Source organism: Enhydra lutris, unplaced genomic scaffold, assembly GCF_002288905.1.
Source record: "Enhydra lutris kenyoni isolate GAN:26980312 unplaced genomic scaffold, ASM228890v2 scaffoldscaffold7, whole genome shotgun sequence".
Taxonomy (NCBI): domain Eukaryota; kingdom Metazoa; phylum Chordata; class Mammalia; order Carnivora; family Mustelidae; genus Enhydra; species Enhydra lutris.
This window is the reverse complement of record NW_019154091.1, coordinates 36,228,259-36,300,347: the sequence shown is the minus strand read 5'-3', so window position 1 is coordinate 36,300,347 and position 72,089 is coordinate 36,228,259. Positions and strand designations below refer to the sequence as shown.

Genomic DNA, 72,089 nt, shown 5'->3' with positions numbered 1-72,089 from the left:
GTAGGGGTGGACTCGGCGGTGGGTTAGGACAAAGGGGGTGTTCAGAAGGGCTATCAGTGTAAAGAAGACTGTCAGGATATTGAAGGCCTGGTTACTATCAAGCCAAGGCCGTTTTTCATCAGCATGAAGACAATTGGGAGTTTCCTGGTGGAATGTCACATTCTTGCTATCAAGCGTCCTTGTATTTTGGGCTCTGTTATTAGGAACTGGCTGACCTGGCCTTGTATTCTGGGCTCTGTTATTAGGAACTAGCTGACCACATTTCACTGGTTTCCCCGACTTGCTTCTAATTAAGTTTCTCGGGCGGTGGGGGGGGGGGCGCAGTGTCAGTTTAAGTTTTACTGCACAAACAACAAAATGGCTTTTAACCAAGATGGAGTTGCTCTGGCTAAATAGGTCCTTACATTAAGGATGTTACCAATAGTCCTTGCTCAAACCAAAACAGCACAAGAATCTCAAGGCCACAAGGAGCTTTCCCGTCAGTTCTCAATAAAAGACTGCAGTGACAGCTCACAGTGGCAGCCCACTTGGGACCCCTCTCCCTCTAGAGAGCTTTTTTCTTTCCTTCCTGCTCTCACCTTCACTTATTAAACTTTCACTTCACTTCACCCTTTTGTGTCTGCTAGATTCATTCTTTCACTCGAGAGAAGAACCCTGCAACAGCACCTGAGAAGAGGGCTGGTCCCTTATGCCTGGGATGAGCACTGGAAGAGATTATGTGATTAACAGCACAAAAACGGAAAATATCGGTGTCTGATGGCCGCCCTGAGCGGAGGTGGTCTGAGCCAATCCCTCCTCATCTGTCATGACTTTATGACCACTGGGGTCCCTAATACTATGTGATTTTAGGGATTTCAGAATGTCATTCTGGGAGACCTCCATACACCGTGGTTTTCCCTGCCCTGTATATACTCTTTAAGTTTTAAGTTATTTATTTATTTTAGAGAGAGGAAGAGAGTGCTTGGGAGCAGGGGCAGAGGGAGAGGGAGAGGGAGAGAATCTCAAAATTCCTCACTGAGCACGGAGCCCAACACAGGGTTCCGGCTCACAAGCCTGAGTTCATGACCTGAGCCAAAACCAAGAGTCAGACACTTGGACTGAACCCCTCAAGCGCCTCTGTCCTGCCTACTTTCATAAAGAAAGTAAATTGGGCAGGACAAAGCCTGTTGTGTCTCTTGGATTTCATTGCGAATGTGAACCTAAGACCACAGCTGCTGGTCAAGCCAATAAACGTGGCAAAGAAGTGGATAAAGGTATTGGGAAGAGAGAGTGTTCTGTGAGTAGGGGCAGATTGAGAAAGAATACTTACACAGCTCTTCACTTCTTCCATTGTTTCATACAACATTTTGAGAAATGTTCTCTTCTTTTTATGGGGCAGATATGCCTTCATTAAAATAGAAATGAATTGTGTTCATTATTCAATCTTATTTAGTTTAAAAATTTTAAAAATGTATTTATCTCATTGTTTTTTAATCATGGTGAAGTTTTCATGTTCGTGTACTCTCGTGAATGGAATTTTGGGAAACTTCAAGTATTTGAAACCACCATCCTTTACTTTCGAATGTGGCCAAGTTAAAGGCAATTCTCCTTTCAAGGAGGCCTCTGACACAAAGATAAATGTCCATTTTGAGAGATGAATTTTACACACAAATTGCCATAGGCTGTACCTCTTTCCTGGTGTGGTGGTGAGTTTTCCTTAGTATCTTCTCTGTTCTTGACTCACACATTCGACCCTGGTCCCTCTCAGAAACCAGGGATGTCTTTTCTCCCAGCTTCAAATTTGACCCTTCAAAGAAAACTAGCCCTGAGGGGAAATGACAAATGTCAGTTTCTCCTAACTCAGGGATATTTGAGATTAAGATCCGTGCATGTAGAAATATATACATGAAAGAGGGGCTGTATGTATGAGCAATTCAACTGAGAGAGTCTAAAAGCCTGAAGTAGGTCCTAAGCAAATACAAGAAACCAATAATAAAATCTTGGCTCTTACATCTCATCTCTACATGTGCCCCACCCAACTGTCCTCAAAACCTCTCATAGAGACAGACAAACCTGGTGAAGTAGCTTGAGACACATCATTCCTTCCTGCTAGTTCTTTTTCTCCAGTTACCGGCATCTCCAATAGCATTCGAACATCTTCTTCCATTTCATAGTTTTGTAAAAACTTCACTAGAAATTCATCACTGACGACGGGTTTATCTGACAATATAGGAGAAAAAAAAAAAACCTGCTGAAAACTGGAGTCTTCTGAGGAAATTATATTTCACAAAAAATATTCTTCTTGTTCAACATGAAGTAACACCCCCACTTCATGAATTAGAGTTATGGCACTAGCGGGCACAATGGATAACAGAAGAAGAAAAGCAAACAAACTAACAGATAACAAAGAGAGAGAGAGAAAGACAGGCACAGCCTGAGAGAGATGAGAAGTGGGCCTACTTCATTCATTCAGGTTTAGAGTGAAACAGGAGGGAAGATTTCAATTCATACAAGACTAAAAGCTCTGACAATTTAAAGATGTAGTCTTCTCTTCGGCCTTGACTTTTTCCTTTCCTTAACCAGGACAGAAAAGTATTGAAAAGTAACAGATCCTAAATGCAATAGGATTAAGGATCCAAAAGGCAACAGTTAAAGGAATAACACACACAAATTCAATGGGTCAATGTTGTGAAAAGGATACCTGTACGGGAGATATCCGCTTTTTGGAATATGTTCCAAGGAATTTCCAATGAATGATTCTGGAAAATAAAATTTAGATGATTTTCATTTTGGTGAGATGTCTGAGCACACTGGAGCAATTAGATTTATTGGACAGAGTGGATAACTAAATTTGACATTGGTGGGTGTCTTTTTGCTGAATATTGTCACCCAGAAGATAAAGTGAAACTAAAGCTGTAGTTATCTCACAAACTTAAATTTTATCTGATAGCTTTATTCAGAACATTCATAGGCAATTAGGTCACTGAAGTCAACTTGGAGAGAGTTCCATTGTCTATGGCTTTGCCCCAATGCCACTGTGATTCTGTGCCCAACACTGGGCTCAAGAAAAATCCAATACAGTTGCAGTGAATTCATGCTCCACTTTTATACTACCATAGTCCTCACAAGAACATTCATAATTATGTATAATTTTTTAGCGCTCACAATCATTGAATGGTGAAGTAGTTCGATACTAATATTTTTTTATGCAACATTCCCTTCATGCCCTGGACATGGAGTCACTAGTATTTAAATTCACATGTCCAATGTCAATATCCCCTTAGCATCCCCAGGATGCTTGGTTGCCCTAAAAGAATTATACAACTTTGATAATAGTTTTCTATTATTCCAATTTTTCTCTAACTCCTGGGGATAAGTGATAACTCACCCTGGATGGCAAGCACTCCATTTCTGAAATCGCTGAAGACAGATTTCCACTGGGAGAGTTGGATTTTTAAAGGAAAGTAAATTTAATCAGTGAAAATCCAGCCAAGCAATTCAAGTGATTAGATCAAGTTAGGCTCTCACATACCCTGATAATCTGATTAAGCTTCAGACTCTTTCACCATGAAGATTATGCTCTCCATTTCTTTTAAGTGCCTAAATCTTCTAGGGGTATATTTAATCCTTGAAGTGCATTTATGAAAGTCATGTTTAAATCCCTGGACAGGCAAATTTTCCTGGAAGAGTCTAGTGTCTAAGCACAGTCCTATTTATCCTGCATCTTAAACATTAGGAAGATTAGTAGTAGTGCCAAGGAAGAGTGAGTACAACTGTATTGAGAGGCTAACCAAAAAAGAACTCTTCTGTTCGAGCTATTTGTTTTTCGCTTCTAGAATTTCAGTTTCAGAAAGAAAATACAAATTTGCCATTGTAGTGATGGCCTTAAAATATTTGATAAATTTCCAAAAAATTTATTTACACTCATCAAGGGACAGGTGACAATGTTTTTTTCTCAGCTCAATAGAAGTTTTTGTTTGTTTATCTTAACATCTGCCACAACGGTCCTACAATTAAAGCAACTAAAGATGGTGTCTCCCTCCCATGTTGCTCCTAAAAATGCTGACATGAGAGACAGAAATTCTACTTTGTGAATATGAAAATGAAATTTTCCATCTTTAGGCTGAGTTGAAAAACATTCCAATTTCAGTAATACTAAAAATTATTTTGGTGTTGTGTTTAGAAAGCAAATTAATGATCTGTGAATTTCTCTGATTTTTGTCTTTTATGGCCCTTAAATACTTGCCTTATTAGAATGAAAAAAAAAAAAAGACAGAAAGAAAGAAAGAAAGAAAGAAAGAAAGAAAGAAAGAAAGAAACTAACTTCAATTTTTCCCTGAGAAGGAAGTCACTCCTAATTAGGAAAAAATACATCCTGAATCTATCCTTAATTCTTTATAAATCTGATCTTTCAGAAGCTTATGAAGTTCATTAACTTTTTCCTAAAGAATTTACATGCGGGAAGAAAACTGTAATGTGAACAAATTTCATTTCAAAAAGCCACTGAAGACACCAGTCATGTATTAATATAATTTCATTTACCTGAGAAATAAATAGTTCAATTCTTTGTTATCAAAAATAGGTTTCCTTTTAGAATATTGTTTATAAAACCAAACCTGGGAGACTTTGATTTTCTTTCCCAATTAATGTGTTCTCAGTGACTAAAGAAGCTACTTTTTTAAGAAAATCGTATCTCCACTGCTGCAGCATTAGTGAGAGGTAAAATCAGTTTTTGTCAGGGGTTTTCCCCATGGTACTCAGTCATCTTAGAATAGAGGACTATAATAGAGGAAATATAAAATCTTCCTTATTTTACTTTTAGCTTCCAAACCAAGTGGCAAGGAATAAAAGTTCACAAAACATTTAATCAATCTCTTTTCTCTATCAAGATTTTTTTTCTAACATGCATATCCTGGATGTCTCCCCGCTTACGCTGTTTTTTGTTTTTGTTTTTGTTTTTGTTTTTAACTGGGATTGGCCCCGGGGGCGGGCATCGCTGGCAGGAGAAAGGGATCCAGCCCAGGCACCAGGAGCGAATCCGCAACACTGATAACAGTTAACCTCCTCAAGCCCCTCTCACCTGTTGATGGTTAGGGCAGGCGGCAGCCTAAAGGATAGGGTTAAACCAATTAGTACAGTTTTTAATGGATCTATAATTTTGAGAAAGCGCTAACATTTCCTTTTAAATAATTCATGTCTTTCTCCTTGCATCAAATCAAAATATATGTTGATAAGTTAAAAATCATTGGTAAAGACTCTAGAAAGAGCCAGTAACCATAGGCCGTAATACAATTTTCTTTAGGGAAGTCTTACTTAAATTGCATATCTTAAGTTGTACCCTATGATGACTTTCAGTGCTCAAACAGTTGCAATTTGAAATGTATATCTCCTTATTTTGGGACCTTCATCTTTATATTCATTCTATTTCATTTTCGTCTGAGACAAATCCCTCCCCCCGTTCGGGGACCTGAACACATCCCTTCTCCCTACTTTGTTCCTCTAAGTCTCTCGTGTTTTACATCCAAAAAGATGCCCTTTAGGTTTGAAAGCAAAGTGTGACATCTTTATTCCTATAATACCTTTTCCATTTATTAGGATGCTTTGAGAAGTACAGGTTTTGTTTATTTTGGATTATCTTTCCCTGAACATCAAAATAAATTTCTTTTCAAATTCCTTCATCTTAGTTGTTCTCAGTTCATTCTTATTATGTATGTCAGTAATTCTCTTTTGAATTAATGTTTGAGTATTTTAATAATGTTTTATGAGGATATATTTTAGTTCAATATATTTCAATATATTTATTCTGTCATGTTACTTTCTATCGTATTAAAAAAAATGTACTTGAGTAATATTGTACCTAATTTCTCTCCTTATCAAATGTTATGCACTAACTAAATTTTGTGGTTTTTTTATTCTAAGTTTTCTTTTATCTCTTTCATACTATGACCCTTTTCTTCTATATAATACTAACTTAAAACCATAAAACAAAGCTATGGACAAACCATATTGATTAACATAGATTTGTTAGTATTTTTTTTTTAATTTTATTTATTTATTTGAGAGAGAGAGAGATCACAAGTAGGCAGAGAGGCAGGCAGAGAGAGGGGGAAGCAGGCTCCCTGCCAAGCAGAGAGTCCGATGCAGGACTGTATCCCAGGACCCTGAGATCATGACCTGAGCCGAAGGCAGAGGCTTAACCCACTGAGCCACCCAGGCACCCGATTTGTTAGTATTTTAAAGGCTTCTTACAAAAGTAATATATTAGGAAAAAGTATGATTTATTGCAGGTATTAAAGAATAAACATCCATTTATGTTGTAAATTAACAAAGTAAACTGAGAAGAAAAATATCAGGTGATAATCTTGATAGGTATCAAAATAAAGAATGTGATGCTCTACAATATGTGTCTGATTTTTTTAAATTTTTATTAAATTAGACCCAGTGAAGTATTTTTTACAAAATAAATCAACTTATATAGTACAGATATGTTAATGCCAATTTTTTTTCTTCTCTAATATTTTTAAATGTTGCTTCTATCTCATTTGTTATAATTTTTTATAAACATACACTTCATGATTCCTTTTTATTTTGCTTTCTAAATTTTCTTTCCCAACATTTTACTCCCTACATCTCTGTCTTCATCATCTCAGAAACTACTCAAACTTTAGCCTAAAACAATCATTCATTCTCAAATATCAGTTCATTTTTTACTAACTTTAGTGCACTTTTTAATTGTGTTATTATAATTTGTACTTATATCTTTTCATATCTTTACTTCCTTTTTATCTAGTTTTCCTAGAACCTTAATCTGTTCTTTCCTAAACTTTCTGTCCCTGTTCCATAGAGGTCATACCTTTCAACAGTTGATGACCAGTTTTAACTTTAAATTTCTGTCTAATTTAATTAGTAGACCATTTAAAAAACTGAGCTCTTCCTCTGAGTCTTAAAGTTTATGATCATTTTTCTTAATATTTAAGATTTTCTTCTTTTTTTATACTATTTTTTAAAAATATTTTTATGTATCCTCAAATGAGTAGGAATCTTGCCAGACTCCCATGATAAGAGGCATGTAAATTTTCCTTGGTTCCATTCACCTGATATACACATACATGGCTTAAATGCCCTTCTAAAACCTATACTTATAGGTCAATATGTTGTCATTAGCACTTTTCTGAATTCCCAGTACTCTACCCAAACTCTTTTCTCTAAGGCAGTGTTTTTCAAACTGAAGATTACCATGTATTAACAGATCCTGAAATCATTTTAGAAAATCACAACTAGCAATGTCACTGTGCATTGCACATAACTGTTGAAGTATTACTTGGTGATGGCTTTTTTTCAGTTGTGTGTGCATATACATACATATGTATGTAAAATGCATTTCTTACTGCTGTCGTCGTCAGAACTGTTTGAAGAGCACTGCTCCTGGCTTGATCTGCTGTGCTCAAATTGGTTTAAATCCTAGCCCCACAGCCTGTATCTCTAATCCTTTGAAATAGAGAAACATAACAAAATTCAAATCCACCTTCAGATGTTCGTATTTGTTACACATCAGGATACAATAAAACTTCCTTTGATACTTTGACACATTCCGCCTTACCACTCTCCCCAACGCTTTCTGGCCCTGGTTTTTTATGCTCTTAAATGCAATGATAAAGCAGAAGATAGTTGGAAGAGTTGCTTTCTTTCTCCAGTGGACAGCATACACAGTTCAAGGATAACTGTTCGATTTTCTGGTTTAACACCACCCAACGTTTCTAAACAAAGGAGGCAAGAATGAAGTGTCTTTGAGCCTTCTTTCATGTAGATGGAGCTGCTGTCTCTATTTGGAACCTATCACTACCAGCTATGTATTCAGTAGAGGGAAATACTGAGTTGCTATTAGTCTTGTACTTAACTGTTTTACTTTTCAAACTTGTCTGTTTCATTCTAGATATTTTATGGAGAAACCGCAGTAACATTTCTAGTCTGATGACATTTGAAAGAACTTATTTTATTTAAAATTATCATTTGTCTGCTTTTCTGTATCATCCTTTTCCCTTTTGGTTTATTTTACTTTGTGAAGAAATTTCAATCTAAAATAGAACTGGAAGATATAAAATGAAAAATCTCATGAATATGCACTCTTCACTTAGGAAAACAAAATGTAAGAAAATGATTTTCCATAAATGCCTGATTTACAGAAAACCGATAAGGTTGAAATTTTCTTAAATGATAGGGAACTGGTCAGGGGTTACTTTATATGGACTTTGGGATATTTTTATTTATAGTTTCTATAGACATAAACAAGAAATGCCCTAGATCAGGTTGATCTCACAAAAGAAGTATAAGTGAACTTTATTTGTATGATTGGACTGGTTTTGTCTGCTCAGGGAATTTTCAGTGCTGGTCTCTGCTTTTGATTTTAACAGTCTTTAAAGTGTACTCTCCCCTCGTCACATTCCCTGCTCATAAATACAGCCTACCCCAAATCCTCATCACACTCCTCTTGCTACAGTTTGTCCATCCCAAATTGCAATTCCTCTGCTATTCCCAAATAAACTCATCCTCTTTTTTTTTTTTTTTTCCAATTTTGAGCTTCTTCAGTTTATTCTCTTTTAGGTCAAATTTCCTTGGTATCAGAAGTAGGATCCAGGGACGCCTGGGTGGCTCAGTTGGTTATGCATCCACTCTTAATTTTGGCTCAGGTCATGATCTCAGGATTGTGAGATGGAGCCCTGCCAGGGGCTCTGCCCTGGGAGTGGAGCCTGCTTAGGGATTATCTCCCCCAGGGCACCAGGGTGGCTCAGTGGGTTAAGCCTTTGCCTTCAGCTCAGGTCATTATCTCAGAGTCCTGGGATTGAGCCTCGAATTGGGCTTTCTGTGGGGACCCTGCTTTCCCCTTTCTCTCTGCCTGCCTCTCTGCCTACTTGAGATCCCTCTCTCTCTGTCAAATAAATAAATAAAATCTTAAAAAAAAAAAAAAAGATTATCTCCCCCACACTCTGCCACTCCCCGCTCCCCACTCCATCACTCTCACTCAGAAGAAGAAGAAAAAGAAGGGGAGGATCCAAAGGAGATGACCATGAAGGATGCTCCAAATGGAGCAAGGTGCCCTCTCTTCTCCAAGCCCCTTGAGCTCCTTGCTTCCAGAAATTGCTGCTTATGATTGGTTCATGTGTCTCCCACATTCTGAGCTCTTTCCTTTTAGTTGAGTTTTCCAATTTCATGTGAGATCTGTTTAAGAGCTTTGTCCTTTTTGGCGAATACTCATTTGTTTTCTTGATTTCCAGAAGCATGCTAGAATTTTGGTATAATTCTTTGGAATTCTTAAGAGAAAAAAAAAAAAAAAGTGTTTTGCACAGGGGAAAAAAAAAAAAAAAAAAAAATGCTACTAGAGGGCCCACCTTTTCCAAATAGAAGATTCTGATGTCTGAAGTAAAAGAATCTTGTAAGAGGGTAAGTTGATCGCACACAGGCCAGATTGGCATTTAGTCACCCGCCAACTACAAGACAACTTCTGTGCAGTAAGAGACATCTGGTCACTGTCAGACAACTAGGGCAATGCCCATCGGCCAGGAAAAAAAGAAGTATCCCGTGAAAGGAACACTGTAAAACAAAACACAGCTCCCAACCATAAAACCACACCTATCAAGCTATTCAGGAATTGCTTTTCTCTTTGCTTTCAAGAAACCCTCTGAGGGGATACTTGGGTGGCTCAGACCTCAGCCTTCGGCTCAGGTCATGATCGCAGGATCCTGGGATCAAACCCGGCGTTGGGCTCCCCGCTCAGCAGAGAACCTGCTTCTCAATCTCCCTCTGCCTGCCGCTCTGCCTACTTGTGTCCTTTCTGTGTCAAATAAATTAAAATCTTAAAAAAAAAAAAAAAAAAACCTCTGAGATGAGGAATCCCAACCACCTAAATGCTCTAACAGTGGTGCATTTAGGGGCTCCAAGTGTCCCTAAATTAGAACCTCAATGGCCACTCTGGGGAACTTGCCATCTTCCCAGACTTGCTTTTCTTCAGACTATATTAGAAGACCATAGTAATAGAACAAACTAACTGAATGGGATAGCTATTTTAATCAATACCTAAAGGAATCTAAAGGTATTCAGGATTCTAAATTTGCCTCTTTACAAAATACTAAGTTAACTGAAGTAAATAAAAAACTGAAAGGTGGACCCCCACCCCCACTGCCTGGGTGGCTCAGTGGGTTAAAGCCTCTGCCTTCAGCTCAGGTCATGATCCCACGGTCCTGGGATCAAGCCCCACATCAGGCTCTCTGCTCAGCAGGGAGCCTGCTTCCTCCTCTCTCTGCCTGCTTCTCTGCCAACTTGTGATCTCTGTCAAATAAATAAATAAAATCTTTAAAAAAAAAAAAAAAAACCTAAAGGTGATTTAAAAAGAAATCTGAGGCCCTTTCTTTAGCAATACCAGTAAAGGCTCCCCCAATGCCATTGCCCCACCTCCTTTAAAGCCACCTTTGCCTTCTTCTAATGCCTTCCTCTATCTGAACTCCCCGTCTTCTCTAAAGCTGAAACCTTACCGACTGAGCCTGTTAAAACCCTCCCTTTAAAAAAAATGCCGCCTCTGAGGATCCTGCTAAACCATTGAATTCTTAACAATCCATGGACCAAACCTGAACTTAGAGCTACAGTAAAAAAATTTTCCCAAGGTAACTGAGGATCCTCATAGATTTGCCAAAGAATTCAATTTTGTAATTTAAATTTACCAACCTGGCTTCTCTGATCTTTATCGATTAGTCCACATGCTTGCTGGAGAAGGTCAAGCCCAACATTGCTGGAGAAGGTCAAGCCCAACATTGGATGAAACCTGCAATTGGAAAAGCCCTGAACAATCTTTAGAATTCCAGTGAAATCAGCCACCGGACCTTTTATGTGATCAAGCTCATGCCAATGGCTAAAAGATTTCATCTGTTCATCATTACTATAGTAGACTTCAAGTTGTTTTTAAAGAAACTTCTGGACTCCCTGGGACATTGAATTCACCAGGGAAGCCTTTAATTCAATGTTTACAAATGGTTTAGATAGAGATCTACCTGTTAGTCAAGAGAACCTGCATAGCATGGGAAATAGTATCCACCCTTGATCTCATCAAATTAACCACACCCTAGAAGATGCTTTAAACAAGAAAAAGGCAACTAAAATTTCAAATTTCCAAATTCAGTATAGGGAATCTCCTAAGCAAACTCTCCCTATTAGATTCTGTCATTATTGTAAAAAAACAAACCTGGCCATTAGGAAAAGGACTGCTACAAATTAAAAAGGTTTAATGAACAGAGCTTTCCAAGAGCCAAGTGTCAGACTCATCCCAATCCCAATGACAAAACTATACCAATGATAGGACTCCAGGGAAACACAGGGACTGTTTCCCATTCTACCATTAAGTAGGCTAGGGAGAACTACTATTCAGATCAGGGACAAATTCTCACAATATTAACACAGGAGCAAGCTACTGTATTGGTGTTCAACCCCACAACAATTAAATACTCTCTTCCTCAGAGTAAGCCATTTATTCAAATAATAGGGGGGTCTCAAATAAGCCACAGCGTGTTCCTATCTAAACCTATACCTTTCACTTGGGACTTTTGTAAGATATACATCCATTTCTCATCAGTGAATTAGCCACTTATTAGGAAAAGATTTCCTAGAAAAATATCACACTGCCATTTCTTTCTCTTGAGTTCAAATTCCCTGAACTGAATATATATCCTTCGAATGTAACCCCCCAAAATCCAACATCTTTTCCTTTCACATGTACTTTACAAACCAGAGAAGATCAAACATGAGTTTCATCTCCATTATTAATTTTAGTGTCCCTTACTCGATTGGCAAAATTCTTCATAGACATAGGCAGAATTCATAGTGACCCTTCTGTTAAGATCCAAATTGATCCCTTAAACCCCCCCTAAATTATCAATACCCTATAAACAAGGAAGATTTCCAAGGTATAAGTCTAGAGGACTATAAAGCACACAGACTTATTATTCCTTGCACCAATCCTTGAAATATCCCTGTTTTATCTATAAAAAGACCTAATGGTTGAAGATAGATACTTGTCCAAAATCTCCAAGTAATAAATAATATTGTTATTCCTTACCATCCCATTTTTCCTAATCTCCAAACATTACTTTCTCTGGGAAGGACAACATGCCTAGACAGTAATGTACCTGGCTTTTACTGAAAGTTCTTCTTACTATTCACAAATTTTAAAAGGTGATCTAGATGATATAAAATTTTCTGGAGACCCCACATTACTACGATATGTAGATGATTTACTTCTCTGCTTACCCTCTCAAGATTCCTCAGAAAAAGACAGTATTTATCTGTTAAAACTCTTAACCACTAAGGGACACAGGGTCTCAAAGGAAAAGTTGCAATTTGTTCAAGCTTAAGTACATTACTATCCCAACCCTTACGTGTATTATAAGAAAAAAAAAAAAAAGCCTAAACCTGACCTCATCATCTAGGAAAATTAAGATGACTTGGCCTTTAAAAACCTTGAAGAGAAGCTTAATAAGTCCACCTGCCCTTGGACATTCAAATTATCAGCTACCCTTTTTTGATTTTATATATGAAAAAGAGGAACATGCCCTCAGAGTACTTACCCCAAAACAGGGGGGCTACCACCAACCTGTAGATTACTACAGCCAACAATGAGATCTCATTGTCTGAGGTTACCCCTATACCTTAGAACTTTACTGCCTTTCTGGTAAAGGCCATTGAGAAAAATAGTTATGGGATCTTTTTTGAACATCTTAGTGCCTCACACTGTTGAAGCTCTCTTGAGCTCAAACAACACCCAGCACCTTCCAGCAAAGCCACCTTGCTTCTTATGAAATTCTTTTGCTAACCATCCCTCACATCACTCTCATTTACGAAACAGTCTCAATCTTGCTGTCATTCTTTCCTCCTCAGTGGACACCTATACTGAAAGCCCATGGAGTAACCCATGGTTCTGGAATGTTGTGGAAACTGATGAGGTTTCCTTGCTTCCAGCAGAGGCAAAATTAAAAGTGGTCCTTAGGTTCCAAATTTATTAGTTGCTTTGTTCCTACCAGCAGTTCTAGCTAGATGTTATTCCAGTCCCTGGACATTCTAAGTCTTAGGACTCTGGGAGCCATAAGGAGCCACGTTGATGATACCCCCACAAAAACCATGGCTCCTTTGGGATTCAAAGACTAGAAAATCACTTTCCCTGGTGCTGACCTAAGAGGATTAATAAGGGAAATACAAAAATTGGCCTCCGAATAGGAAAAACAAAATTCAATGTCTAAGGGATTATGAAGAAATGAAAATTTGATTTGAACCTAATAACAAATGGGTCCTGCTAGAGAGGTCTAAAATTTCCATTATTAACTACAATACATGAAATTAAATAATTAATCAGCTAACATTCATGAATCAATATTAGTGGTGAAACATTGGCAAGGCTGCAAAACATGTTTATCTTGCTTGTTCCATTGGTCCTAAACTTAACCCAGGGAAATTTAACTGTAATTCTCCTGGACATTTTAATTTACCCAATGTACTATTCAAGGTTTGGCAAATGGATTTCACACACAATTGCTCCCATCTTAGGGATATAAGTATGTTCCAGTAATGGTTTGCATGTTTTTACACTGAACTGAAGCTTTCCCATGTAGACAGGTAACTGCCTTTTCTGTAGCTAACATCTTACTAGAAAACATTATTCTCACTTGAGGATCACCCTGCCCCCACCCCCAACTTCATAGTGATCATGGAACCCACTTCACTACTCAAATACTTCGATGAGTCTGTAGTATCTCGCTAGTTCTGCAACACTGCCATTGTGCTTATCATCCTCAGTCTTCAGGACTGGTCAAATACACAAATGGACTTATTCAGACTCAGTTAGCTAAATTAGTTGAAACTCTCCAAACACCCTGGCCAAATGTTTACCATTGGTTCTTCTATATCTTAGATCTACTTCAGGATGCATAAACTTTCACATTTTTTAAGGATTTTATTTATTTACTTAAGAGAGAGAGAGAGAAAGCACGAGTGGGGGAAGGGGCAGAGGGAGAGAATATCTCCTTCAGTGAGCTGACTCCCTGAGCATAGAGCCTGACGCATCGCTCGATCTCACGACCCATTAGATCAGGACCTGAGCAGAAAGCAAGTGTGGGATGTTTGACCATCTGAGCCACCCTAACTTTTGCCTTTTGAGATAACTACAGAACAGCTAATGCATTTAGATGCCCCCTCCTCCCACACAAACACACACAGTTATCTTAACCCACAAGTAATAAAGGGGGATATACTTCAGTTTTTCAGTTTTGCAAAGGCCTGATCAAGTACTTGGAAAATAATCATGTTCTTGTAGGTCAGTCTTTCCACAGTGCATTCCCAAAACATGAAGACAAACTCACATCTTAGAGCCTGGAAACTTTGTCTACTGGAAAGACATCTCCAAAAATATTCTTTAAGCTCTCTGGCAAGAGAGATTCTGGTAGAGGTGTTATTAACTAATCTCTGCATAACCAGACTTCAAGGAATAGACACCTGGATTCATGCGTCACATCTCAAGAAGGCCCCAAAACCTGAGTGAACTTGTATACCGATGGGTGACCTGAAACTACAAATCTCTGGGAACTGAAACAGACAGCATCTGAAATAGACAACTTACCCAAGATATCCAAACTAGGCCTGCATAACTTCACATTTTTTTTAATTACCCTATGTTTAGTTGAATCATGTCATCCAGGCCTTCAAAGGATCTTCTTCTAGTTTTTCTACCATTCTTTACTTTGGCTTTGACACATCATTTTATCCCCACCTTACAGAAACTCTCTGATTCTGCTACCTTACTGTTTATTGGCTTTCTGCCAGAGCAATAATGCTCATGATGAACCTGAATCGTGGCCTGGCTACTGTATTTAGAAGGATGGTGACACCTATCTAGTAAAGATAAAGGATTTTCCTGCAGTACTTTTGAAACCATACATGTCCTTTTTCTAGAAGACTGGTGCCAAATATTAGGGATTTCTATTGGGTATACCTTACTCGTAAAGGGTCACTCAGGTCTGGACTTCTATCCAAAATCTTTGTCTTGAAAACCATGATGAAAATGGAAGGACTCTAGAATTTCTCCCACCGAATATTTGTAACTATTTTTTTTATACAACCTAGGTGAACACAAGGGAAACAATTCAACTTGCTTTTTCCCTAAATATCTTTTTTCCCTAGCTATCCAGACCTCCACCAAAATTTTACTTATACTAGATCAGTTCAGTTGTTTCTTCAGGTCTATAGAAATTTAAGATGTTCATAAAACAATTTCCATAATGCTAGTAAACCGGATCTCATGTGTTCCATATAAATGGTTATATTTCTGATCCTAATATGCTCTCTTTCACTTCAGGAAAAGGAATCTGGGCCAAGAACCCAACTATGCTTCATCCTTAGAATACATTAGGCATATCTCTCTCTCTTTTTTTAAGATTTTACTTATCGGGGCGCCTGGGTGGCTCAGTGGGTTAAAGCCTCTGCCTTTGGCTCAGGTCATGGTCCCAGGGTCCTGGGATCGAGCCCCACATCGGGCTCTCTGATCAGCAGGGAGCCTGCTTCCTCCTCTCTCTCTCTCTGCCTGCCTTTCTGCCTACATCTGTCAAATAAATAAATAAAATCTTTAAAAAAAAAAAAAAGATTTTACTTATCATTTTTTGGAGAGAGAGAAACTGAGCACAAGCAGGGGAAGGGGCAGAGGGAGAGGGACTGGCAGACTCCCCACCAAGCAGGAAGCCCTACTTAGGGCTCAACTCTAGGACCCTGAGATTATGACCTGACCAGAAGGCAGATGCTTAACCCACTGAACTACCCAGGCACCCCGGGCATTTCTTTTTATGTGGAAAAGGGGGGGGGCATATTCTATGTTTTCTTTTAATTGGAAAAGACATTGTGGGATCATTGCCCTCAGCCCTGATGCCAAAATTAAGAAACATTCTTCCTTCTACTGCTTATATACCTAATCTAAAGTCTTTCTCCTCTCTACTTAAAAGGACACATCTGAACTGGGAATAATATAATATATATAATTTTGAGGGGCTGTCTACAAGTAATCCTACAGTAGATAGAAAGGGTTTGGACATGTTTTCCCTAGAGACTTTTCAGCTTGGATTTCAGTAGCAGACCTTGAAAACAAAATCTGCAGTCTTTTGACTGTCGTGTCTACCACTTTGAATGCTGCTGACTGAGCTTTTGAATATCCACAACCCAAAAAGGTAGCCTTATAGGAATAGTGCTAGAACACTTCTGAACCCTAAACCTGCTTACTGCTTAGCAGGGGGGCATCTGGGTCCTATTTGGAAAAAAAAAAATGTTGTTTTTATATGAGTAATTTGAGAAAAATAACACGAGAACTAAAAATAATGAAAGACAGTAGCAAGGAGCTAGCAGAAGTTGACCAAACTCCTGGAACTTGGGACAGTTTTGATCTATTAAAAATGAGCAATTGAGGAAATTAGCTGAGAAGTATGTTTTAACAAATAGTGAATAAATTTCTGTTCTATGGCAGTAAGCAAATGACTTCTTCCCAAATGTAGGTTCAAAATAAAATTCTTTTCCTTTCAAAGGATTTTCCTGAAACTCAACTGACCACGGAAACTAAACCAACCCTCTTAAAAGGATATAACTGAGATTCTTGATTTTCAACCCTCTTGAAGGCCAGTGATATTCCATACCCTGTCCCTCCTCTGTGGGACAAGACACATGAGATGGTCCCCCAGCTTCATGGAAAAACTCACTTGAGGACAACCCTTCTCTGCTCTACACTATACAATACAATCTGTAAAGAACTATGACTTTGACAAAAATTAACAACACCTGAATGACAGAATTGACCAGCATTGTTTTCTTTGAAGCATCTTGATCAAAGGGGGAAATGTGAAAAAAGGGGAAGCATGTAAAAAAATTTCAATCTAAAATGGAAAATCTCAGGCAAAAGTCAACAAAGGAAAAGGAAGGAAAAACATAGGAACTGAGAAAGACTGATTTCCCATAAATGCCTTATTTACAGAAAACTGATAATGTTGGAATTTTCTTAAATGATAGGGAATTGGTCAGGGGTTCCCTCACATGAACCTTGGGGAATTTTTGCCTCTGGATTCCAGAGACGTGAACAATGACCACATCAGGTCAACCTCACAAAAAGCTGACTTGAGGGACACCTGGGTGGCTCAGTTGGTTAAGTGTCTGCCTTCAGCTCAGATCATGAAGCCAGAGTCCAGGGATCAAGTCCCGCATCAGGCTCACTGCTCAGGGGAGAGACTGCCTCTCCTTCTGGCTCTGCATGCCCTCCCCCTACTTACTCTATCTCTCTCTCTCTTTGATAAATAAATAAACTAAAAAAAAAAAAAAAAAAAAAGCTGACTTGAGCTTTATATGTATGATTGGACTGGTTTAGTCTGCTCAGGGAATTTTCAAAGCTGTTCTCTGTGTTTCATTTTCACAGTCTCTAAGTGAGCTCTCCCCTCTTCACAGTCCCTGCCCATAAAAACAGCCCACCCCAAACCCTCAACACACCCACCTGCAGCCCGTTACAGTTTCTATGCCCCTAATGGCAACTCCTTTTCTATTCCCAAATGAATTCATCTTTTTTGGACAATTTTGAGCTTGCCCCAGTTTAACTCTTTATTCAGATGACAATTTCTTTCTTTTTTTTACTACCTCATCTTATTTTTCATATTTGACTTTTTTTCTTTAACATACATTTATTTTTATATTTTTCATTTTCCATTTTTAACTTATTTCATTTTTTTCAAGATTGATTGATTGATTTGAGAGAGAGAGCTCTCTGCAGAGGGAGAGGGAGAAAAAAAATCCCAAGCAGACTCCCCACTGGGCTCGATCTCAGGACCCTGAGATCACCACCTGAGCCAAAACCAGAAGTCAGACCCTCAGCCAACTGCCACCCAAACACCCCAACTTGTTCACTATTTTAATAGCTTATTACAGTATTTTAACCATGTCTTTTATTTACTTCACCTTTTCATGGAATTATCTATGTTTTATATTCGAAAGCATTATTCTAAAGATATAATTGTTTCAGTTTCTGGACTTTTCTCGCAGCCTTGAGGAAGTTCTAATTTCCTAAATAACCACTCTGTTATTTCACTTTTAGCTTCCCCTTCACAATCCCAATGCTAAAAATTTGAAATGAGTAATTCTAAAGATTTATAACCCCAAATCTCCACCACCATCCCATAATACTTACACAGCAGTGATCACTCCCTAGATAGTCCAATTCTTCCAAGAAAACAAATGAAATATAAAATACATACTATTTAACATACAATCAGTCAGTGATTACTACATCCTGAAGAGGTATAACTGCATAATAGGAGAGAGAGATTGCAATTTACAGAGAAATCTTAACTATGCAATTACCTGTAATTAATTCTCTGTAGTTATTAATTACAAAGAAATATTAAATATACACTCCACATCTATTTGTTTTTTTAAAGATTTTATTTATTTATTTGACAGAGAGAGATCATAAGTAGGCAGAGAGGCAGGCAGAGAGAGAGGGGGAAGCAGGCTCCCTGCTGAGCAGAGATCCCGATTCCACATCTATTTGTTAATAGTAATCAGCTTGCTTCCAGTAGTGTCTCAAGGACTGTTCTCCCCTGCTTCTTGTAATAAATTCATCAGTTGATTTGCCAACAGGTAATTAAGAGAAATTTCTGTTAGTTCTGTTACTCCACATTTTTGGCAAAAAGAAGTCCTTCTTTCTGCTTTTGATTTGATGGGAAATAATAATAATAACAATAATGATAATGTTGGATTGATTACTTGGGCAAGATGTGAAATGAAATGCATAAAAAAACTCTTCTGGAATTTATTTCAAACTTAAAACTTTGCAACATTGTGTTGTCTTAAAATTTTGAGTCCAGTTTTATTCTACACCTGGCAATACTTATAACTCTACCCCCATTCCACAATCACTACCATGGCAAGGACACATTTCTCACCCACTCACAGTTGCTCAATGTTCTGTAAACACGTCGTTCTTTGAAAATAACATCGGTTTAGAAATATGTCCAAAGGTAATGATGTCTTCTGTAGAGCTTTTTTAAATAGCTTTATTTTAAGAATTTTTAAAAATTTTTTATATAATTAACACATCAGATTATCAATGACACAAAGTCAACTCCTTTCATCATTACTTACTCTCCTCTAGTCCTTGTTTATGTAAATATTTAATGCTATTATTAGAACTATAACTTAGCTTTTGTTCTCTTTTTCATGTAGCAATAAATAACAGTAATGATTTACATATGTTAATTAATGTAATCCAGTCATACAGGAATTATTATTATTATTAAGCCAATTTTACAGCTGAAGAAGCAGAAGCACTGAGAAGTTGTGTAATTGGCCCAAGATGGCAGAATACATAAGAGTGAGTCTAATTCATTAACCCCTGTGTTGTCCAAACTTAAGTCCGGTTGAGATGTTCCCAGGGGCACCTGGGTGTCAATTGATTGTGTCTGACTCTTGATTTCCACTCAGCTCATGATCTCAGGGTCATGCGATTGAGCCCTGCATCCAGTTCTCTGCTCAGCGTGAAGTCTGCTTGTCCCTCTGCCTTTGCCCTGCTCTCTCTCTCTCTTTCTCTCTCTCTAATTAATAAATAAATTTTTAAAGATTTTATTTATTTATTTGAGAGTGCGAGAAAAAAGAAAGTGCGTGCATGAGCAGGAGAAGGGGCAGAGGGAGGAGGAGAAGCAGGCTCCCTGATGAGCAGAGAGGCCTCTGCAGGGCTTCATCCCAGGACCCCAGGATTACGACCTGAACCAAACGCAGACGCTTAACTGACTGAGACCCAGGCGCCCCAAATAAAATCTTTAAAAAAAAAAATTCTCACACTGTATTTCAGATTTCTTCTTTTCCAGATACTTTTATTGTTTATATGAACGTTATTTTAGCCAGGAAATGATATCAAATTATTTTATTTATAACTTCATTCCACAAATACTTATTGAGTGTCTATTTAACTGATGACTGGAATTTCATTATGATATTTTCATTTTGTGAGTTTAGTGGCTACCTACTATTAAAAATTGGAATGCTGTGATCTCTGACTTTGACATTTGGCTAAAGTCTACCTTTCAGGTTCAGCTTTGGCCTCAACCTATTTCAACATCATTTCTGAATCCCTGAAATTGTGTACAATCAATAATCCTATGACCTTCGTAGGTAATAATTATATAAAATCACTATCATAATGTTACTAATATAATTAAGGTGTAATTTGCAGATCTATTTTAATATATGAATATTCACTTACAGTTATATGTATTTTGGGTCTATCTTGGAGTAGAAAACTTCTTGCCAGACTCTTCCAAAAAAACAATTCAAAAAAATTGATATTTTCGGGACACCTGGGTGGCTCAGTCAGTTAAGCATCTGCCTTTGGCTCAGGTCATGATCCCAAGATCCTGGAATCGAGTCCCGCATTGGGCTTCTTGCTCAGTGGGGAGTCTGCTTCTCCTTCTGCCTGCCGTTCCCTCTGCCTATGCACGCTCTCTCTCTCTCTCTCTTAAATAAATAAATAAAATCTTTTTAAAAATGTGATATTTGCAGAAACTCCCTTAAGACATCAAAGCCCGGGGCGCCTGGGTGGCTCAGTGGGTTAAAGCCTCTGCCTTCGGCTTGGGTCATGATCCCAGGGTCCTGGGATCGAGCCCCACATCAGGCTCTCTTCTCAGCAGGGAGCCTGCTTTCTCCCCTCTCTCTCTCTCTCTCTCTCTGCCTGCTGCTCGCATACTTGTGATCTCTATCTGTCAAATAAATAACTAAAAAAAAAATCTTAAAAAAAAAAAAGACATCAAAGCCCATTATTGGCCTTATTCATCCTCTGTCCTAAATATATTCCTGGAATAAAAAATATATAGCATTATAAATGGATAATTTGGGTTCATTTCAAAATTTCCTGTTCTCATACATATTGTAGCAACAGGTGACAGAAATAATGACAACTTTCATTTAAAGTGTCTCCTCTTTTCCTCAGCCATGGTCAATGTCTATTTCCTCTGAGAGTTCCATAAGAATAAAGCAGAGAGCGTGGGAAGAAATACTGAAGCGGGCCATCTGTACCCCAATGTTCATAGCAACAATGGCCATAATCACCAAACTGTGGAAAAAGCCAAGATGCCCTTCAACAGACGAAGGGATAAAGAAGATATGTTCCATATATACAATAGAATATTACGCAGCCATCAGAAGGGTCAACATGGACTGGACTGGAGGAGATTATGCTGAGTGAAAGAAGTCAAGCAGAGAAAGTTAATTATCCTATGGTTTCACTTACTTGTGAGCTTAAGGAATAACATGGAGGACATTAGGAGAAGGAAAGGAAAAATGAATTGGGGTAAATCTGAGGGGGAGATGAAGCATTAGCGACTGTGGATTCTGAGAAACAAACTGAGGGTTTTGGAGGGGTGGGGGGAAAGGGATGGGTGAGCCTGGTGGTGGGTATTAAGGAGGGCATATATTGCATGGAGCACTGGGTGTGGTGCATAAACAATGAATCTTGGAACATTGAAAAAATAAAATAAAATTTAAAAGAAAAAAGAAATTATTTTATTTTTTTTAAGTCTACAATTTGTTATGTTTTTTTAATCATTTTTTTACATTTATTTTCAGCATAACAGTATTCATTGTTTTTGAAAAAAAAAGAAATTCTGAAGTGGAAATGTCCTCCTGCCTCTGGGTAACAAATACCCAGCAAGACTCTACCTTACCTTAGAATTTAGAAGTCAAACAGTTATCATAAGGATATATATTTATGAGTTTACTAGAATTAAAAAAAAAATGAAGTATTACTTGTCCTATCAGAAAAGTTTTATCTGACCAATTATTTTGACAATGAGAACTGGCTTTGCAAAATTAGGTTATTGGTGAACATTTTCTAGAAATTTAATCAGCTAAATGTGTAAGTCATGATTTAGAAAATAAGTAAAGAATTTTATGAGATTTTTATTTATAAAACCATAATTGAGTTAAAAATATTTTAATTTTCCAAATTTTTAAAAGTATATTAGTTGTCTTTAGGTAAGAAAGTAACAATCAGTAACCATTTATAAGTACTGGTAAGTCTATTTGTGCATTTCCTAGAAACTGAGAACGAGATTGATTCTAATAACTGAGTTCCAAACTCTTTTGCAATTGACCTAGTTACCAGTGCTTTGCTTTCAACAAAATTAGGGAGGCTATTTTTTTCAGCTGAGAATTATAATTATGTAACTACAATTATATTTAATGATAATTATAATATGACCTTTGGCTTATAACTGAGATGCCTAAGTACTTAAATGATATTGTTCTAATTGAACCTCTCTCATTTCACTCTTCTCTATGTGAACAAGATTTCTTGGTGCTCACACCTACATGATAGGAAACAGAACAGGAATATTCTAGAAAAGAAATAGAATAGAATAGAAAAAATAGGAGGTAAATAGATAGTGGAAACTTGCCTTAATAGAGCAATAAGTAATATTCATTCCAGGATACAAAATCTGACTGCAGAAACCAGATAAATGAAATGTACAATTTATTTCACTAAGAAGTTATTTTCAAACAAAATTATCTCTTGTGTTTCATATTTAATAAGATTGTAGTAGATATATATGGTCTTGATAGGTAATATGCTGACACTTGTAATGAGAATTCAATCCAGAAAAATTGCATTGCTACTCAGAACCTTATAGGTACAAAAACTTTTTTAAATGATTTTGATTATCTTTAGTTACAGAAATGAATGATAAGGTGTTCATTAAAATGAACGGGTATGGGCACCTGGGTGCTCAGTTGGTTGAGAGTCTGCCTTTGGCTCAAGTCATGGTCCCGGTGTCCTGGGATCCAGCCCCGCATCCAGCTCCTTGCTCAGCAGGGAGCCCGCTTCTCCCTCTCCTTCTGCCTGCAGCTCCCCCTGTTTGTGTGCTTTCTCTCTCTCTCTTTCTCTCTGTCAAATAAATAAATAAAAATCTTTTTAAAAATTTTAAATAAATAAATAAATAAATAATATTGAAGAATAAAACACCAGGATAAAATTATGTGGGAAACTACAATGGAAATATAAGATCAAGAAGAAGCAAGAATGATGTAAAATTTCCGACTAGCAACAAAAGAATCCAACAAATGGATGATGGTAGGCAATAAATTACTAACAGTATGTACATTTCATTGGATATGTTTAAAAAGTGGTATTATAGTTTTATTTTTAAAATAGCAGTACTTATAATACACTTTTTTATCATCTTGCACATGACAAAAATATTTAAGTTAAGGAAGTGTGACAAGTTACACGTTTAATAAAATTCTTTTAGGGAATATAAGAAAAAAGATTGAAGACCAAAGAATGTAAAAGTTTTAGTTGAGAATGCTAAGAAAAGTATCATTTATGCCACATAATATATATATTAAATATACCTAATAAAATTTATAATTAAAAATCAAGATGGAAAAGTTTTGAAGACACCCAATTTATTCTTACATGCCTGAAGTTCAAGCTACAGTGGTGATTTTTGCTTCATCTAAATATGGATTTTTTATTTTTAGTCATTAGACATTTGGCCAGGTTTCTTGGCACATCCAATAAGTTTATTTATGCCTGGGAAAAGTAATATAGGACCTCTTATAAGTCATTTATTACTTATTATACATTAATTCATCCCACATTAAACAGGTAGAAAGTGTGTTATTTATGGAAGTGCAAGAGTGGAGAGGGAGAGCACAGGGGAGCTCAGTAGAAAAGAAAAAATCATAAAGATTCTAGTGAGGGAAGCACCCAAAATAAAATAGAAGAGTTTTATATTCATTCAGCAAACATTTGCCCACTACTAAGGGCCAGGACAATGCTTTCTTATAGCTTCTTCTCTTTGACGTGGCTTTATGTCACCCACAGTTTATTATCCTCCCGGGAATTGAAATATCTTACATACCTATAGTTTTACAGTTCACAAGGTGGCCACGTACACTAGCATCACTTCTCACTCTCTCAGATCATTTACAAAATGTAGACAAAGCAGCGCCAGGGTGGTTCAGTCGCTTAAGTATGCGCCTCTTCATGTCATTTAGGTAGTGACATTGAGCCCCGCCTCTAGCTCCCCACTGGGTGTGGAGCCTGGTTAAAATTCTATCTCTCCTTCTGCTCCTCCCTTCACTCGTGCTCTCTCTCTCACTCTCAAATAAATAAATAGATCTTAAAAAAAAAAGTATGTCCTATGGTGAGTGCTGTGAAGTGTGTAAACCTGGTGATTCACACACCTGTACCCCTGGGGATAAAAATATATGTTTATTAAAAATAAAATTAAAAAAAAATTCCAGAATCTTTCTGGTTTAAATTAAAGACTGTTTTTCATTCCCTCAGAGTCCCCTGTGGACCTGGCAACTCTCAAAGGCCATAGACTTCCATATGTTGATTCAGTGATTCAGGCTGTTTGATATCCTGACTTAATATTTTAACAACAAAACTTCCTCCAATTTTGTTACATAAGGAAAGTGGAGGCTAGAGAATTTGGGTGACTGTTTAATGCTGAAGTCTTACCGTAACACATTATTACCGCAATTCTCAGCTTACTGACCTGAACTAGTTGTACAAATTCTACTAACTCTATGCTGCAGGTGTAGACCAAAGCTGTGGAGACAGGATGTTTGTATAGAACTATACCATAAAAATTTAGCAACAGATATGATCTAAATTTTATAAAAGGAAAACTTTCCATACACACAAAAAAAAAAGTATGTCAAAAACAAAATATACTTCATCTATAGAAAAGCCTGTTTCTCACCACATTCTATTTTAAACTGGTTCTCTACTCAAAATATGCCCACTTCATTTTCTGGGGTCCCAGTTAAATTAATGTAACAGTGTGGATCTTTCTTATTTTCAGGATTCCATGAAAATAGATTCTAACACCCCAATCTCTCTTGGAAAGCAAATAGGATGATGAATCACAATTGGTAATATTTTTTTTAAGATTTTATTTATTTATTTATTTATTTGTTTGTTTGACAGAGAGAGAGAGAACACAAGCAGGCAGAGCAACAGGCAGAGGGAGAAGGAGAGCAGACTCCCCACTGAGCAAGGACCGTCCCCCCAAAATGGGGCTTGATCCCAGGATCCCAAGACCATGACCTGAGCTGAAGGCAGACGCTTAACTATCTGAGCCACCCTGGCACCCTGATGAAACATTTTTATATTGCTCAAAGTAGAATTAAATAAGAATGTTCATCAAATAAAGGTCATTTCATTAGGGAATAAAATGAATAAGTTGGCTTTAATTCTAGATGTTCAATGAACTTAGAAATAATAAGTATGCATTCCATCGGTTGTATCCAGATGGATTCGCATTTTCCTTACAAACAAACATAAAGAGAGCTATTAATTGCACACGTTAAGCTGCTAACCAAGGGAGAGATTGTCTTCAGATTTATTCTGTTTAAAATCCTGTGATAATACATTATATGTTTATTAAATAAATAAAATCCTGTGATAAATTTCACTTCTTTGTTCCATTAAAGAACCAGATAGGATGAAGCCAAGGGGAATATGTGATGTTCCCTAGACTATTAAAAACTGATATGGTATATGTATTTACATTAATACCTCTTTGAAAAAAATGAAAGTCAAGAATGTTGATTGATTTCATCAAGTCATATAATTTGTTTTGTTTCTTCTTAAAAACATTTAAGGTACTGATTAATAATCAAGCCAGTGTACCCTAAAAGTCCTATTCTTCAAAGACTTAGAAAATTTGAGAAAGTGGATTAAAGAACACTGATGGTTGTAGAAATAATCTGGAATTGATTTTTTTATACTGGAAGTGGTTAATATGTTACGAAAATAAATGGTTAGCAGTTTCCTTTCACTGCCCATCAGGTAAAATAAAAACCAGAGATTACAAGAACAGAATTCAAGGAATCAAGGACTCAGCTTCCTATTATTTGCTCTTTCTCTCCCCACCATGAGGGGAAATCAACTGCCTAATCCAGTCTTGATTCTATTTCTCCTGCTCCTTCCCAGAGATGCTTCCACTGCTTCAAAACCGTAAGCAACATTTCCAGAAAATTCTACTGCCCTTCTCTTTCGCATTGTGTTATCTGCTTCTTGATATGTCTCACTTACTTATTTTCTGATATCCTGTGAAGTTATCGGCTGTTGAAGGGGTTTGGAAAGGTCAGTAAATTGTTATGGCTCATGTGGAAAGGGGCATACTACAGTTCTAGAAAGCACAGAGATGTAAGGCGGTAACATTTATGAAACATTCACCAAATAAGAATACAGAATTATACAACATTCATTTAATAATAATATAAAATTCCCGCCAAAAAGGGGGAAAAATCATACTTTTATAATTGTCTCATGAAAAGGGCTGCTGTGTTTCATCCACTGTGAAATGGCTCAGTGTCCCTATTTCCCCCAGTCAGGGATCACCAGGACGAATGCATGACTTTTCACACAAGCCAGGCTTTGTGTGTCAGATCACTCAATGTGTCGGCAAAGCTGTAGAATGCTGGCATTAGATCTTGGGAATATACAGATTAACAAAATGTGGGCTCTGCCTTCAATACCTCACAGTATAGAAAATAGGAGATAGTGCACAGAGAAAGGAATACAGTGCAAAGCCAGAACCAAGCATTACAGGATTTTGTGAGAATGCCCACAGAGAAAACCTCCCTCCTCCTGGAACTTTTAAGTGATATGAGAGAAGCGGTATCACCTAAGTGTGCAAAGAGAAAGCTGTTCTTGAGATAAGTCCTATGAAGTAAATAGGATGTACCCAGATAGATAAGGACACTTCAGAAGGAGAGAGAGGCCTGGGCAAACCAGAGCATTGCAAATACAGCGCGTTTGAGTGGTTGCAAAGGATGGGCAAAGAACAGCAGGAAAGTGGTATTTTCTTCTGGGTGGACATGGTAATATATTTGGTGATTAGCCTTGCCTAGCTTGGCTTGTCTTCTAACATCAGAGAGTGTAAGAGAGAAAAGAGCTAAAATTGCTCCTGGAAAAATACTGCAAAGCAGTTCAACTCCTCTTTACCTGTTAATTGTTACCACTTTAGCGTCCTGAAATAAGCACATTCATATCATCCACATGAAACCCAAGACCACCGGTAGGCAGGTTCTTAATGCTTTCATGATAATCAATGGGTTCATCACATTTTGTTGTTGCTAAAAAAAAAAAAAAAAAAAGTTTTTTCAGCTTTATAGACATATAATTGACAAATAAAATTACAAAATATTTCAACTGTACCACGTGATGATTTCATATACACATATTTGAAAGGATTCCTCCCATTGGGTGAATTAACACATCCATCTCATGCATATTTACTCTTCTTCTTCTTTTATTTTTCTAAGAACATTTAGATTCAATTTCCAGCAAATTTCATTTATACAATGCAGTTATCAACTATAGTCACCATGTCTAACATTATATCCCCAGATTCATTCATCTTACTATAACTGAAAGTTTGTACCCTTTTACCAACCTCTCCACATTTCCTTCAACACCCCTCTACTCCAGGCCCTGGAAGCCACCTTTCTATTCTCTGTTTCTATGAATTTGTTTTTGTTTTTATTTTTTAAAAGATTCCACATATAAATGACAGCATGCAATATTATCTTTCTCTGGCGTATTTCATTAATAATGATATCAAAGCCCATCATGCTGTTGCAAATGATAAGATTTCCTTTTGTTAAAGCTGAATGGTATCACATTTCTAAATTTGAAAATGACTTCTTTTTTTAAAAAGATCTTGTTTAGGGGCACCTGGGTGGCTCAGCGGGTTAAAGCCTCTGCCTTCAGCTCAGGTCATGATCCCAGGGTCCTGGGATCGAGCCCCGCCCTGGGCTCCCTGCTCAGTGGGGAGCCTGCTTCTCTCTCTCTCTCTCTCTCTGCCTGCCTCTCTGCCTGCTTCTGATCTCTGTCTGTCAAATAAATAAATAAAATCTTTAAAAAAAAGATCTTGTTTATTCGAGAGAGAGAGAGAGAGAGAGAGTGAGCGCACAAGCAAAGGGGCAGGGCAAAGGCGAAGGGAGAAGCAGAGTTTCTGCTGAACAGGGAGCCCAATGTGGGGCTTTATCTCAGGACTGCAAGATCTGACCTGAGCCGAAGGCAGACACTTAACTAACCGAGCCACCCGCGTGCCCCAGAAAATAATTTCTATCCAAAATACAAAGTGACTCCTGGATTGCTTATCCATATCTTATGAATAGTTTTACAAATATTGTGAGGGTGAATATTTCCACAGCACAACAGAAGCATATTAATGTTTAACTGGTTGGAGGTTTCTGAGTTTCAAAGGTCTTTTGGATTGGCCTTTGAAGAATACATTCCTCTACCTTCTTGCTGAAATCTGGCTCTGTTCTATGATTAGTGATTATTGAAAAGATGATCAAGAATACAGCCACAATAATGATGTCTTTTCAACTTCTCCATGATTGATCCAGACACCTCTTTTCCACAGCCAGTATCTGGTGCTGGTCCCATCACAGCTGTACGCTGGGGTTCCCGAGAAAGCTTGTGTCATGCTTAATCACCTGAATGAGACGGTGACACTGAACATAATTCTGGAGTATGGAATGCAGACCAGAATCCTCCTTGCAGACATGGTGACAGAGAAGAACTCCTTCTACTGCAGCCCGTTTACTGTCAGTATGACTCCTTGGGATACGGAAGCTCGTTAGAGGAAGAGCATATTTATTAGCTGATGCCTTGTGTCCTGACCCCCGACAATAAAAAAGCATAATGAAAACACTGAGAAGTACAAAGTGATTTTAAAATTAGATTCTACTGAATATACTTTCATAATATTTACAAACAATTCCAGTGCAATATGCAAAACATAATAGTAATTATAGGAAAGATTTCCTTTGCCCTTTAACTTGTGAGGGAAATAAAGTTCATGCCATTACCCACAAAAACATTAAAAGTCATAAATTTAAGTGACTTATTTAAGATCTCACAAGTGGTCATTGGTTAATGTCTTGTCCTTGTAACCTGTTATTACATAAGGAATTTAATAGTTAATGATACTGGCTTACTACCAATGATATAACACATAATGTTGATGTTGACCATCGGAAAATAATATTTGATAATCATTTTAATGCCATCGTATTGCTGTGGACATGAGAACATGTTATTTCCTTCACCCCCGTGACTGTTTGAAGAACTAGTTCTTTCATTGTGGAGACATTTCCCCTTTAAATCAACAAAGTGTTACTGTCATGCTACATTAAACCTAAGAATCTATAAACCCAGAGACATAATTTTCTATTTATTCCTCACTGGTTCTCTGGGACTGACCAGAGAAATAAGAAAGTCAGAAATACTGAGACATTCAGAAGTGGGTCTGCACAGATTTTTCAGCTCTTTTCTACCTTACAGCTTCCGGAGTTCCCGTCTTCCTCAGGGTTGATTACTGTGGAGGTGAAGGGGCCAACCCAGCAGTTCATAAAGAGGAAGAGAGTGCACATCATGAAAGTAAACAGCCTTGTATTTGTCCAAACAGACAAACCCATCTATAAACCGGGACAAACAGGTATCAGGAACCAAATCAGCAAGGGCCACTTTACAGGGCAGGTGTGTGGTTCCCTATTAACTTATTTTGCAGTCATGAAAATCCAGGCATGTTGTTATCTGTGTTATTTACCCTCGATTCCCACTGGGTAGTTTAATGGGGAAAATCTCTATGTTTCAGTGAGATTCCGCATTGTCTCTGTGGATGTCAATTTTCGCCCTTTGAATGACACGGTAAGTCTCATTACAGTGGATGAGTTGGGGGAAATGGGTAAAAATGTCAAGTCCACTTTTTGCAGAACCTGAAACCAATACGATCTCATAAGAGTTCCACTGCTGGAGAACAGGGAAACCAGTTCACCAACTGCATTGTTAAAATAAAATATTCAGTTGAAATTATCCTTTTAAAGATCCCAGTAATTTTTATTGAACAAAAGAAAGTAAGTGCATTTGATTTCTCCCTTAGAGAAATGGAGACTTTCTCAGAGATAAATTTCATCTGCAAAATAAATTTATTTGGACCTTTTTACCATAGCATAACTTTCCTCAATTGTACAATATTTCATAAAGGTAAAGTCATGACTTCTCAAGAGCTATATGTCCCAAACTACACAGGTAAACCAAACTGGGGCACATTTCCTTGTTTGGACAAGAAATACACAGACTCACTTCCTCTCATCTGGATAACGTATCAATGTTGATGAAATGGCTTTCTTGTTCTGACGTCTATCCCACACTCACACTGTTTTTTTTTTTTCTTTCCAGTTCCCAGTGGTTTATATTGAGGTAGGTAATATCTTATGCATCTCAGATGGGATGAAGACTTACTACAAGTTATGTTCCATTGCCTCTTGCCACCCCTCTCTTCCCACCCCACTAGCACTTCACCAAAACTAAACAGTTTTCCCTATCTTCAATCCTTTGGAGAGTGGAAAAGATGTAAATGAAGGGAAAAAATCCCCTGAGATGATACAAGTTCATGCCTCTTTCAATATTTCTGACCAAATTGGATATGCATAATTTCAAAAAGAGGTATTGCGATCTGTAATATGTCATTGCTGGTAAACTTGCTGCCCTTTCCTCAGTGTGTAAGTCCTAGAAAACTTTGCTCAGTACCTTTGGTGGCAATTTACCAACCATCTCTTATCCAACTCCCAATGTGCCCTCCCTAAAAAGCTTTTCCTCTACTCAGATGATGTGTTTCAGTTGTTTCTATGAACTCATAATATTTTTTATCTGTAGAATCCCAAGAGGAACCGAATTTTCCAATGGCAAAGTCTCAGACTACAAGGAGGACTCAGCCAGCTGTCCTTCCCACTCTCAGTGGAGCCTGCTCTGGGTGCTTATAAGGTCAAGGTTCAGAGGGAGTCAGGGGAAAAAACAGAGCACCCCTTTGAAGTGAATGAATATGGTAAGAATTCTCCCTTTCTCCAAGACATTTATGACATTACTTAAGAGTTTAAGAGTTTTGACACACAGATATAAGCAAAAATCTAACAGATAATAGTTGGAAATTAACAAGTTTTTTGTTAAATTTATCCAAATATTCACTAAGAATCTTTCATGTACTATCTTATTTAATCCCCGTATCAACCATCTGAAGCAGATACTCTATGGTCTCCATTTTACAAATGAGTACATCAATACTAGAATACTTAGGAATTTACCAAAATCACAGAGCCAGTAAGAGGTAAGAGAGATTTTAATAGATCCATTACCTTATTCAAACCAAAATTGTTAACCAACGCAACAAATATCTGCATGCATCTGTTGATCTCTATCTTATACCTCCTGGCTGTCTATGATCTACACCTAGACTACTCTATTCAAAATGGTCAGACATTGAAGCCATCTTATTAGTTATCAGCCATGTGGATTTTCTCATGAAAATGAAGTATTTCATGCCATGGATGAAGAGACTGTTCACAAAAACATCATTCCCCAAATTCACCTGAACTGCTATGAGGATTATAGAACAGGGATATATTACAGGAACAGCAAGCCTTACACAACTGTGAGAGAGGATGGGAAAGTGAGGGTCCAGGAGGGGGAGCTAGATCATAGGAAATTACTAACCAGTTCTCCTGAACCCTGGGTGGGGAGGAATAAATTAGCACCTTCCAGGGTACCTTCAGATCCCAAAGTGGACCACAAAGGGAAACTGACAGAAGAATCTATGGAAGACTGGCTGTATCTGTTCTTCATATCTACCACTTCTCTATTTCTGTAATAAGTGTCTGGTGGTGGGTCTGGGGACTCTTTTAGTCAGCAGGACAAGCAACTGGGAAAAATTGGACACAGAGGGAAAGAATAAGGACAAATTGGAATTTCCTCACCTCTCTGTACCTGCCACCACATCGAATTAACCATGATGATCTTCAGAGAGTAATGATGCTACTTTCTTTCCATCTTTAAGTCTCAACCAAGTTCAAAGGGGATTCTAGGAAATGTAGTACCAGCATAACAAAATAAACATGGTACAAATACCCGTGGTCATAATCACATTTCTGTGGTCAGTAGAGGCCCTGCAGCTTCTTAATGTAATTAAAATCATTTCATGTGATTCGATGTTATAAGGTTCTGTAATGGAATCATTGCAAATACTTACAAGATATCCTGCCCACCCATCTTCACCTCTTTCTTCCTTCTGTTGACAACAGTTTTGCCCAAGTTCGAGGTCCAAGTGAAAATGCCCAAGACTATCAGTTTTCTAGATGAAGAATTTACAGTATCTGCCTGTGGCCTGTGAGTTACATTTTTTCATCCATTTTGATCTCCCTACTCTATGTTCATTGCAATTAATCGTTACCGGACTTCAAAGTATTTTAATTAGAGAATGACTTTCTCTCCAACATGCCTGAGCTCCAGCTAGAGAGCAGGGGTGGTAGCATAGGACACTCTTACTACTACAAACAAAAGCAATTACTGAACACCTAAAATGTGCCAGAAAATTTTTTAAGTGCCTTGTAAGATGCGGATAGTTATCCTTAGTTTGCAAATGAGGAAACTATAAAACATGGGGGATAGAAAACTTGTTCAAGTAAATAGGAGACTAGAATTTAACTCCAGCAGCCTGGCTCCAGACCCTCAACTCTTCACCCTATGTATGTCTCTACAATTAAAAAAGAAAATCTAGTTGCATGAAACATTGTACATGCCAAACACTGTGCCAAACTGAACACAGGACATCCAGCTCAAGCTCATGCTCATGTTCATAACTTCCGTGTTATTATGTCTCCTATGATCCCCATTCGCTTATTGCTCCCAATTTCACAAACTATGGAAAATTAGGGGGAAAAAATGAAGCAGACCTTCTTAAATAGATATATAGATATATAATGTAGAATTTAAAAGAAGTGTCATAGTTATTTCCCTGATTGCTTTTTAGTTCAGTAGAATATTCTCCATACGCACTGAGGACACCTTACCTCTTGCTTTTGAAAACAGTGTGAGGATCATATTTTCATCTTTCTTACCAGTTTTGATGCTTGAGATTTTTCCCTCAGAAGGGAGAGCCCTTTGAGTGACACTTAAAGATAACATTCAGCAAAGTGAGATATAGTAAATGGCTTATTGCTTTATCAGCCCTCCTAGAAATTAGCAGGGAGAAACCTTAAAAAGGGGAGGATCAGGGTCATCAAAGCCAAAACTCATCTACCTCACAGTTTGGACCAAAGCAATTGGTCTCAAACTTAGGTGAACATCAGAATCTATGGAGGTGATTGGTTAAAATGTAGATTCCTTGACCCCCACATCTAAAGATTCCAATCATAAATCTGAGGAAGAATTCAGGACTCTGAATCTCAATACATACATCAGATTTTCAATGTAGGTGGTCCATTAAGCATACTCTGAGAAACAATGGACTAAGTTTGGCTTCCCATCATGTCTTACTTCACTCAGCCTGCTATGAAAAAATACCACAGAATGGGTAATTTGTAAACAACAGAAATTTATTAGTCTTAGTTCTAGAGGCTGAGAAATCCAAGATCAAGATGGTCACATTCTGGTGAAGGTTCTCTCTGGTTCATAGCTGGTGCCCTCTTGGCAAGTCCTCATATGGCAGAAGGGACAAAGGATCTCTCTGGAGCCTCTTATAAAGACACCAATCATATTCATGAAGGCTCCACCCTCACTATCTATGCACCTCCCAAAGATCTTGTCCCCTAACACTATCATCCTTAGGGTTTAGGATTTCCACATATATATTTGGGGGGGAAGCAAACATTCAGACCATACCATAGTATATCCTTCCACTAGATTTGGCAGAATCGGACTGTCATTATGCTACTCTTCATTTATAACAGATATATTAAGTGATATGTAACTAGTGTTTTTGAATATTTAAATTCCCATTTAAGTTCTCATTTATCCTCTTAAAATACATATGAATTAAGGAAGATTTAGAAATACCCTGTCTACATGTCCTTAAAATTTTCCCTGAAAAAACTTAGGTGTTGTCAAAGTTGGAATTATAACCTAGATCATCTGATGGCGGGGAAAGAAAGAAATAAGATAGTCTTATAGTAAAACCTCAACTGAAAGGGAGGAAAGATCTGAAAAACACTACATTGTTAATTTTCCCTTTAGAGGTGTTTCAAAGAAGATTCAGTAAGTATTTTCTCTTAGAGTTGTAGATGTAGGTCCACTTAGATAATTAAGACCTAGTTTCAGAATAAGTGCTTCTCAAGTACAAATGGTATGGAAGGAAATATAATTGGTATATGAACAAGATGGATATATGAATGGATCAAATCATGTGAAAAAATATAGGAGTTGTTTATATCAAATATCCTTTTGTATAACTGCTTTACTGTTATAGATACACATATGGAAAGCCTGTCTCTGGTCTGGTGAAAATTAATGTATGCAGAAAATACTCACGATACCATTCGACCTGCCATGGAAGACTTTCACAAAGTATCTGTGAAGAATTCAGTCAACAGGTATGCAATAAATGAAACAAGATGGGATCGGGAGGGAGACAAACCATAAGAGACTCTTAATCTCACAAAACAAACTGAGGGTTGCCAGGGGGAGGGCGGGGAGGGAGAGGGTGGTGGGGTTATGGACATTGGGGAAGGTATGTGCAATGAAGTGTGTGAGATTCACAGACCTGTACCCCTGGGGTTAATAATACATTATATGTTAATAAAAAATTATATTAAAAAAAAAAAGAATTCAGTCAACAGGTATGTGGAAACCATTCTCCCCAGACACTAACACCAGATCTTGTTTTCTCATGGATTATAATGCAATAAAGAATATCATACAAAAGAATATAATATTGTATGGTGAAAACAGTACAACAGAAAGTAGTGTGGAGTAAGGGAAACATTGTAAGATCGCCTGGTAATGTTTGGAGCCCACTGGAAAGTTGGGTTCATGAATTTACAGTGGTATTTATTTGGCCAGTTTTGTAACTTTCTTCTGAGAGCAATCAGCATGCCAGGTATAAAGGCATAAAATAATATGGAAGTATCCAAAGCTGGCCTTCACTTATCAAACAGATAATAGAAAAAGAATGTAACAGATGTTAAGAATTTGGTTAGTTGGAGGGGGTGGCTGACTGGCTCAGCTGGTAGAGCCTACGACTCTTGAATGCAGGTTCATGAGTTCCAGCCCCCTGATGGGTGAAGAGCTTACTTTAAAAAAAAATTTTTTTTTGGTTAGTTCAAGAATCAAATGACTTGCTATGGAATCTAAACTTCATATGGAAGAATAAAAAGATAACATAAAAGCCCAGGGAGTGGCAGTGAGTGACAAGAAAGAAAAGAAAGTTACCAAAGCTTCAGAGAGGGTCGCCTGGGTGGCTCAGTCAGTGAAGCACCCAACTCCTGGTTTCAGCTTGGGTCATGATCTTGGGTTGGTGGAATAGAGTCCCACTTTGGGCACTATGCTGGGTGTGGAGCCTGCATAAAATTCTCTCTACCCCTCTCCTTCTGGCTCTTCCCCTACCCTCCCCACCCCTCCTCCCAGACTCATGGGTGTGTGCACTCTTTCTCTTAAAAAAACAAACAAACAAACAAAAATTAATGAGAGGCAACGGTGACCAATATGACGATTAATGTCAAAATAAACATCAATAAGAACGATAAACATGAGAGAAATAAGGTTGCCAAAACTCTAATATATCAAGGACACAAGAATTAGTTTTTATTTTCAAGTGAATAAATTAAAAAATGATAAGTAAATATAAGTACATTAAATATGCTTAAGCTTTATTATGCAATGCATATTTTCATGTAAATAAGTAAAAAAATGAAAACAAATCTTTCTTAAGATGTGGTTCCCAATGTTTAGTTTGGAAATCTAATAACTATAATGATTCATCTATTCAAAGAATATACATGTTTTTATTAATGTCCTAGGCATAGAGAAATATAGTTAAGAAAATGTAATCCTTAGTTCACGTGTAGCTGAAGGTGATCAAAGAGGAGGTGTTGTATCTGAGCTGTGTTTAGAAGAGCAGTAACTGTTGGCCATGATAAGAATGGAAGAAAAAGAATGTTATCACTCGAGAAACTATGTATGCAGAGAGAGTACGATGGCACATTTGGAAACTAGTTAATTTAATTTGGCAGAAACGGGATAGACTTTCAGAAGAGAAGGAGGAAGGGAGAGGTAGGCAATGAGTAACTCAACAGTTAACGAAGACATCTGATGTCATTTTTGGCTTGGGAAGAAATTTGATGCCATTTTTGGCTTGGGAAAGGATCAGCACTTAAAAGATGGTCAGAACTTTGTAAAATTTCCTTTGGCCAACGAAAAGCTTTCACAGATTGATAAATGACTTTTTTGACGGCAAACCAGAGGACCCAGAAACTTTCTTTCTCTTCAGGCAGACAGTGAAGGCTGTTTCACACAACTCGTGAAGACTAAAGTATTCCAGCTGAGACAGAAGGGGTATGACATGAGCATGCAAGTGGAAGCCAAAGTCAAAGAAGATGGAACAGGTTCATGTTATTTCAAAATATTTATTAATTCATTAATTCACCAATATGTTAAGCATTTATCAAATGTCCATTTCTGGGGACTATAAAATAGCACAGTCCTTCCTGTCAAGGACTAGAAATCTAAAAAGAAATTACATATATGTATGTATATGTATATGTATATATGTATATATGTTTGTATGTATATATTTATAACCATAACAAAATTTCCATGAGCAATGTAAAAACTAAAGTCCAAATGAGTATGAAGAGAGAGAATTAATTCTTCTATAGAGATAAAGAAAGTTTATAAAGTACCACATGAGCTGATTTATATAGAATGGTTAAAATTTTGAAAGCTCGTGATGGACTGAGAACACATGATTTACATAAAGCAAATGTGTTTGGTCTCAGAAGAATCTGAAAATGTAAGTTGGAGCTAAGGTGTGTAAAAATGTAAATCATGCACTACAAAGATTAGACTTTATTATGAAAAACCTTGGATATCGGCAGATAGATTTAAGGGGATGTTCTAAATAAACTGATTTTTGAAAATATAATTCAAGCAGACATAAAGAGGACAGGCTAGATGAAACAATTTTAAGAGGTTATAATGTGATTCATCAGATTACTATTCAAAATTGTTCCAAAGATTATGAATCTGGGACCTGGGAAAAGGAAATGCCATCAACCAAGATTAGGAGTAGATGAGAAAGAACTATTATGATGAGAATGTGTCAAAGATAATTAATTGTAATCTGGAATATCAAGATAGAAGTTGACTCATTCTGCTTTAAAAATAATTTTAAAAGAAAACCAGAGCAAAATCAAGACCAGAAATGTAAATCTGGAACAATTCCCATTGTATCTTACTCCTAAGAGTAAGTGCATTTATTCTGAAAGTGAACTCACTTAACATCACTATATAGGGGCTAGAGACAGACAAGGAGAGACCCAAGGACAGAAACAGCTACATTTAGGACATAGTGTCAAATAAACCAGCCATAATAAAATTAGAAGTCATAGAGATAGGGAAAACAATAAAGCTTTAGATGATGAAGCCAACACACATTACACTTCACTGAATGGAAAGACACCAGGTGTTGGCTATACTGGAAGAGCCATACAGTGAAAAGAAGTGTCTTGCTGGGGAAGTAGTTTGTGATAGACATTTAAGTATATTTTGAAGCCAATGTGAAAACTCATGTTGCATGCAAAAAGTCATGGAGAGAGGGAAGGGATCTGAGAGAGACAGAAACGAAAATGGAGCAAGCTCATGGAGGAGGTGGGAAGAACCTAAGAACAAAGATGGAACCAGTAAGATACTTGTGAAACCAGAGGAATTTGGGAATTAGGTATAACAACTTTTGTATGAAAGTGGGGCTAATGTCAAGTTGATTGTATTTTCTAGGTGTGAAAAATTCTGGAAAGGATAAAAAATAGAATAGGGATAGTACTTTGCCAGGATGAAGTGAGGCTGGGGTGGGTGTGAGAGGTGAGTGGAATCTAAAGAACAATTCAACTTCACTTATTTCTTTTTCAGAGTTGGAATTAACTGGGCATGGATCATGTGAAATCACAAATACTTTAAGCAAACTGAAGTTTACAAAAGCGGATACACATTATAGGCATGGGCTCCCTTTTTTTGGACAGGTAAATTAATTTCTCAAGGGAATCATAATTTCTATAATTTGGGGGATGTGGATTTTAAGAAAATGAATTTTTATACCACAAAAGTACAATTGATTATAAAAATATTTATTTAGAATAAGGAAAGAAATTATAGCAAATGACAAACTTAAAGGGCAAATACCATCACATCCAAAAAAATAAAGCACGCTTTTATTAGTTTACTTCCTAACACATCTCTAAAATACATTTTTCCTGTGTAGTTTGGCTGCATACTTTTTTGATTGCCTCCTTATAAATAATGATTTTGTAATATAATTTTTTAAAAATATTTTTCATCTAGATGACTTTTTATATTGATAGTTTTTAAAAGTATTTTTAGCTTCAAAGCTCAATGTTGGTAAATGTTGATAAGTTTTCAGACTGATATCCAACTTAGTAAACTATCAGTTTTCTGGTTTCTAGCCATTTTAAATTTCCTTTTTTAGTAATCAGTCTTTGAGTTGACAGTTGATAGGCAATTGACAGACGATAGGCAAAATCTCTTTGTTAACTGTGACATTCCTAAGTATTTCACAGTTGATGACATTATGAATTTTCTATTTTCTTCATTCATTGCAGCATTTTGTATCAAATTGGCAGGAGATTAATAAATATATAGATAGATATGTTGGGGTAGGGCCATTTTGGATCAAGAAAGAATGTGAGGAAACTGAGGACTTAAAGATGAATATGACTTGGCCAGAAATTTAAGAAAGAGGGGAGAATAGCCAGGGCACTAGGTGTTAAACAGCTTTGAAAGAGCAGAGAACTAAGAGTGTGACTGACTGAGGTAGAAGACAGAGCTAACTGGATTGGCTGGATAGCTATAGGTAAGCCAGAGCAGATCTTGAGGGCCTTTTAGGTTAAGTTCAGAATTTTGGACTGAGAAGTAACTGAAGGACTGAAGGAGAATAACATGATCAGTTTAACTCAGGCTGTAGAGAGAATGGTTTGAAGTAAGCCTGAAGCAGCAAGAGGGTGAACTGTGTAAGGTTAAATAAAAAGCTTTTGGGAATCAAGTAGGGAAAAAAATATTGTGTTTTGTCAGCTGAGAAAAGAGGTAGAGCTAAGATAAAAACAAAGCATTTATTTGGGGCCTCAGACTTGCAATGCAGAAAACATGGATTTGGGCAGCAGTTCCAATAGTGGTCCCCTGTCCCCAAGAACAAATAACAAGGGTTTTTGAAGACAAAAGAAAAATTCTTGTACATGTTATTCATAAGGAATTTTGATTGGCGTTGTTGGCAGAAAACTAATCTCAACTGACTATAATTGGTTGCTAAGGCTACCCCCAAATAAAAGCTTCTACAGCAGGTTTCAGGTGTTTCTGAGTTTTGGCCCAGTTCAAAAGTTCATGGGTCCTCCGGTGAGGATGTCATAAGGCACATCTCCTTAATGGCCTCCCAGCTCCATTGTAAACCTCTTGATAAGTGATCTCATTTTATTTCACCTTAAACAGGTTAAGCTGCTATAGAAATAAATGAAATGTGTTTAACAGAGTAAGAGATAGCACTTGGCCATGGGTTAGAATTTGACAGTGAAAGAGAGAAAACGATTTTTGAAAGGCCCTTGATATTGCTGCCATAATCTATGGGATGGATAAAATCATCATATACTGAGACAGAACACTGTGGATGAAGAAAACAGGGAAGGGTGATATCATGAGTCCATTTTTTGGATATTCTCAATTGTTTTGTGCTCACAGAATACCTATATAGGAATGTCAAAAAGAAAAGTAGTTTAGAGCCCAGAAAATAAATCTTATTTTCAGATTGATTCTAAGATCTTCAGTAAATGACAGCGGCCACGGGGTCAAGAGGTGAACGCAACTGAAAGGGTAAGATGTCATTGCTATGTAACACCAGCTATCATTTCCACATTTCTAGGTTCTTCTTGTGGATGAGAAGGATCAACCAATCCCCAATAAAACTGTAAGCGTCAGTGTGGATGTAACCGCATACCATTCCAGCCTTACCACAGATGAGCACGGTCTGGTGAACATTTCCATTGATACCACCAACTTCACATCTTCTCTTTTTACAGTTAAGGTAAGTGGGAAGGGGCATCCAGGACTACAGAGAGATTGCTGAGGTCACATAATTTAAGGATATATGGGTAGCATGTAAATTCTAGGGAGAAAAGAAATAGCAATAAAGAGTAAAATAGAAATTAAGCAATTCAGAGACCTAAATTATAAGAAAACATTACTTGCCCAAAAATTTTGGCTTTAGATAGACTCCATTTACGGCATGGTCTAGTTTCAGAAAATAAACACTACATCATCTTGATATTCCCTTGTAAAATTCAATATTTTTACAATTTTATTACAGATTAGATTTTGTTTGGTTTCTTTGGTGTACCGCCATTTTTTGTTTTCTTTAAAAAAATTAAATATCTTTATGCAGTTTATAGGCATAAGGGTATTAAGGAAAATAATTGAACCTGACTGTGAGTGAATATGATCTACCAAAATGGTATAGAACAACCTTAAATAAACTTAAGGAAAAGTCACTCACAGATTATGCTTTATTTGGGAAAGCAGATTATGATGGAACCAAATAAGCATGGTTCGTGTAAAATCTTCAGTAAACAACTCTTCAGAGTGATAAATATATACATAATGTACACTAACAAATAGACTTTTTAAGACCTTTATTCTTTCCACTAGGTCACTTACAAACAAAATAACTACTGTTTTGATAACTGGTGGCTTGAAGAAGTTCATACAGAAGCACAGCACACTGTAAAGCGTATTTTCTCCCCGAGCAAGAGTTATGTTCACCTTGAACTTTTCACTGGTACCATGACCTGTGGACAAATCCGGGACATCCGGGCACACTACATCCTGAATGGACAGATTCTGAAGGATGAAAAAGCATTAACCTTCTACTATTTGGTAAGAATGGAAACCACTGTAGCTCTTCCTAAATGTGTAAACCCCAAAATGATTGAACTCCTATCTAAGTAATGCTTTTGTAAGATAACAGAGTAAACCTTTTTTTTCTTGAAGAAAAGTTGCTTCCTAATAAAATTGTTAATGCTTTAATTTCTTATTTATGCTATGGTCTCTACAGAAACATTTAGTTTTTATGAGTTCCAATGGAAAATTATTGAATGAGAGGAAAAATCAGGAACTTAATCAACAGGAAATAAAAATTATAAACTTTGGGACACCTGGTTGGATTAGTTGGTGGTTAAGCGCCGAAGTTGCAATTGGTCTCAGCTCAGGTCTTGATCTCAGGGTTGCAAGTTCATGCCTCATGCTGGGCTTGCATTGCACAAGGAGCCTAACTTTTTTTTTTCAGTGTTCCAAGATTCATTGTTTATGCACCACACCCAGTTTTTTAGGAGCCTACTTTAAAAATATATACTTCTGGAAAATACTCAAGTTTGACAATAATTGGAGAAGTGAATAAAAAACAATAAAGCAATAGCATTTTATACATATAAAGATTCTAAATAGTCTACAAAGTTCATGACTAGTGCAATTGCAGCGGAAAAGGACATTGACAGGCATATTATAAATTGGTATGACGCTTTTGAGAGCAATAAGCCTATTTGTGTCCCAAGACTAAAAATAAGATCTAAAATTAGTAGCTATTCATGTAAGTCATTTTAAGAAGAAAAATTTATGTGTAGGAAATTCTATATAGGACCATTAACTATAAATAAGATTTTTAAAAATTCTATGAAAAAGTAAGAAAATATTTCTTCCCAGTTCTGTGATCCTGGGCAATTTATATAATCTTATTTGTACAGAAAAATGTCAATCATCTTCCCTGAATACTAGGGATGGGATTTAAATCTATTTCATGGGAATATTATGCAATTAAATAAAATCTGAAAACCAAATTATTTTGTTCAATGCCTGGCACATAAATAGTATCATACATTTAGTTTTTTAACGATATAGATTACCGACATATATTTTATATCTGCCTTTACTGTATATTGCTTTATGTATGTCTAAAATATTTGTTGAAAGAACATGTAAACTTGAAGCATTGATATTCAAGATAAATAGCAAACATTAAGTAAAATACTAAAACATTGCAAAACTTATATACCCGTTATTTATGGTGTATAACTATACATACAGAAAAATACTGAAAGAGAACTTGAATGTTTGAAACTTCAGGGTTGGAGTATTGAGATAATTTACTTATATCTTTTAAATACACTTACGTAAATTTAATATGTGTGTGCTCTTTAGGATGATAGTGGATATATTTCTCTCTTCAGATCAAAGCAAGAGGAAGCATCTCTCAATCAGGAACCCACGTGTTGTCCATTGAACAAGGAGACAGTAAGTACTTCCAGGGTTTCCTGGTTTTTTTTCTCTCATATACTCAATCCCGAACATTGTAGCAAGATGGAGTTATTTTTACATATTGTATTTTACATGTACATTTTATGGAGATGATGGACACCAACCTTCTTCCATCAACCAAAGATGAGGAAGCTAATATAAAAAGATAGCATACTAGGTTCATTTTGGTCCATTTAGTATTCTTTCTTCATTTTATAGCATTTCTATATTTTAAATTTTATTCCTAAAGTAAAATATATTCATTTTATAATTAAATGTTTTAAAACACATAAAATAATTTGAAAGTGCAGAAAATCACCAAAGAAAAATCTTACTGTGTAGTTCTTTGCATTCATTTCCTAGTGTTGCTGTATTAGATTGCCACCCACTTTCTGGCTTAAAACCAGACAAATTTATCAGCTTATGTCTTCGGTCAGACGTCTCCCTAGGCTAATATCAGGCTGTCGGTAGGACTGCATGCCTTCTGGAGCTCTAAGGAATTAAATATCTGTTTCCTTGCCTAAGGACCTCCTGCTTTCCTCGGTTTCTGTCTTCAATGCCAGAAGTACATCATCTTCAAACTCTTTCTTGTTTTTCTGCCCCCTCTTTAAAGGTCTCTGTGATTACATTGGGCTCACTTGGATAACCCAGGATAATCTTCACATCTCAAGGTCCTTAACTTATTCACATTTGCCAAGTCCCTTTTGCTAACAACATAACACATAGATGTTTTTGAGATTATGCTGTCTTTTGGAGACATTAGTCTACATATCCAAATTGCACTCTGGCCCCAAAGAGTCACATCCATCCCATATACAAAATCCATTCACCCCATTCCAACAACCCTAAAAGACTCAATCTCTTATAGCATTCACTCAAGTCCAAAAGTCTCATGTAAGTTTCATCAGCTCAAAAGGCCCAAATATCATCATCTCAATTATCTAAATTAGTTACTGGTGGGGTCTTGGGTATAATCCTTCCTAGGATGACAAAGAAATTCTAAAAGGGGCTGGAAAAATAACATTAGTTTTCAAGATACTGCTTTTTTCTGCATCTTACCAATATCTGCATGATATTTTCATTTATGCTTGGTTCAAAACCTTTTCAGGAGTGTCTGGGTGGCTCAGTGGGTTAAGCCTCTGCTTTCAGCTTGGGTCATGATCTCAGGGTCCTGGGATGGAGGCCCATACAGGGCTCTCTGCTCAGCAGGGAGCCTGCTTCCCCCTCTCTTTCTGCCTGCCTCTCTGCTTACTTGTGATCTCTCTCTCTCTCTCTCTCTCTATCAAATAAATAAATAAAATATTTTTAAAAAAACATATTTTTTTTCAAATTTCCCTTTGAATGTCTACTTTGGACTATGGGGGATTCATAAAATAAATATGTTATTTAGTTTCTAAATATTGAGATTTTTTTCAGAATTTTTCTTATTGATTTCTCATTTAATGCCATTATGATCATTTCTTTTAAATTGACTGAGACATGGAGAGCCTGGGTTGCTCAGTCAGTTAAGTTTCTGACACTTGATTTCAGCTCAAGTCATGATCTTGTGGTCATGAGATCAAGCCCCAAGTCAGCTCTGCACTCAGTGCGAAGTCTGCTTGAGATTCTCTCCCCCAATTCCCCTGTTCAGGCATGCTCTAAACAAACAAACAAACAAACAAATACCATCTTTTAAAAGTTAAAAAAAATAAATTTACTGAGACACATTTTGTGGCTCCAAATATGATCTCCCTTGGTAAATGTTAGCATTTCTATTCTTTTGCTTGTAAGTGGAGTGTTTTCTAAATGTCATTTAAGTCAAGTTGGTTCACAGCATTTCTATATCTTAGATCATACTTTCCTTCTGGATTTTCTTGAATCATCTACATCTCTTGATGAAAGAATAATTAACTTTTCAAAAAGGGTCTGTTACAAAAAGATGAGTACATTTGGTCTATTTATTTGTTATATGTCCCCAGTCTAAATCTCATAAATAGCTTCCCTTTTTTCTATTCATTTGAATAATTACAAGCTATCATTTTACTAAAACAAAATAAAAATAAAATAAAATTTTTTAATTGACAGAACATATTTAGAGAGATCAAACAGCTCATTTACCCAAAATGGGTCAGGATACCCAGGAAAAATGAAGAATACATGTTACAAAGATTAAAAAGTGTTTGTCTTTTGTCTTTGAAACCCCATTTTTTTCTATTAGTCCTTGGCACACACTGGGTACACACTAAATATTTTTAAACTAATTCGTTAATGAAGGATAGAATATCTCTTTTTTTATAATTTGTGATAGCTAAACTTTATTTGAGGTTTATATATTTGAACTATCCTTGATGAAAACTGAATTTGAAGATAATATATTTTCCTGCTTTCATATAGCTCAATATTAAGACTTTTGGATAAAAACATTAATAAAATATGGCCCATGCCCTCAAGATGTTATGCTTATTATGTGTTCTTTGTATGGTTTTAGTATTATCATTTCAAATTATTTTATTGAAGTATAATTAACACAATGTTATATTAGTTTCAGGTGTACAATATATTGATTTGACAATTCTATACATTACTCAGTGTTCACCATGAAAAATATAGTCACCATCTATCACCATACAACATTATTACAGTATTATTGACTGTATTCCCTACCCGTTACTACGCAGTCAAATGAAAAAAGCATGAGATCATGCCATTTGCGACAACATGGATGGACCTAGAGGTTATTACGCTAAATGACATAAGTCAGAAGTTTCAAATTTATTTTGACCCTGTGGTTTCTGCATATTTTCACCACAAGCTGTCCTCAAATTTTCTATAGATAGAGGACAGCTACAATTTTTAAAGCATTTTATGCTACACAGAATTTAGGACATTTATGAGAAAATTAAGTGGGTATGTCCTATAAGCACTATATACGCACACAGAAAGAAACCACCAAGATAAATACAGGGACCTCTCTGATAAAAATCAGAGACACAGCTGGTTTTGTATGGTACTATTTGTACTTATATCTCTGCAGGCCTGAAGGTAGACCCTGGGCTGTATTCTTTGAATTATCCTCATGCCTATGACAGGAATTGTGTTGATTTGGATCATAAATAGAGATAATTAAAAATGTCTAGACATTCTTCTCTCTTGACTTCTTTCTTAAGAGATCTTTTTTTTAACTTTAAAACAAAAATGTGCATTAAATGTTTTTCTCTACTTAAGCAAAAGAAATGAACAATTTATCCTACATCCTTAAGGAAAACTGTTATTGGTTCAGCATGTCGGCGTACATGCACAATGGTACACATACACATCTTCTCTTACTTTAGTGTGCTCCAAATGTGAGTAAGTTAAATAATTGGAGAGCCTCTTCTTCCTAAAGTGAGAACTCTTCCCTCTTCCTAATCAATTATCTTGGACTTTCTTTATTCTCCAGTGAAAGGGATATTTTCCTTCTCGCTTCGAGTGGACTCAGACATCGCTCCTGCCGCCCAGTTGCTGGTTTATGCCATTTTACCCAATGGAGAAATTATTGCCGATACTGAGAAACTCGAGATTGAAAACTGTTTTGCCAATAAGGTGGGTTTTTTGTGCAAGCACTTCTTTTATTCATCTCCCCTTTTGAAGTATGGAAAAGAAGGAAATTGTGTCTGTTTTTAAAACTGCTGCATAGGGTTCCTAAAACATCCTCTGACGGCCTCCAAAGGCCAACAGTGATGCCATACCCTGCCTAAGAGGGCTAGTGAAGACATCCAAAGCAGGTGGTCATAAACACGATGTTGTCAAAATTTCTTGTTTTATCTTGAAATTCATGTGGAATCCAAAGTCTGTTCTGTTATAAAGCTTAATTTTGCAGTGTTTTGTTCCCTAAATTTTCAATTAAAAATGATGCTTCCCAAGGATGTGTCATTTTACCCCACCATACCCCCCAATACATGTCCATGTACTATCACAGAAACCAGTAACTCACTGTGAGTTAAATTCTGATAATACAGAACAGAGATGTATTATGTATGTATGTGTCCCATGTTGAGAAAAATAGCCTGGGCTCTCTAATAAGGACCACAGCAGAAAAATCAAACATATTTTCAAAAGGGATCTTGTATTTCCAAAGAATGCACAGTTGTAATAAGAAGCCTACTGAAATATAAATAAGATTTATCCCAAGAGAATTTCGTGCTGTAACTGTAACATTAACAATCAGATGACATTCACTGACTTCACATATATTTTTTAAAGTATACCTAGATGGGCGCCTGGGTGGCTCAGTGGGTTAAGCCTCTGCTTTTAGCTCAGGTCATGGTCTCAGGCTCCTGGGATCGAGGCCCACATCAGGCTATCTGCTCAGCAGGGAGCCTGCTTCCCTGTCTTTCTCTGCCTGCCTCTCTCCCTACTTGTGATTTCTCTCTCTGTCAAATAAATAAATAAATCTTTTTTTTAGAAAAAAAAAAGCTAAAAAATATATATACCTAGAAAGACTCTTTAACATGAAGATTGAAGCTATGCATTTATAGCAAGTGAACATTTCTGCAAGGAAAACTATATTAGAGTATCCTTTTTAAATATTTAATGATCCACGTAAATAATGATCCAAAAAATACACAATGGATGTTGATTTAATTTTTAATTCCATCTTAGTAAAGAATGCTATTAAATCTGGACAGGTGTCCAAGAGCATGGTTTCTGTTCTGTTTGAATGTTCTGTGAACCTGGGAGAGATTCCTGTCTTGAACTTCCACACCCTTCCTGCTAATCGTGGGCAGTTTGTTATAACACTTTTCCATTCAAAATTCATATCCCTCTTTCTTACTTTAAAAATAACAGATTTAGTATACATGTTAAATACAAGGTAAATTTGAATTGCCTGTCTGCCTTGACTAGATATGATTATTTATTAAAGATAACATTGATTCATATGAGTAAGCAAAGACTCTCAAAGTATGTCTTAAAATTCTCTTTTGTTCTCATATCAATAAAACATTTTACACTTTCTAGCATAGCCACTTCTTTATTAACAATATTTTCGGTTGATTATAATCTCCAATAACTCAAGTGTTCATTTGAAATGGGCACTCACAAACATATTTTAATAAACTAAAATATTCTAATAACAAACATGCTTAAAACAGAATTCTTCATAAGCAGTGTTTTCATAATTTATTGAACTCTAGAGTTGGATATTACTTCATTTTTTGAAGATTTATTTATGTATTTTGAGAGAGAAAGAGGCATGAGTGAAGGGAGGGTAGAGGGAGAGAATCTTGAAGCCGACTCCCTGCTGAGCAAAGGGGTCCCTCTCATGACCTGTGAGATCATGATATGAGCTGAAACCAAGTATCAGACACTTAACCAACTGAGCCACCCAGGAGCCCCTAGAAATGAATATTCTTTCATTTTGAGGGTAAATCAATTACTATTTTTCATATAGGTCTCATGATACATGAATCCAACTGTTACATTAATTCACAGAACATACAGCAGGATTATCATAGTTAAATTCAGCAATCCAAGTCGAATATTATTTAACTAAACATACAGACATTTCATTCCAATCCAAATCAACTTGCAGATCAAGAACCTAGGAAGTTACCTGATGCTACTACAGTATCTAAATTCTAAATGATTTTATTTGATATTTTGAATATAAAGTAAAACTCAGATTCTACTCAAGAAATGTTTACACAAACATCAGGAACTGGTAGATTCACTTATCAGTAAGTTTCTACTGGCCAAAGCAGAATCAAATCTCTGAAGAAATTTGGCAAAATTTTCCATTATTTTGTAGTTCTTATTCTTTATTCAAGATTCAAATTATAATTTGAATTCAAATTCAAATTGAATTATAATTCAAATTATGTCTGAATTTTCTCAACCAGTTACCGCTCGGGATGTATATTAGATGTTCAATTTTTTTAATGAACCAATAAATCCCCAATCCCAACAAGCAATACGGCACCCCTTTAGAATGTCATATGACTAAAACGGCCACCGGGAGGAAACTTCAGGTGGCTGGTCTCAGAGGCAGAGCATGACTCTTCACACCGCCATGCAAACTACACACATTCACCACAAAAGCACCGCACAGAGATAGGTCAACTACAGCAAGGTATGTAACTTCATTAGCATGCGTGTTCTTATTCCCATTCAGGTTTCTGTTTCAATGTGACCAAAACCAATTTACATTTCACCAGTTATAGAAGGAGCAGGAAACCTGAGTTAACTGGAACCACATCTCCAGTTTATTCCAGAGGTAGTTAACTGGTATTGCCAAGGTGTAAGCACCTCTTAAGCCTGGCCTAAAATGGATGAAGAGAAGCCAAGTGTAGAAAGAACTAGTCCTCGCCTGGAGTAGAAGAGAATGTTTGAGGTTGCAATACTTAGAAAATTTGCTGCCATAATCATATCCTCTTTACAGGTGAATTTGAGCTTCTCCTCAGCCCGGAGCCTGCCAGCCTCACACAACAACCTGGAGGTCACAGCCAGTCCTCATTCCCTCTGTGCCCTCCGTGTGGTAGACAAGAGTGTTCTGCTGATGAAGCCTGAAGCTGAGCTCTCCCCTCAGTCGGTGAGTCCCCTTTCAGTCTCGCATGTCAGAAAATGCACACATGAGAGGACCAATTTGAGAAAATGGAAGTTGTGACTGAGAGGACATGCTCTTCTGAGTGTCAGGCACAGTGTACTAAGTTATGTATGAGATGAAATTAAATTCATTTCCACAGAAGACACTGCTTCACATGTCTCACCTTGCTTCATTCTCTGTTATAATACATTCTCAGTGAGGGAGCAACATGGCTCCCCTCCACATTCCCTGCCTAGCCCAGTACCTCATGTATAAAAGATGCTCAACAGGGGCACCTGGGTGGCTCTGTGAGTTAGCCGCTACCTTCGTCTCGGGTCATGGTCTGAGGGTCCTGGGATCGCGTCCCACATCAGGCTTTCTGCTCAGCAGGAAGCCTGCTTCCCCCTCTCTCTCTCTGCCTGCCTCTCTGCCTACTTGTGATTTCTTTCTGTCAAATAAATAAATAAACAAATATAAATCTTAAAAGAGTCTCAACACATTGTCTGTGAGTGAATACATGAAGAATAATTCTTTAAGGTAGGTAATATTACCTTAATTTTAAGAATGAAGAAAACATAACGAGGATACATCAAGCCCCTACAGAAAGAGCAGGCCAAAAATATAACTGAAGGGTGGAATTGGAATCATATTTCTGATTCGATGCCACCTTTAATGCACCACATTTCAAGATAGTCTGTGAAATGCCAGATTCTAAGCATTCCTTAAAATCTAGGCCCTCACTCACTGGTTTGAAGTATGGTCAAAAAAGTTCTCATTCAAACTTGTCTTTTAGAGATGCCTCTTGTACCAAAGCACTTTCCAAAAGGCCCTGTAGTTTACTTTCATCGTCCCTTTATTCATTTAACAAATGTTCACTGAATCTTGACTAGACGCTGGAGCCTGCTCTGGGAACAGGAGTTCTATTGGCAAATAATCAGATGTGGTTCTTTGACCATCTTGGACTTACAGTCTTGTGAAGTATTAAAATAAACAAGCAACAGAAACTTCCATATAAACATGGAATAGTTCCAAATTTTGCTAAATAGAATGAAAAGAACAAAAAATGTTGACATAAAGAAAAAAGGAGTTGGACATTTTTTGAAATAGTGATTAAGAGTGTCTTCTTAGATGGCTGGGGAATGAAGGGGTAGGGGCAAGCATATCAAAGAATGAGAGCAGCGGGGGCACCTGGGTGGCTCAGTGGGTTAAAGCCTCTGCTTTCAGCTCAGGTCATGATCCCAGGGTCCTGGGATCAAGAGCACTGCATCGGGCTCCCTGCTCAGCAGCAGGCCTGCTTCTCTTCCTCTCTCTCTCTCTGCCTGCCTCTCTGCCTACTTGCAATCTCTGTCTGTCAAATAAATAAATAAATAAATAAGAATGAGACCAGCATCTCTGCAGGTCTTGGGGTCAGGCTAAGACGGGAGCGCTCCAAAAGGAAATGGTAATGACCTAACATGTAGTGGGGAGGGAAAAGGATGGTAGAGGCCATAAGCAAAATGGAAAGTATGGAAAATTGTGACTAGCACAGAATTTGGAGTTGACAGTAAATGCTATGGTAAATCTCAAGAGTTTGTTTGTTTTTAAGATTTTATTTATTTATTTAACAGAGAGAGAGAGAGCCCACGAGCAGGGGAGAAGAGGCAGAGGGAGAAGCACACTCCCCACTGAGCAGGGAGCCCAATGTGGGACTCGATCCCAGGACCCCGGGATCATGACCTGAGCCCAGGGCAGATACTTAACCAACTGAGCCACCCAGGAGCCCCAAAGCTAAAGTGTTTTAAACAGCAGAGTGACAATTCAGATTCATTAGTTAAGGAGCTGCTGTTTGCTGCTGAGAGGATGAGAGCAAGAATGAAAGATGGAAATGGTTAGTAGATTATTGTAGTAACATAGATAAGAGACAAACGCAGCCAGATGAGGAGGTCTGCACGGAGGCCAGTATTTGCTTAATGGCCTAGGTGCTATGTGACAGAGCAGGTGGCCCCACACTAGGCTCTGAGCAAAAACTGAACTGTAGTTGATTTCCAGTGTGCCTGTGCACCTAGTTTTTCCTCAAGCTAAAGCTGGTCTTAAAACAGTAGACTAAAACAAACAACCAAAACACCTGGTAAGAGTTAAAAATAACTGAATCATTTTTTTTTTTAAAGATTTATTTATTTGAGAGAGTAAGAGAGCAGGAGCAAGGAGAGGAGAGGGAGAAGGTGAAGCAGACTCCCCACTGAGCAGAGAGCCCGATGTGGGGCTTGATCCCAGGACCCTGGGATCATGACCTGAGTGGAAGGCAGATGCTTAACCATCTGAGCCACTCAGGGGCCCCAAAAATAACTGAATCATTTTATAAAGTGGGAAAAGGAACGAGGGGCGCCTAGGTGGCCTGTGGGTTAAGCCTCTCTCTTTGGCTCAGGTCATGATCTCAGGGTCCTGGGATGGAGCCCCACATTGGGCCTTCTGATCAGCGGAGAGCCTGCTTCCCCCCTCCCCAGCCCACACCCCACCTGCCTCTCCACTTACTTGTGATCTCTGTTAAATAAATAAATAAAATCTTTTAAAAAAAGGAATGAATCAAGAATTTACAGTGATTATTTCTGAGTGATGGGATTATGAGTGGCTTTTGTTCTCTCATCACATTTCTCTGTACTGTTCACATTTTCTGCTTCCTTTCTTTCATAAGATTTATTTACTTATCTACAAGAGAAAGAGTGCACATGCAAGTAAGGGAGAAGGACAGAGGGGAAGGGAGAATCTCAAGCAGACTCATGACCTTGAGATGATCATGACCTGAGCCACCCAGGAGCCCCTTGGTTTCCTTTTTAAAAGAGTACATTTGGGCTGGGACACAGGAAACTTGAGTTTTATTCTTACTCAACCAAAATGGGCTCTGAGACTTGGATCAATTGATTTGATTTCTGTGTGTATTAATTTCTCTTGTACAATAGGAGGATTAGGATCCATAACTTTATGATCTTCCCATGATTGTGTTCCTTTTAATAATGTTGGCATGGGAGTATTAAAGAAACACCATGATCTTTTAAATCCCAGATTGAACATTATCACACTCAAAATAGAATTAAGAAACAAAACAAGAGTTTTTTCCCTTTGTTCTCTTGATTTTTCAGGTCTATAATTTGCTGCCAGTAAAGAGTGGCCTTAGCCCTGGATATGGAGATCCCATGAATGAAGATGGCGAGCCGTGTATCAATGCAGAGGACATCATTCACAATGGAATCATGTACACACCAAGGCGGATGATGGATGACGATGACATTTACAGTATTTTTGAGGTAATTCATCTTCCCGAATATATAACCAAAACCGAGTTTTAAATCTTTGTTAAAATGGAGAACAAGCGGACTTCTAAGCTCTAGAATCCAATCCTGTGTCCCATAAAGCAAAGCGAAGATGAACAGAGAAATACTGAATCCTCAGAGGCATGGAAGACTTTATAGACATGTAGATGTTCAATCACCAATTTATCTGGCCCTTTAAAGAACAAGAAGTGTATCTTTAGGGCCCACAACCTTAACCAAATTGATCCCAAAGCTATTTATTACTGTCATATCCCCCTCTCAGCCTCTGCCAGAGATTCTAGTAAGTGAGAATAACCTAATATTTTCTGTTGTGCCTCTGACACCTTGGAAAGGGGAGTGAGTACATTATGGGCAGCCATTTAGCAGCCTTTGGCAGAATAAATACATATTGAATGAATAAATGACTGAAAACGAAAAGTCTGATACTTTCATCAACTTCAGGGCAGCAGAATTTCAGGAAAAATTGAAAGCAGCCTTTCAGGAAGAAAAGATTGACAAAACTTGGACAATCATGCTAGCTTTACGGGTCTGTTAGATAAATGCTTGTCTTTGAGATTAACTGTAAGGAAGCAGTGTTATGCAAGGAGAGTTTATCCAGCTTGTGAGATTAAATCTTATCACCACCAGGAGGACTAACAACTCTCTTTAAACTTTGAGGAAAACAGGTCATTCTTCTGCAGCCTGGCAGACAGCAATTTGAATCTCCCTGTTCTGGAGCCTCCAGAATCATCACTCCGTTGGTGGCAGGGATAGAAAGAGGACTTTTTAGGTCAACTAGCTGATTGTTTCATCTTTAAACACATATTTCTGACATCTTTCACCCTGTTCCATGTGGCCGCCACCACAGACAGCTGTGCCTCAGTGTCCCACAATTTGCCGGTACTCTGAGCTAAGACAGCAAGTAGTATTTGCCTGTGAATAGTATTGAAGAGAAAGATGACTGGGACCAGGTGGACTGTAGGAGTCCAGCTATCCTGTAGGCATCTGCCTACGTTATATTTGTTTGGGGGGAGAAAAGAAAGGGAAGATAAACATCCAAGCAGAAAATATTTAGCTTCTTGGATGCAAAAGATAGTTAGAGGCATCAGCTTACAGCACACAAAATTCGGAAATAGGAATCAGAAGACATGAGTTCTGATCCCAACTTCTCTTTGCTAACTGGATGCACTCAACTTTCCGTGACTCTGTTTTCCTATTTGTAAGATACCTCCGTTCCCTATTGTGAGGAATTTTCATAAGGATGAGCTCCGTGCATAATAATAACGAAAGTGTGATAGTGTAGGGAAGGAAAAATTCTTTCTCTACCCTCCTTCAGGGTCTTCCTGCTGAACTAAGAATTACATTTACATGCGACAGATTAATTGGAGATTAAAAAAACAAAACAAAACAAAACAAAAAAACAGTTTCATTATGTGCTCATGAAGGTCCAATAATGAAACCGAGGCCTAAGGAAATGAAGAAGCCCCCGGTTCTTAGACTTTTTAGGCAAAGACGCAATACATTTGTGAGAAATTGACAGGATAAGGAAAACAGAGCTTTAGGATTCAAAGTGGAATTTGGCTTGAGGTCACAGATTAGAAAACAAAAATAACGGGGCTTGTTTCTACGACTTTCTTGGCTTTAAAGTTTCTATCTCTGGTGATAAGGATTTTTTTTTCATTCTTAGTACAGGGAGTGTAGCTCTCACGTGGGAGTTGTGTTTCCTGCTGTGAGAGGGACAGAGAAGGGATTGAGTGTCCTTGTACCCACTGTCTCCCAAATAACTTCAACTCAAAATAATCAAACGCCATGTGGGATATATTGGGGCACACTGCCCTTGGCCCCTACGGTCCAAATGTAAGACAGTATATTACTCTCAAGATTGGCTTCCCAGGGGCGCCTGGGTGGCTCAGTGGGTTGAAGCCTCTGCCTTCGGCTCAGGTCATGATCCCAGGATTCTGGGATCGAGCCCCGCGTTGGGCTCTCTGCTCGGCAGGGAGCCTGCTCCACCCCCCCCCGCCCCGCCTGCCTCTCTGCCTACTTGTGATCTCTCTGTCAAATAAATAAATAAAATCTTTTAAAAAAAAATAAAATAAAGATTGGCTTCCCAGTATGCTTTCATAATTCATTTTTTTCCAGTCCACAGGATTAAATATTTTTACGAACTCAAAAATCCGCAAGCCGAATTTTTGTGAGCTGCTTTCGCTGTACCCAGGAGCGCCTATGGCCTATGCAGGAGGTAACGGTGAGATTTACTTGCCTGCTATGATAATAGGGGGGAAAATGATGTTTTTCTGAATATAAACATTGTGACTCTGGAGAAACTTCTTGGTAAGTTTTCTCCAAATAACATGCCTCCCAAAAAAACAGGATTTTTAGAGCAATTATTGTTTCTCTCTCTCTCAGAAATCAAAATTGATTGTCTTTTTGTCTCAGCCTTCAATAATCTTGCTATTTCGAATCCTTCTTATCCAGGGTGGTTTCAACACCTACATGGGTCAGGGTAAGACAGACTGTACCGCAGTGAAACAAACCTCCACATCTCAGTGACTAAGCATATGACAGTTTTATCTTCTGCTTACACAAAACTCCTCCTTGAGTCCGGTGGCTGTCCGGAGCAGCTCCTTACCAATCAGTTGAGTCTAGGATACCCATTCTGGTTTCACCTATGACTCTATCTCCAATGTGACATTTAAGGTCATTCCCATGGGAAAGGAGCTGGTTTCCACACGACCTTTTTTGGCCAGCTGTGGAAGTGGCATATATCACTTCTTCCCTGACAGCAAGGGAGGCTGAAAAATGCGAAGGATCCTACGGACATTTATTGTCTGTGTCATATTCTTTCATAAAAATCAAAGAGGTTTTCATGTATTGGACAAAATAGAATAATCCAACTTTCAGCAGATATACCACTTGTGGGTTTCAAGTATATCTGGAAATGAGGAAAAGTTGAAAAGATTCTGAGTGTTCTTTTCGGTTGCTGTCAGGGCTAGGGAAATTTCTCACTGCATGTTTGGCTATCGACTAATCCTACTTCTTAATGAAAAATGTGCTGGTATACAGTGTTTCTTAAAAATAAACACATAGGGGCGCCTGGGTGTCTCAGTAGGTTAAGCCTCTGCCTACGGCTCAGGTCATGATCTCAGGGTCCTGGGATCAAGCCCTGCAACTGGCTCTCTGCTCAGTGGGGAGCCTGCTTCCTCCTCTCTCTCTCTCTCTCTCTGCCTGCCTCTCTGCCTACATGTGATCTCTGTCAAATAAATAAAATCTTTAAAAAAAATTTTTTAAAAACCACATACTTTAATACAGTAGAAATACTTTAATACAGTAGGAATTATTTACCTAAGAAGACAAAAAATGAAGTTCTAGTTGACAACAGGGAAATAACTAAGAATATTCCCTCAACAGAAAGAAAATTCTGTGTACCAAAAAAAAAAAAAAAAACCAGAAAGAAAGAAAGAAAGAAAATTCTGTGTACAGAAAAAAGAGCACTGTGCTAAGAGCAAAGGGACATGTTCTCGTCATATTCTTATGTGGTAGGACATATGGAGCTTTGAAAATGATATTATTTTATATATATGTAAAATACATATATATATATATATAATATCACATTTCTATTTATATATTTATACCTGTGATCTCTATCTTCTGATCTCTAGAGTATCACCTTTTTTTTTTAAATCAAGCTAACTCCTACCTTAACAGATCTCATTTTTTGTCCTCATCTTCATGGTGTTTCATTATATACATCTACTATTTACTCAACACAGCCCTAAAATAGACATCTTCCTCCATTTTCCTCGCAGAGCATCCCTGCTGACCTCTGCATGTGTGTTCATAGAGCCATTTCCATCAAATACCTCCTCCATTCTCCTCTTTTTCTCATCCTTCAGTGATCATCTAAAAGTCTACTTCAGTGAGGTCTTCTCTGGCCAATCTGAAGTTCATTTTCTGTCCTTTATTGAGTCTCTGCTGTCTGTAACACATACTTTACTGTATCCTAGAGTTTCTGTCTGTATCTCAACCATTGTAAAATAAAAAAGCATTTCTGAAATCCTCTTGCTGTAGCTACTATTCATTCTTCTTGTTTGATTCTCACTGCAAATGGAGAGCACGTGATCATCCTTTCAGCATCAAAGCAGTATTTGGTATATTAAATTACTCTTTATTCTTCCCTTTGCCCATTGAATAATCAGCTTCTAGAGAGCTACATTTGCTTTCATGTCCAGAGGAAAATACATTTACCTCCAGACTCTTTGAAGAAGCAATAGGATTCACTTTCCTGGAAGACAAATAGAAAAATGAACAAAGTCACAAGCTGGTAGATTAAGCCACTCCGATAATAAACATTCCCTGAGCAAATGACCTCATTTTACTTGAGAAACTAGGCAACTCTAAGAAATTCATGATAAAAATGAGGTTTACATGGGGGCCCTCATATTGTCCTGCCACAGTCCTTCCTCTAGCACGTGGTATTGGAGTACCAGCTTTTGCAACACTCCCGAGAGAGAACTCTCCCGTTGTGGAAGTGAAAGAGACGGTCCGGAAGTATTTCCCTGAGACCTGGATCTGGGACTTGGTTCCACTCAGGTAAGTAGTGTGTTGCCCAAAATTTCGTTGAGGAAAAGATGTGGATCACCCTCTGTGATTCTAGTGCTCCTGAGCCTTGCAATTCTGTTCCACTTCTTCCTGGTAAACTTTTAGGTTCATAGTTCATTGATCTCTTAGCTCAACCATGCAATATTTTTTTTTCTGATTTGGTCCTGAGATATCTAAAATCATGATAAGTAGGAAACTACCCTTGTCTCTAAAAGGAAAGGAAAACCTTGCCGAGATTTTGCTAGGAGTGCCAAACCTAGTTATCAGGTTTAGCGTTAACCATACTGGGTTACTAGGTTAGCACACTATCAGCTAGTGTCTGTGCCAAAAAAATAAAAAAAAATTGCTTCCCAAGGCTTCCTCTTATTCCCTTTTCAGTTTATCAGGTAGAAGTGAGTTGGCCGTGAAGGTCCCTGACACCATCACAGAGTGGAAGGCCAGTGCACTCTGCTTGTCTGGAACCACAGGGCTGGGCCTCTCCCCCATCATCTCTCTTCAAGTGTTCCAGCCCTTCTTCCTGGAACTCACCCTCCCCTACTCTGTGGTGCGAGGAGAAGCCTTTACGCTGAAAGCCACCGTGTTCAACTACTTGGCCCATTGCATTCAGGTAAGGACACTTCTCTGGAGGAGAGCAAAAGTGGAAGGGAAACACCCAGTCGCCATTTAATATCCAGGTCTCCTAGGAAATGTGCCAGCAAATCATAGCTGAAGAATGATGTAACCTCATTTGGGAATGGGATAGTTGCTAAGAGCAAAGCTCCCTGGCTGACCCAAGGTGGTAAGGTTATATTCATTTGGGACTTTATATTTTCTGTGTATTCCTAAATTCAGACCTCATTTCCACCTGATTTTTTTTTCCACTCTGACTAAAGCAAACACCTCTTCGTTGTGCTGGCACAATCCTAAATCCTGGGAATTATCTCAGTTCTTGTCAGTTTTTCAGTTCCCTATTGGCAACATCTAAACTACAGAGTTTGGACAGGATTTACCTTGTTTGAACAATTTCTCAAAGCCTCTCAAATAGTTCCCATTGTCCCTTGAAGCTCCTTGCCCCTGTTATTGTCCCTCTACCTGTGTTCTTTCTCAAACTTGTGCATGGTTATGGGGATAGGTCAGAGTGCAGCTGGAAGCCTTCCCTGACAAGTCAGCTGACTTAGTGAAAAAGAATGAAGACACTCCCTGTATCTGTGGAAATAAGCAGGAAACCATGTCCTGGGCTGTGACCCCAAAGTCACTGGGTAAGTGGTAAATCTGTTGACAGATCCTACTTCTTATGAAGTAATGATTTGCTTTCCACACTCTGATCCAGATACATGTCTTTTTCTCCTCCTTCAACAGTGATGCCTTGAAAGAAAAATATATATATTTTTTTTCTTATACATATATACACATATATGTGTGTGTGTGTGTGTGTGTGTGTGTGTATAAATGGTACAATATATGCAGTGTAGGAGAAACTTGAAAAGACAAACCATGCAATATAGAATCACTGTTTAACTCCATAAGACTCTTACTCCCCAGGAAAGGTGAATTTCACAGCTACTGTGGAAGCCCTGCAGTCTCAGGAGTTGTGCGGCACGGAGGTGCCAAGAGTTCCAGAACTTGAACAGAAGGATACCGTAATCAAGCCCTTATTAGTTGAGGTATGCTGGTAAACATTTCTCTGTGTCTCAGAGGCCTTATTATATTATACAGCATGATCTAATATGTCTGTGACGGTGACATTTCACTCCCAAAAATATGGATGTATCTACAACTCAGTTTCTTACTAATGTTTCCTCCTCTACTTTAAAGTGATTGATTTTTTTCCTATACACTCAGTATGACCGTCTTTTTCACTTTTTTTCCCAATATAAAGCCCGAAGGAATAGAACTGGAAGAAACTTTCAACACACTCCTCTGTGCAGGTAAATGTCCAAAAGAGACAAAATTCGCATGTTAAGCCACTTGCCAAAGTATATAGTTTAAGAGTGCTCTTCGGGGTATGTTTTCCTCTGGGGAAACAAAAAACTTAGTGTACTCTCCTGTGTGAAAATCTAAGGATATTTGATTCAGAAGTCTCTTCCTGCTGAAGGCTTAAAGAAGTTAAAAGACTTACCTAGAAGCTCCTGGCTGATAATGAGAACTGAAGTCGAAGACCATAGAACAGGATTCTTTCCAATACCCCTGTGTTTTTCAAACTACTTTTTAAACAATTTTCAAAGTATTAAAATATCTACATGTAAAATATCTAATAAGTAGTAATATTTTTATTCCATTAATAGTTTAAAGGTACTCAAGGTTAATTTCCTTGTGTCAGTTATTTGAAGAAGAACTTCAGGTCACGAACATATGTAGAAAACCAATATTTTACTAATATCATTAATATAATCATATAAAAATTACCTTTAAAATATTCAACTCTGCACCATCTAGTATCATCTTGAGGACAATGCTCAGTGTGAGATCTCCCCTCTCTAGAAGCATCCCTTGATAATCTCATTTAGTCACAGAACTTAAATAACAACTTTGTAATGGAGACCACAAAATAAACCACTTGGTCCACACAGCTTTCCTCACTCAAACTTGTGTATTCAGTTGCCCACTAATCATCTCCACTTACAGGCCTGTAAACAAATAGACATCTCAAACCTAGCATGTTCAAAACTGCTCTTCTGTTGGTCTCCAAAAACCCACACCTCCTACAATTTTCTCCATCTCTAAGGATGGAAATTCCATTATTCTACCTGCTTGAAATAAAACTTTGGAGTCATCCTTTAGTATGTTCTTTCTCTTATACTCCACACCCAATCTACTTTCAAATCTAGTTGGCTCCACCTTCACAGTATATCCAGAATCTTCCCACTTCTCACCATGTCTACTTCTACTCTAGCCTTTTCTCTCTTGGATCATCTCAATAACTTCCTACCTGGTCGCCTGATCAGCTTTCCTTACATCCCTACAACAAAAGGGATCATTTAAAGCACGTTTCAGATCATGTGTCTCTTCTGTCCAAACCTTCCAAGAGTTTCCCATGTCCCTGAAAGTTAAAGGCTATGTCTCCAATGTCCCCTCCAAACCCTTGCTATCACCAAGACTTCATATCCTATTACTCTCTCCCTCACTCACCCTCCTCCGGCCACACAGGACTCCTAGTATGGTCTTGTAACACAGCTAGCATGCTCTCATCTCCGGATTCTATTTGCTTTGTTCCTTCTTTCTGGAGATCTCTTTCCCCAGATATCTACAAATCTTACACCTTGACGTACTTAAAGTCCCCAGTCACCTATGATTTTGTTTTATTAAAGAGGGGAACCTGCTTCCCTCACCCTACACTTTCTGATTTGCTCTGTCTTACTAGCTCACCCATATAAACACTCCGATTTAATTTTCTCTAAGAACTTACTAGCATCTATCATACTAAATATTTATTTGGTATCTTATTATTCACATTAGTATGAAAACTCTGGGACATCAGGGATTTTTTTTGAAAATTGTTTTATCATTGCACTTAAAACAGAACCCGTCACATAGCACGCACTTAACACATATTTATGACATGAATGTTACTTTCAAAAAACAGTAACAATAAATATTAACATAAACAATGAAGATAAAGAAATAAGTATAACATAAGGTATATGCTTATAAGGAAATCTGTAAAAATTTAGCACATAATATGAATTTCACTGCAAGATGAATCACAACTTTAGGAGAAACTCAGATTGCATCGAAGAAAGTATAGAATGATCAAAAGACATGACAGGTTGAAATTTGATCCAAAGAGGAAAAATTTCAAAGAAAAACTAGAATATTTCTCTCATTTTTTCCCTTCCCTTATATATATATTTGTCTTCTTTCCTTAGAAACTGGTGTATCTGAAAAGTTGTCACTGAAAGTTCCTTCAGATGTGGTTGAAGGATCTGCCAGGGCGATGTTTTCGGTTTTGGGTGAGTCTCCCAGCCCAAGGCAAGTCACTGTCCATCTCATTACTCTAGTGTATGCAGCCTCACCATCCACAGTTAGTGAAGACTTTGGCTGTAAGCACTGGGTGGAGAGAAAGAGCGCTAAGCTAAGAATTGCACTGTATATTCGTCAGGAAGGGGGTTAAAGAGATGCTGTGCTACTTTTTATACCTTGACATTCTCAAAACAGTAAAAAGTATCATCTCTCTGTGCCCTTATCTTCAGAGACTGACAAGGTGGTGAGGCTTCCTAATAGATTTGAAAACAGTTGGTTTTTACCAGGCATGTGGTTCATCGGAAAAGATATGCCCAGCCATTGTTTTTTCCATCCTGGAATTATCAACTTTTTTTCCCACTTTTGTCTGTCCTTTCTGTTTGTTGTTTTTCTTCACCTCTTAGGCTTTCTTGTCCTACTCTCCATACGTGATTTGACCTCCTGTTTAGCTAGTAATCTATCTTCTTATCCCAGTAGAAACCAGCCCTGAGTTCCTCTGGGTTTTTGTAAAGGTTTATTTCTTTATCTGAGAGAGAGAGAGAGCCCCCACCCAAGCGAGTGGAGAAACAGAAGCAGAGGAAGAGAATCCTTAAGAAGACTCCCCCCTGAGCACAGAGCCCAAGGTGGGGCTCAGTCCCACCACCCATGAGATAGATCATGACCTAAGCAGAAACTAAGAGTTGGACACTTAACTGACTGAGCCACCCAGGCACCCCTCCTCTGATTTTCTTAATGTCTTTCATTCCCCAGGTGACATATTGGGCTCTGCAATGCAAAATCTTCAGAATCTTCTCCAGATGCCGTATGGTTGTGGAGAGCAAAATATGGTCCTTTTTGTCCCTAACATCTATGTTCTGAACTATCTGAATGAGACCCGACAGCTGACAGAGACGATCAAGTCCAAAGCCATCGGTTACCTCATCAGTGGTGAGCAATAATCCCAAAAGGAGAAATCTTAGTTGATTCCCTAAATATCTCTCTCAGTGAACTCAAATCAGCATCCCTTTGGTTAAGATATAATAATCACTGTTGCTGTAACAACCAATAAAATGTCCCACTCTGATACCAGGCAATTCAATGGGATACCAAGCCTTGGAGACATCTTAACAAAATAGGAGTTTTCCTATGATTCCCAACCACATTCTGAAGAAAAAAACTAATTACTTCTCCAACATCTCTGCGATTTCATAAATCTATGAAAACTTCCTCTTCAGGGTACCAAAGGCAGTTGAATTATAAGCACAGTGATGGTTCATACAGCACCTTTGGGGATCATTATGGTAGAAGTCAAGGAAACACGTGGTAAGATAATTATTTTCATATGCTTGCTATAGATCCATTCTATTCTCAAATTCTAGAAATAATGATTCTCTGAGACATGTAGTTCTTTCAGGGAAATGGGTTATCCTTTAAAAATCCATATGTCTGTCATCACTACTATGTGACTGCATTATTTCATGTATGAAGGCATGCCAGCTGTGATAGCACAGTAAATAGCAGTAAAATAAAGATTCCCCCCAAACAGAAATAGAAGGCAGAAGGTGTTATAAAGTGAAATGGTAGTAGAAAAATTTCTATACTGTGCACTAAGGGAAAGGAGAGAAAGAGGCTGTGATGTTATTAAAATCATTCAGGAAATGGCAGCGTGGGTGATGGAAATATTTGGAGGCTCCAGCAAACATTTTGTGAGAGGAAAAAAAGAAAAAGTGAAAAGCATCAATTCAGAGGAAAACAATAAAGTTGAGATTTTAAAAAGGAATACAGATACTTGCTGAACGAACAAGAATATTTAGTATACAAGTGTCGCTTCCCCAACCAATTCTCCCCAACAATTTCCTCCCGTGGCTGGCAAAGACCAATATCTGAATGCAGTTGCCCAAAGTGGGCTTTAAATGTGAGATGGTCCTCATGTCTGTCTCTCCTGTACTGGACAGGCTCACAGCATTTGTGCTCAAGTCCTTTGCTCAAGCCCAGTCACACATTTTTGTGGAGATATCACACATCACGAGTGCCCTCACCTGGATCTCACAGAGACAAAAAGAAAATGGTTGTTTCCAACGCTCCGGATCGCTTCTAAACAACGCCATTAAGGTGGATGCTGTTCATTTTGTTCTAGTCCCTGAAAACAGAGACATGGAGGGGCAAAGACACTCCTGTTGATTCCTCATGTCCTGGTGACATATCTTTAAGGAAGGATGGTACTCTCTAAAGCTTCTGAAATCTGACAATAAAATAGTGGTTTTTTACTGAATTATAAAATAGGATGCAAAAAACTCCCCAACATATTAATAAAAGTGAGGGGAAATAATTTGAGGTTGATTCGAGAATTTGAGAGTGGAGGGGAATGGGGAAAAATCAACAATATTGCACAAGAAAAGATGCTTTCTAGTGAAGAGTGTGTGGAGTAGGGAGGGTGGGGGAATAGAATGATCCAGCTCTGCCTAATGACTATTGGAGTGTTTGAGTGTCTCTGCTTCTGCTCTGTACAGGGTGGGGTAGATGATGAACTGACGCTCTCTGCCTACATCACCATTGCTCTGCTGGAGATGCCACTGCCTGTCACTGTATGTACCAGCACCTCTACCTCTCTCACAGATACAAGGAATACCAATCATGAAGCTGTGATTCTGTGAGGAAAATAAGTTGTGGTTGTCCTGTTATTTAATTTTGGTATATTTCACTAGACCATAAAAGACTAAATCCCTTTGGAAGCTGCCAAGGAATTTATTCTCTGGTCAGAACCATGACGTAACATGACACATTGTGCCTTTTAATCTGGTGTTAGCCTGTGGACAATTCATTAGCCTGCTTCCACTATCTAAAGATTTTTTATCTGCCTTATAGCACCCTGTTGTCCGCAATGCTCTATTCTGCCTGGAAACTGGCTGGAGATCCATCTCAGAGGGCCAAGGAAATCCTGTCTACACCAAGGCATTACTGGCCTATGCCTTTGCCCTAGCAGGAAACCAGGCCAAGCGAAGTGAGCTTCTTGAATCGCTGGACAAAGATGCCATAAAAGAAGGTAAGGGTTGCTGCTGCAAAATTTACCTCCAGAATCACCAGTGATTAATGGGCACCTGGGTGGCTCAGTTGTTAAGTGTCTGCTTTCAGCTCAGGTCATGATCCCCAGGTGCTGGGATCAAGTCCCACATCAGGCTCCCCGTTCAGTGGGGAGTCTGATTCGCCCTCTACCAATTCCCCCTGCTCATGATCTCTCGTTCTCTCTCTCAAATAAAAAAATAAAATCTTTAACAACTAATCAAATAAGATCACTCTTTAAGTCTAAGATCATATCCTTTTCCATTTCAAAGAGGACTCAATCCACTGGCAGCGTCCTGGAAAAGTTGAAGAAGTTACGACATTCTATTACCAACCTCGGGCTCCTTCTGTTGAAGTGGAGATGACTTCGTACTTGCTCCTTGCCTATCTTACTGCTTGGCCTGCCCCATCTTCAGAAGACCTGTCTGTGGCTTCACAGATTGTGAAATGGATCACGAAGCAACAAAACCCCAATGGGGGCTTCTCCTCTACTCAGGTCTGTGGAGAGCCTCTAGGAAGAAAAATAAATATGCCAATACATATGTAGACACAAGCATATTCTAGGAGTTGAATAATCAGATAGTATTTCTCATTCATGCTTTCTCCATTCCTCCATCACCAGAAAGGTTCCAGCCTCATTATTTTATATATTCATTACTGTTCTGTCCTCTGTAAAATCTCTCTTCTCTTCTCTCCTTAGTCAACCCATAAATGTAAAATGGATCAATCTTCCTAAAGCAATAGTTCATAAAATGACTTCCCTGGTAAAGCAAACCTTTTTTTTTTTTTCTCATCCAAAAGAAGACTGAAACAATCTACTAATGTTATTCAAAGTATTTACTCTTCCCCACTAAACACAAATACTCCCTTCTAATTAGGCTAATCTCTTCACTTTTTCTGGAATTGGCTCTCTCCTTTTTCTATGTCTCCACATATATCCCACCCGTAGCCCCTGATTGCCTCTCTTTCTGTCTGTATAAATCTTTCTCAAGATTCACACATGAATTTATTTCTTCTTCACAGTACCTTCTTCAAGGAAGTCTTCTTACTTACCTTCTCATTAGGAAGTGTTCTCTTACTAATCTAGCTCTGCTTTCTTCCCCTTTCCCTGAATGTTTACAACAAATATTATTATATAAATTTCTATTATTATTATACATTATTACATAAATTTCTAAATTATTGAAATAGCCTCTGCTCTATGTCAATGTTTGGGTCTAATTTCCACATGAATAGTGTAAACTACTTGAATGGGGAAACTTTTTCATGTCCCCCTAAAGTACATAGAATATTTCGTGGTTAATAACGGGTCTTTGTTTGTCATGAAATCACTCTAAGAGAGAGTAGTATTGATGTGATCTTCATCCAGTATTATTTTGTTACCTTCACTCCCATGACTTCTGCCCCATCTTTTTTCAGGATACGGTGGTAGCTCTCCAAGCCCTGGCCAAATATGGAGCGGAAACTTTCAGTAAATGGGAGAAAGCATCTGTAGTCATGGTCAAGTCTTCAGAGACGTTCTCTGAAGAATTCCAAGTCCACGATGCCAATCGCCTGTTGCTGCAGGAGGTCAGGCTGCCAGAGATTCCAGGGGAGTACACCACAACCGTGTCAGGGTCAGGATGTGTGTACCTCCAGGTGAGACTTCCAGGGTTTAGGGGATGCTACAAATGCGGGGGGAAAGCTTCAAGAACTGGATAGGAATCTCCAAATGGAAAAAGATGTGTGAGCTAAGGAAAACAGACTATTTGAGGGCAATGATAAAGGATTTTTTTTCCAATCATTTTAGACATCCTTGAGATATAACATCCTGCCCAAGAAAGAAGGGAAAGTCCCCTTCACTCTGAAGGTTGATACTCTCCCCAAGAATTGTGATGGAGTACATGCTCACAGGAAATTCCAGATTCACATCAACATTAGGTAAATCCTTTTGTTGGTAAGACCTTTTGTAGAACATGGAGAAAGTGGCTTTCTTTTGCAAGGGAGCTCCATTGTCCCACGTCACAAACTATGAATACGGCATTCTTGCAATATTTACTAACAAGAAAATTTCCTTCACCCAAACTGAAAAACCTTAACACTGAGCATATGATGTTGCCATACCTGCAGAGTGTGACTTCATAATGCTGGGTTCTCCAAACAAGCAGAGCAGACACAAATAGAATAGATGGGTAAGCTGAGTGGTAGTTCAAGATAGGGAACAGCACAAATGAAAGAGAAGGGGGAGATTATGTCTTGAATAAACGCTAAAGTATTTTGTTTGAATGCCTTGTCCCTGTGCCTTGTCTTTATAGTTACACTGGGGAACGACCAAGCTCAAACATGGTCATCGTTGATGTGAAGATGATATCAGGCTTCATACCTGTGAAATCATCAGTGAAAAAGGTAAACCCTAAATCCCTTACAGATAGCAAAATCATGATAAAAGCTGACATTTATGCTTGTTAGTTTTATAGGGTTTTCAAGAGGTCTACTCCCTCACACTTCTTCTCTAGAGTGTTTGAGTCATTTCCATAGTAGCTGTCACTGTTGTGTGTCTGCAGTGTAAGACATAAGTCCTAGACATGGTTAAAAATGCTCCAGCATCCCTTGAGACATTAGGTATATGGACAGGTATTGAATTATCATATATTTTTAAAAGGAGAAAATGTGGGGCGCCTGGGTGGCTCAGTGGGTTAAAGCCTTGCCTTCAGCTCAGGTCATGATTCCAGGGTCCTGGGATCGAGCCCCGCATCAGGCTCTCTGCTTAGCAGGGAGCCTGCTTCCCTTCCTCTCTCTCGCTCTCTGCCTGCCTCTCTGCCTACTTGTGATCTCTGTGTGTGAAATAAAAAAAAAAATTTCTAATAGAAGAAAATGTATATAGACATATGTATGATATAAAAATATATCTCACATATACACGTATATATGATATATGTGATAGTCTTCCTTTTTTCTTTTTTCATATAAAGGATGATTCTCATATATCATGAAAATGTGGAGGTGCCTGGGTGGCTCAGTGGGTTAAGGTCTCTGCCTTCAGCTCAGGTCATGATCCCAGGGTTGTGTGATCAAGCCCCACATCAGGCTCTCTGCTCATTGGGGAACCTGCTTCTCTCTCTCTCTGCCTGCCTCTCTGCCTACTCTGCCTACTCTGCCTACTTGTGATCTCTGTCTGTCAAATAAATAAAGTCCTTAAAAAAAAAGAAAAAGAAAATGTGTATGTTAGAGATAGATTAGGTAGATGATAGATGGACAGTTAGATACAGAGATATGTAGGTACCAATAGATGATAGATATGAGAGATAATAGGAAAACGTTTAATAAATATTACTGTAATTCTCAAAGAAATCAAAATTAGCCATTTGGATGTTTCTGAACAGCCAGTTAGATCATAAGTACCTGAAAAGTGCTCTTAGCCTGGAATTTCCTCATCCCATATGTCTGGCTTATACTCTGGTCAACAGCTCCAACAAAAGCCTCAGATTCAAAGGACTGAAGTGAGCACCAACCATGTCCTGATTTACTTTGAAGAGGTAAGATTCTGTGACTCTGCTAGATCTGGGGGAACTACTAGAGGTCCTAACACACCAATCCAGATTCTGGAGAAAGTTTTGCACACACATATAAATGAGGGAGAAGAAAATAGCAATAGAGGGAAATGAAACCTGGATTGATCAACAAGGCTCTTTTTACTACATTTGTCTCTCCATAGAATCATCTCATTTGTCCTTCTTATATCTGCCATTGAGTGTATTCTGCAAGTCTCAAAATGTCCCATTCTTTCCATAGGTTTTGATACAGTTGAATAGCATAACCATAAGGTTGGATAATACCATAGGAAGAGAGAATGGTAACTAGAAACTAAGTTAATCTTTGATTCCAATTCAGTTTTCCTGTCTCTCCAGCTAACCAATCAAACCCTGAGTTTCTCCTTCTCAGTGGAACAAGACATCCAAGTTGACAATTTAAAACCAGCCACTGTAAAAGCCTATGATTATTACGAGACAGGTGAGTGAGATTCAGACATGCTGAGCTTTGAAAGGGAAAAACTGAGGAGCCTGATAAAGGGTGACCCTGCCTCAAACAAAATTCCACAATCTTTCACCAGAAGAAAGAGTGAGTTTGTGGTTATTGGATAATCGTGTGCCCCTTAAAAGAGTCTTGAACCATTCTTATAAAGCAATAAGAGGATCAGTTCTTTCTAAATCCTCTTATAAACTTGTTTGTTCTGGAGTGAAATATTCCAGAGATATAAGTAGAGTAGCAATAACTAAAAAAAAAAAAAATCAGTACTGATTGATGATACGATACCTAAAATTTCATCTTTTTAAAAAATATTTTATTTACTTATTTGAGAGAGAGAGCATGCACAAGAGAGAGCATGATCTGGGAGGAGGGATGGAGGGAATGGGTGAAGCAGACCTCCCCTGAGCAAGGAGTTGCATGGGAGGAAACTGGGAAAGAAAGTATAAAGATCCCAGGACCTAAGCAGAAGGCAGATGCTTAAATGACTGAGCCATCCAGGTGCTCCAAATTTGATTCATTGTTGACTCAGGCCTTGAGTAGTCTCACAAAATTTGGGAAACTCTGGAATATAGCAGGAAATTCTTCCATTTGCTCATGACTTTGAACTAGAAATTTGCCAGCATCCTAAGATGCTGGTAATGTAATACTTTACTCCTTCCTGGAGTGAGAAAGAGTTCAGAGAAGAAGTTAAACTCCAATGAAGAGAACACAGCTGTGAAGAGGGCCATAGAGTATCCCATCGATAGACAACCTTCCATCTTTGAAACCTGCCCTTGACTTCTGTATCCAAGCCCAGTTTTCTCTCACTGCCCCCTCCGGTAGTCGCGGATGGGTTAGTACAGAAGTCATTCATTTCCATTGGCTCCATAACTGTCTTTATACTTTCTCTCCTAGTTTACACAGTTTATTTACAATTAACTTCCCATATGCCTATTACTGAATATCTTCACTCCTTCTGTCGTATATATTCTATTTCAGAGGAATTCACTATTGAAGAATACAGGGATCCCTGCAGTGCTGGTAAAGTATAAACAGCGAAGTCTAATGCTAACATAAAGAAAATAAATAAACATCAGTTGCCCGTATAAGGTTGCTTCTCAAGTATATCCTTATCATATTATAAAGCCCATGGTGTATCATTTAGGAATTTAAACTATTTCAAATATATTCTAGAATATCTCAGTTAAAAAATGCATGTAAATTATAATTACTGGGTCTGGGGTGACTTGTTTGAAGATGAATCCAGGAATTTGCAACATCTAAAAACTAAATCATCTAATATTTAGTTTATATTCTGTACCCAGTTGTGATATGTTTATCACCTATGACATTTTCAGGATACTTCTAAACTTACACTAGTTGAGGTCAGGAAAATTTTCCCTGTAGTTTTCTATATAGCACAGCATGAGAGATATGATCTACAAGATTTTCCTTTAGGCCAGCCAACAATGTTCATTTTGACAATAGAACACTCACTGTGACACCTTCAGTTATCCATTCTAAAAATGGAAACAAAAAACAAAAACAGCCCTGTCATTAAAAATAATTAAAATTTATTAAGGTCAAATATTTATGATTGAAGTATGAAAAGTTATTCCTTCAGTAGATGACAGGATTTCCCTAACTTTCCTGCCATTTATTCTACTGTTTAGAATCTGAACACAGAAATGCTTGAAAATGGAAACTTATGGACCTCATCAGATAATCTTCTCCAGCAATGAAAGACAAAGCCTTATCAGAAGAGAGAAAATAGTAGGAGAAATAGGGGACAGGAATTGGAAATATATGAAATTTGTATGTTGAATAAATTTATGACATATACACTTCTACCATTTCTTTTGTTCTTTACCAATATTAGATTTCCCTTCTGAATTATGTGTCTATTCTCTGCAGCATTCTTACGAACACTATAGAAGTTATTTGAAAAGCTGAGCTAAATGCACTACAAAGAAATCAAAATGGAATTCCAAAAAGTGTTCAAGTATTCCACAGAAACCTAGGCAAAAGAAAACAATGTTTCCAAATATTGGAAACAACCAAAATGCCCATTTCAGGTGAATGGTTTTACTAACTGTGGCTCATTCATGCTGTGAATACTACTCAGCAGTAAAAAGAAACAAACTATTAATCTACACAACAATTGGAATGGATCTCAAGAACATGATGCTTGGTAAAAATAAAGCCAATTTCAAAAGGTCACACGGTATGATTCCTTTTATCTAACAGTCTGGAAATGAAAGAATTATAGAAATGGGGAAAAATCAGTGGTTTCCAGGGATTAGTGATGGTAGGGCAAGGGTGGGGCGGGATGGCATGACTATAAAGGGACAGCTTTAGAGAGATCTTTGGGGTGATAAAATCCGGCATGCGTTTCTTTACAAGTAAAATATTTGCGTTTCTGTGGCTTAAAAAAAGTTTTAAAAACAACTATGGCGTTAATTAAGTGGCTGCCTTCTGCTCAGGTCATGATCCCGGGGTCCTGGGATGGAGCCCCGTGCTGGGCACCCTGCTCAGTGGGGAGTCAGCTTCGCCCTCTCCTTCTGCCCCTCCCCAATCCCCACTCATGCTCATTCTCTCTCTCTCTCTCTCAAATAAAAAAATAAAGTCTTTAAAATATATAACTACTATGGCTGGTTCCTCTCATTTCTCTCTTTTCATCTTTTTTTTAAAAATAATACTGTTTATTATTTTCCCCAGGTAAAACTTTGAAATCCTTTGTCAAGTTAATTACCCCAATAATCACACCGGGTATTGTGTAGTGCTGCCTTGAATATTTGTCAATTTATAATGATTATGTATGTCAACATTTTTATAATATTTAGCCTTCCCTATTCAGACACAGTTTATCTTCATTTATTCAATGCTCATGAAGTGAATTCTACATTTGATTTGCTTTCTCCATTTGAACTGAACTACAAAGTTAAAATTAAAGATTAACTTCATGAATATATATAACATGATAAGATGGAAGCATAAAACAATGTATACATGGAGACAATGATATATGCAAGAATCAGATTACAAGATAATGAAAGACTACAACAATATTTTTCATTTGTTGATAGAAACCATTGCAAGATTTGAAGCAAGAGACTATTTCAGATTTGCATTTTAAGAGTTCATCTTCTAGGTGGAGGCAAGAAGGAAGTTTTTGCTGATCTCCAAATACACAGGCCATTTGTGCAGAGCTCGGCTCCATTCTTTATGCTTCATCAAATTGTTTAGCACACTTGTGTCTATTCACTCTTATACAATTCTACACTTTAAAAAATTATTTTCCTTTTACCTATGACTCAGACCTCTTTGAAAACCAAACCTGTATCTTGTCTGCAGCATGTTCACTCAATGTGCCGTGACTATCTCAGGCACTCAGTGAAACAAAGGAGTGACTGAACGGGTCACTGCCCAAATGAGCATATTCCCATAGGTAGATAGGTAAATGGAAGAACACCGAGGTGTTGGAATACACCTGTAAGGAAACTGAGGTAGAAGAATTTCTAGAGGGAAGGTGGGGGGGGATGCTGGAGCAATTGGATCATGGGCATTAAGGAGGACACTTGAATTAATGAGTACTGGGTGTTATATGCAATGGATGAACCAGTAAATTCTACCTCTGGAAACTAAAAAAAAAAGAGAGAAAAAGACTATCTTTAAAAAAGAAGAAAGAAAGAAAATGAGCCAGAAAGACCATTTTACTTATACCTGAGCTGAATCGCTTAATGCTTCACAAATGTATTATGGAAAAGATTTTTGTTCTTTTCCAAAGTCAAATAAATGAGAAGGAGAAGGAATTTTGGTTATTTATTAACACTTTAAGCAAAACTTGTTTAAAAGTACCTTTTATACATTCACTGAGCTCTAAGAGGAAAATTATTGCCTCTGTCTTGCAAAACTGGCTGTCAGCCATCATCAAAAGGGTAAATACGTACTATTTCTGTTGTGGGTTGAATTGTGCCCCCCGAAAGATATATTGAAGTCCCAGTCCCTGGCACCTGTGAATGTGACCTTATCTGGAAATAGGGTCTTTGCAGATGTACTTGAGATGTAAGTTAAGATGAGATCATCCTGGAGTGGGATGGACCCTTTATCCAATACTACTGTTTTTCCATAAGAAAAGGTGAAGATATACAGAGACAAGCATGCACACAGGGAAGACAGCATCAGATACACAGAGAAAAGGTCATGTGGTGATGGAAGCAGAGACAGAAACACCAAGGGCTGCTGGCAACAG

The 72,089-nt window shown here is 37.8% G+C and overlaps 1 protein-coding gene across 1 annotated transcript; it reads left to right on the top strand.

The window, feature by feature from the left end:
* The first annotated feature begins 25,967 nt into the window (after window positions 1-25,967).
* Window positions 25,968-69,545, top strand: LOC111142064 (pregnancy zone protein-like). The gene is made up of 36 exons (XM_022495007.1): window positions 25,968-26,050; window positions 28,473-28,656; window positions 29,396-29,549; window positions 29,709-29,761; window positions 30,293-30,313; window positions 30,770-30,938; window positions 32,188-32,272; window positions 34,350-34,473; window positions 36,369-36,483; window positions 38,006-38,115; window positions 40,020-40,181; window positions 40,802-41,029; window positions 42,376-42,439; window positions 45,861-46,003; window positions 48,840-48,989; window positions 52,100-52,264; window positions 54,410-54,515; window positions 56,728-56,863; window positions 57,251-57,479; window positions 57,984-58,110; window positions 58,394-58,515; window positions 58,731-58,779; window positions 60,718-60,801; window positions 61,562-61,738; window positions 62,026-62,113; window positions 62,746-62,902; window positions 63,301-63,375; window positions 63,656-63,833; window positions 64,123-64,346; window positions 65,270-65,488; window positions 65,640-65,770; window positions 66,145-66,235; window positions 67,297-67,365; window positions 67,738-67,840; window positions 68,837-68,878; window positions 69,511-69,545. Exons 1-36 carry the CDS (start codon window positions 25,968-25,970, stop codon window positions 69,531-69,533), a joined length of 4,440 nt encoding a protein of 1,479 aa, XP_022350715.1. The 3' UTR covers window positions 69,534-69,545.
* Window positions 69,546-72,089: the final 2,544 nt, after the last annotated feature.

What these genes read in the sequence shown, in the direction of transcription:
- LOC111142064 (XM_022495007.1), top strand. Translation starts at nt 25,968, where the DNA reads ATGAGGGGAAATCAACTGCCTAATCCAGTCTTGATTCTATTTCTCCTG. An exon ending in TGGGACTTGGTTCCACTCAG is followed by an intron (nt 56,864 to 57,250) that starts GTAAGTAGTGTG and finishes TTCCCTTTTCAG; the next exon opens with TTTATCAGGTAGAAGTGAGT. An exon ending in TTCTAAACAACGCCATTAAG is followed by an intron (nt 62,903 to 63,300) that starts GTGGATGCTGTT and finishes TGCTCTGTACAG; the next exon opens with GGTGGGGTAGATGATGAACT.